Below are 72089 nucleotides of genomic sequence, written 5' to 3'. Positions count from 1 at the left end.
TGTAAATTGTGTCGTTTTGGGTTTGGAAAATAAACTGTTTCTGCAAAGAAAGTTAGAAATGATCCGAAAAATTCCTTCATGGTCAAAATATCCATATGGCTCGGCCCGTTAATAACCTAACAAGTATATACTCATATGGTCCGACCATACGCGTATGTTTGGACCATATGAGTATACGCATATGGTCATTACCATACGCTTATGGAACAAAGACTTATATAGTCCGGAACATATAATTGTCGAAATACGGTTACGAAATCCGGATAATTAAGATCCATTTATTACATCGGTGATCCGTTTATTTGGCAATCGCCAATGGCAGTCAGCAGGGTTTAAGAACATTTGTTGTTCGACCCGTTAGTCATATGCGTTTTGTTAAAATATACTTTTTCACTTTTTTGGTCTTTTGGAAAATGTTGTTTGTGCTGTATTTAGACCCCTCTAACAAGAAATTTGTTTTGCATGCACACGTATAAAAATTGCGGTTTTTATCCAACGCAATCATAGGTTTGAACGTTGTTTTCAATTTAGACTTGTTTATATTTTTTCGTTTGGGCTTGTATTATATTTGTCTTCGGGTTTATATGATCCGTTCATCCTATTTTGACTCCTCAAAATTCAAGAGTCTATCCTAAATTGAGGTAAATTGTATGGCTTTCCAAATACCGTTTCGATTCCTAACATCACTGAAGAGACATTAATTGTCGTAATCCGGGTACGACATCCGGATAATTAAGATCCATTATTACACCGGTGATCCGTTTATTTGGCAATCGCCAATGGCAGTCAGCAGGGTGACCATAGGTTTGGACGTTGTTTTCAATTAGACTTGTTTATATATATATATACTTCGTGTATTGTATCAGATATCCTTGTTTAATTCCTACGAGAACGTAACTCCTCCCGAAACGAAAGCTGATTTTTATCAGCTATAGTTAGAGGAGGGGATAAGGTGTCTGCGCAATGCTAGGCGGTGTTGTCGTAGAAGTTAGAAATAGAAAGTACAGGTTCCAGCCCCGCTCGGGGAGGAAGTAAAGAAACAGATCTACTCTAACATCGTTAGGTTGATTTTCTAGGCACTTTATACATATTCTAACGCCTGATATTTCTTAATCATAAGAAATCCGATGGACAAGGTATAATTTGCAGTTGTCACTACACATAGGCAGACATATACATATATTAATTTACAGTGATTGTATGCTTCTAAAAATAGATTATACTGAAGTGATGAGTAGATGATCATTTTTGTACACTAAAAGAATACTTCGTGTATTGTATCAGATATCCTTGTTTAATTCCTACGAGAAGGTAACACCTCCCGAAACGAAAGCTGATTTTATCAGCTATAGTTAAAGGAGGGGATAAGGTGTCTGCGCAATGCTAGGCGGGTCGTAGAAGTTAGAAATAGAAAGTACAGGTTCCAGCCCCGCTCGGGGAGGAAGTAAAGAAACAGATCTACTCTAACATCGTTAGGTTGATTTTCTAGGCACTTTATATATATATATATATATATACAAGTCTAAATTAAAAACAACGTTCAAACCTATGATTGCGTTGGATATAGTTAGAGGAGGGGATAAGGTGTCTGCGCAATGCTAGGCGGTGTTGTCGTAGAAGTTAGAAATAGAAAGTACAGGTTCCAGCCCCGCTCGGGGAGGAAGTAAAGAAACAGATCTACTCTAACATCGTTAGGTTGATTTTCTAGGCACTTTATGCATATTCTAACGCCTGATATTTCTTAATCATAAGAAATCCGATGGACAAGGTATAATTTGCAGTTGTCACTACACATAGGCAGACATATACATATATTAATTTACAGTGATTGTATGCTTCTAAAAATAGATTATACTGAAGAGATGAGTAGATGATCATTTTTGTACACTAAAAGAATACTTCGTGTATTGTATCAGATATCCTTGTTTAATTCCTACGAGAAGGTAACACCTCCCGAAACGAAAGCTGATTTTATCAGCTATAGTTAGAGGAGGGGATAAGGTGTCTGCGCAATGCTAGGCGGGTCGTAGAAGTTAGAAATAGAAAGTACAGGTTCCAGCCCCGCTCGGGGAGGAAGTAAAGAAACAGATCTACTCTAACATCGTTAGGTTGATTTTCTAGGCACTTTATATATATATATATATATACAAGTCTAAATTAAAAACAACGTTCAAACCTATGATTGCGTTGGATAAAAACCGCAATTTTTATACTTATGCATGCAAAATAAATTGCTTGGTAGAGGGGTCTAAATACAGCACAAACAACATTTTCCAAAAGACCAAAAAAGTGAAAAAGTATATTTTAACAAAACGCATTTGACTAACATGTCGAACAACAAATGTTCTTAAACCCTGCTGACTGCCATTGGCGATTGCCAAATAAACGGATCACAAGATGTAACAAATGGATCTTTATAATAATTTAATACCAAACAGAAAACACACTATTTAGTATGTAAATATAAGAATGTTTAAAATATTTACAAAATGATGAAAATAAAAGCAATATTTCGCTAGACTAACTAGCTTTATCAAGCGTGCATCTATCCAGGTGAAATCGGATGTAGATGATAAGAAACTTTTGCAGCTCAATGTATATGTTGCACTTGAATTTAGCTGCCTTGAAAATAATACATAATTTGGATGAAGTTCAAGATTTTTACAAAATTGGTAGTTGAAGTATACATTGAGCTGCAAAAGTTTCTTATCATCTACATCCGATTTCACCTGGATAGATGCACGCTTGATAAAGCTAGTTAGTCTAGCGAAATATTGCGTTTATTTTCATCATTTTGTAAATATTTTAAACATTCTTATATTTACATACTAAATAGTGTGTAAAAATTACATTGTTAGGCAATCTATAATTTTATTTGTGAAATTGAATTAATCTCTGTACTGATTAATCCACACTCCCATAGATGTGTATGTCTTGTGCTGCTATATATATATATATATATAGAAGTCTATAAAAAGGACCAACCAGCAAATTTACTATGTACCGGATTGTCTAGAATAGACGATACTGTGCAGATAAGGAAAAATTATATGGGCGTTTTTCAATAAGAACGAGAATTCTTGTCCCAGCCACTTTTAAAAAAATGTTTTTGATCTTTACAAGTAATTTTTTGTGCAGTCAGTACATTTGATTACATTTAACATTTCTAAGCAAAGAAACATACTATTTTTAGAGGGATTAATAATATATTCATTCCTGAATGGTTGAAAAAAACCAAAATGGCATGTCCCTAAGTCTCCAACTCACACTCTAAAATATTGTAAAAAAAGGTAAAAATTAATGTTATTTTTACTTAATATAAGTTATATAATTATTCAAAAGTATGTTTAGAGCCAATATATTTTAATAAACAGTTTTTGACAAATGATTTTTTATTTTAGCAGGTGTGTCTCTGACAAAATGTTCTCTACGAAACGAAGTCATTAAATTTGCGAATAAACAGTTTTATATAATCAATGTTTGCAAGAAATGGACTGGATATAAACATTAGGGTCTTACAATAGAAGTGATGCTTTTATAACGGCAGTTAAATTGTTGGCAAAAACAAATTGAGCACATCAAATGGACCAGAGTGATACCGTATTTTTTTTTAATGTCCACTACGAAACGAGTCAAATCTCATTCAGTATCTGGTTTTAAAATTATGAAAAAAATATCAGTGTACAGCTTAGTATGTGCTTTGATGAATAGAATCATTTTTCTTACTATTGCAATATAGGGATTGTAGGAAAAAAAATAAAACATGTGAATATGTCCACTACGTAACGGTCAACTACGAAACAAGTATGGGAGAAAAACGTTTCGTAGTGGACACTACCACTACCATGCGGTCGTTTTTTACTTTTTTTCAATTATATTCGTGCAAAACAAATAACAAGGATTAGTTTCATGTAATTTTCAATATGTTTTTATCAATATAGAATAGGGTTAATGTCAACTACGAAACGTTTTATCCACTACGAAATGGTTTTTGTCAACTACGAAACTCATCGAAATGTCCACTACGTAACATGAGTTGTACCTACATATGTGAGAGTACTGTCTAATATTTATCGATAAAAAATGGTTCTCCAATTCAGAAAAAAATGAGATCAATCTAGTATATAAAATAAAACAAACTAGAATGTCATTAGGAGACATTAAAATGCCATAAGATGTGCGTTTAGAAGCAGTTTCGTAATGGACAAATGTCCACTACGAAATAGTACATAAATTATGAAAAAAATATCATTTTGAAGAGTATTTAAGATTGCACTTTTCATTTACAAACAGGTCTATAATAGAGATATTCAAAATAACTCTTGAAATAAAATTTTAGACATGTTGATTTTTCCATTTTTTAGGTCTGAAATTCGCACTTTTATTGAAAAACGCCCATATAAATCTAGAGATTTGCACAATGATACTAATATAAGATGGTATTATACGAAGATGTTGTAATTAAATCGTGTTGACAAATATTTCGGCTTAACAAATAGCCTTCTTCAGTGTCAATAATTTTAAATTTAAATCTTATTGCAACTGGCGATTGCCAAAAAAATTGATCACCAGATGTAAAAAATGGATCTTACATATTAATTTAATACCAAACAGAAAACAATAAACTTGCGGAAAAGATGGTATACCGCAAACATGAGGTGCAAAAATTTGTACACCATATCCGGATTTCGACAATTAATGTCTCTTCAGTGATGTTAGGGATCGAAACGGTATTTGGAAGGCCATATAATTTACCTCAATTTAGGATAGACTCTTGCATTTTAAAGAGTCGAAATAGGATGAACGGATCATATAAACCCGAAGGAAAATATAATACAAGCCCAAACGAAAAAATATGAACAAGTCTCAATTGAATACAACGTTCAAACCTATGACTGCGTTGGATAAAAACCGCAATTTTTATACGTTTGCATGTAAAACAAACCTCTTGGCAGAGTGGTCTAAACACAGCACAAACAACACTTTCCAAAAGACCAAAAAGTGAAAAAGTATATTCTAACAAAACGCATTTGACTTACAGATCTAACGCATTTGACTAACAGGTCGGACAACTGATGTTCTTTATATATATATATATATATATATATATATATATATAAACTAACCTAAAAAGAAAACGCTATACATTTAACATAAATGGTTTTTTTTCTCTCTGGGAATGACCCCCGAAGTACAACTTGTGTTGAACTACATATACAATAAGTTTTATTTTTTAATTAAGGTTTTGTAGAAAGTGAGGTGGTGGTCAATAACACCCCAAAACGTTACGTTCTAGTTCTTTAGAAAATGATGCGGTGGTTAATAAAACCTAAATTTACGTTCTTGGTCTGCAGAAAATGAGGTGGTTGTCAATTACACCCTAAACATTTACATTCTGGTTCAATCTGTAGAAAATGAGGTGTTGGTAAATAACATCCAAAAAATATACGTTTTGGTTCTGTAGAAAATGAGGAGCTGGTCAATAACAACCTAAAAATTTACGTTCTGGAGAAAATGAGATGATGGTCAATAACACCCCAAAATTTTACGTTCTGGTTCTGCAGAAAATTAGGTGGTGGTCAATTACACCCCAAAAATTTACGTTCTGGTTCTGTAGAAAATGAGGTGGTGTTTAATTACACCCCAAACATTTCGTTCTGGTTCAGTAGAAAATAAGGTGGTGGTCAATACCACTCCAAAAATTTACGTTCTGATTATGTAGAAAATGAGGTAGTGGTCAATTAAAACCCAAATAATTACGTGCTCATAAAGATATTATACGCTTCAATCTATTGAAGTAAATTAATGAAAAAAGGAATTTCGTTTGCTGATAATAAATATTAAAAAGATAAGATATGGTAGGATTGCAAAAGAATCAACTATCCACCAGAGACCAAATGACGTAGATGTAAGCATTTATAGGTCATCAAACGGCCTACAACGATGAGCAAAACCTATGCAGTCTTGTCTGGTCACAAATTTCTTCCACGATCAAAATAATGTGTTGCCTGATCTTTGAAAACAATTCTTTACCTTTTTAAGGAAAATATCACTTTTATTTTACTGTTTGATCTGTCAAACAAAAGATTCAGTTTTTCTTCTTAAATGATTCGCATAAAGTGGTGCGTCCCTTTTGATTTTTCTTCAAAAGTATTGTATTTTTTTCTTTATCGTAGTGCACAGAATTATAAAGTAAGTTGAACCATTTTGACAGGCTTATTTTTGTTCCTAATTTTTCCGCCTGTTGATAAAACAATCATGGATATTTTCACAGATTTTGCAGTTGAATTGTATTTAATTGCTTTCACGATCTGATAGCAGATCTTTTACGATCCAATAGCAATGCTTGACCAATGTTACTTATTCTTTCACGATAATTTTTCTCGATGTACCGTCTTAAACTTGCAGTGAGCTGAGCGTGTTTTGGCTCCGTGTTGAAGGACAGTGCCTTTGAGATGAAGAACAGCAATAAAAGCGCTGTTCCGTTGCTTTTTGTGTTTTTTGTTGTGCACATACTGATTATTTGTCATGGCTGGATACCCCATATCATTTCTTTTCTATTATGTGATAATTAAAATTTTCAAAACAGGGAATACGAACATTGGATGTATGTTATGAATAATGATAAATATTCAGCATAATAAGCATTTCAGTAGGATAACATTTGATATTTATACTATTTATCGGTTATTGAACAAGGTAGCACATTACATGATTACAACACGATTACGAGGTTTATAAAAATGTATTCTTAGTTATTTAAATGCATGTATAGAAATGGCTGCACGAAAACAAAACAAACGGGGTATTATGTAAATACATATTTTATCATTGGACCGTTACATAGAAAGATGTGGGATAAAACATATTATTATGGAAACAACTTCCTTTTGACGTATTGGATTTCAAAACACATGAGAAGGATTTGAAAAATTGCGTATCAAGGTAAGCAAAATGAAAGATTTTTAGTTTCCTGTTATAAAGCTTAAACTAGTGTAAAACATGTCCAAATGTATATATAAAAAATCATGTTAAAACAGTAGTGATAGTGCATTCACTTTTTGTTAAACGCAGACATTATTTGACATATAGCTTATTCATAACAGTAACCTATAGCATGCATTTTATATAGACACTCTTTGCTTAAAGACTTTTTATCCTAACCGTTTGAAGATCAACTCATTATCAATAAATTACCTTATATGCTGCATCTCTACTTTGGTGATCATATTGGTTGAAGTAATACATGCAATAGTGCATGGTAGAATAAGTAGTTTCTGATAAAATACTGGAATATGTCGTGTAGTTCAAAGCAAGTAACAATTAGGTCTTTCCACATTTCCGTGGAAAGACCTATTGATTTTGTTCTGATTATTATTAGGCCCTTCGACTTTTCCGTGGAAAGACCTATTGTTTTTGTTCTGATTATTAGGTCTTTCCACTTTTCTGTGGAAAGACCTTTTGGTTTTGTTCTGATTATTAGGTCTTTCCACATTTCATTTTGACCCCGCTCAACCGAACAATATTCTTTGCAAGAGTTATCTCCCCAAACAATGTTTTTCTTGTCTGCGCTTCTCCTTCGCAACCGTAAAAGAAATCGACAAATTTTTGTTTCCAAATGGCTCGTTTCATCTTCAGGATTCTTCGGTCAATTTTAACCGAAGCAATGCTGAGACTCCATATGAGAGTTATTTCCCCTTTTGTATTTGACATAAGTGATATGTAAATGTAACTCATGAACCATAAGTGATAGAGACCTAGGATATCTTGATTTGAGGTCCTTGGTCCACCAAAAAGAAAATGGTGTCAAGGTCAAAGGTCAAGGTCATTTTCTAAATTTTGCCCTTTGCTTGCGTGTGCATCATATGTTATACTATAAAAACTAGATATAAAAGAACTTATGCTAAATGTTTGGGTTGTTGAGACGAACAAATGGTTATTTCCGTCCGAGACGATCAGATGGTATCTTATAGGAGCTATTGCCCCTTAAATTTAAAAGTTTAAGGTAAATCGAATATATTTTCATTCTGGTACATGATAAAGCCATAGTGTCTTTTTCAAAGGGTTGGGTGACACATGACCTTGAAAACTTTCAACCTGAAGTGACATTGTGGAAACCGGAAGTAGCTATTTTTTAACTAATTCAAGGGAAAAATTCTTAGAAACTATTTATTTTTTTAATCAGCATACAATCACCTTTAAATGACATCGGAAGTCACCTTCTGTAAACCGGAAGTAGTAATTATCTCCCTTATTTGGAAGATAAGTATCTAGAAACCATATATTTTCGAAATCAGTGGATAGTAGTATATTTTATGAAACCGGAAATTACATTTTCGTAACCGGAAGTAGCAAATTATCTCCCATATTTAAGGGAAAAGAATATCGAAACCATATATTTTTGGAATCAGTAAAAGAAAGCTATCATATGAGACCGGAAATAACTTTACTTCACCGGAAGTAGCTATTATCTGCCATATTTAAGCCAAAATTATGTAGAAACCATATATTTTTTTAATCAGTATGAAGAAACCTTTGATTAAATGCCCATAGTAACTGAGTAAACCGTAATTAGCTTCTTATCAATTATTTAGAAAAGAAATGTGGAAAGACCTTCAATTGTTCTCTGAACAATTGTTTTGTTTGTTTTTTTTTTCTTCCGCCACTTTTATTTCTTGCGTGTAATTTTTGTTTCGCAAGATGTCACTTAGATGTTTGGTATATGATATCGCACAGTTTATGCGCATTTGAAATTGACCCTGCTTAACCGAATACTTTTCTTTGTAGGAGTTATCTCCAAATCCCCAAGCGCTGTTTTCCTTGTGAGTGCATCTCCTCCGTTACCGTAAAAGAACGACTAATTTATTTTTCCAAATTGCTCGTTATATCCTCTTAATGTTTTGTCCAATTTTGACCGAAGCGACACGAAGACTCCATATGAGAGTTATTTCCCCTTCTGTATATCACATAAGTGATCTATTAATGTTTAGCATGAATGGTATGTGATAGAGACCTAAGGTTTTTTGGTTTGAGGTCCTTGGTTCACTAAAATAAAATTGAAGTCAAGGTCAAAGGTCAAGGTCATATTCTAAATTTTGACTTTTCCTTGTTTTGTGATCATTCTCCTCTGTCACTTTTAAAGAACTAGTGCAAAAATGTTTGCCTCATTTTGGTGAAGATATGATACATTTGGTCTGAAACAATCCAATGACATCTTATAGGAGTTATTGTCCCTGAAATGGTTAATTTTTAGGTTAATTGATTATTACACCAACTTGGTACATGATAAAGCCAAAGAGTCTTTTGCAAAATGTTGGGTGACATATTTCCTTGAAAAATATAAACCGGAAGTGACCTTGAGTAAACCGGAAGTAGCTATTGTTGCACTTTTTTCATGGAAAAGTACATGGAAACCATATTTTTTTTTAAATAGACATATATAAACCTATCATTTGAGACCGGATGTGAAATGCAATAAACCGGAAGTAGCTAATTATCCCCCTGATTATAGGCAAAAGTATATATAAACCATATATTTTTGGAACCAGTGTATATACAGCTATCATATGAGACCTGAAGTGACATTTTCTAAACCGGACGTTGTAAATTAACTCCTTTTTCATAAAAAAATATACAAAAACCATATATTTTTGGAATCTGTGTTAATAAAGCTATCACATAAGACCGGAAGTGACATTTTTCAACCGGAAGTAACAAATTATCTACCTTGTTTTAGGCAAAAGTATATAGAAAAGATATATTTTTATAATCAGTATGCAGAAACTCACATTGGACGCCAATAGTAACTTTGAGTAAACCGGGAGTAGGTTCTTCAATAACTTAGAAAATTGATGTGGAAAGACCTTTAATTGTTCTCTGAACAACTGGGTTTTAATTATTATTATTATTTTTTTTTCTTCCGCCAAAGTTTGATCTTGCGTCAAATTTTTGTTTCGCAATATGTCGCTTAGATATTTTTCATATTGTATCGTATAGTTTATGTGCTTTTAAATTTGACCCTGCTTAACCGAACAATTTTCTGTGTAGAGTTATTTCCCTATACACTGTTTATCATGTTCGCGCATCTCTTCCGTAACAAAAAAAAATCGACAAAATTCTTTTTCCAGATTATTCGTTATATCCTCAATAAGCTTTGCTCAATTTGGAGCGAAGCGATCCGGTGACATTTTACAGGAGTTATCTACCCGTCACTATTTATTTTACTTGCTCGCTCTTGACCTATTTCTGGCATAGTCGTCAACTGTACCCAATCAGATACTTGAAGTTCTTTATCAAGTTTATGGGCAGAGGAATGCTAAGTCGTTCATTGCTAACGATGCCAAGGTCTCCATTTATAACATGACAAGCAAAACTATAAATGTATGGGGACGATTAACAATAGCAATTGTGAGGTTTGCATTTTATATCCTTGATGGTAAAGGTCTCAAATATCCTCTTGTGGTTGCAAATGTTGGATGCGGATTCTACTTTAAAAAAATTCTACGTTTATGATCGTCTTTGGAAGTACTAAGTAATTGGAGATATACAGGGCAGGCAAACTTAAACAGAATTGTATCACATCGACTACATTACTGGAGAATGCAAGCCAATACTCAGTTTGGAAATAAAATAAAAATTGGCTCTTATCACTTTAAACCACATTTTCTCTGGATTTCTTACATCTTAAGCGTAACTGTTAGCGTCATACATGAATATACGGATGTACATTTCATACATGTGCATATAAATTTAACCAGTACATGTTTATATGCCATAGATTTGATTTTTAATAGTAAATGTTTTGAAATATAAATAATTTTTGAGTTTACATGTAATAGTAATATTATTGTTTCATCTGGCTAAAAGTATTACACAAAGGAACATGGAAATTTCACATTTGTCGCAAAAATAACACATTTACAAAATAGTATTACATGTAGATAGTATACGTAAAGTATCTTATCTGTGGGTCATAATACTGCCTTTGTACACTCTAAATATCGGCTTGCATCGTTTGTATAGATATTGTAAAAATTTTGTAACAACTTTACAGTCGTATACACTTGTACTGGTATGCCCATTGTAAAGTTTTAAGATTACTACAGAAACGAAGTAAATTTATTATGCTATAAATCAATTTTTTGGAAATATATATTAACTAAAAATGTGCGATGCAAAAAAGTGGGATAAAATACAAAGGGGCAATTAAAATATATAAGCGGAGGTAAAAAAAAAAAACAGACACCAGTATGTACTGAAGAAAAAAAAACTGCAGAAACGACTTGGCTGACCCCCCCTCCCTCCTCCCTCCCCATAAAAAAACACCCAAAAACAACTCTAGTCATCGGCCATACAAAACCATGAAAACGGCCAATAAACTTTCTCATTTAGAACTCTTCGCTGAACAAAATCTTGTAAGCAACACTCTAAAAAGAATATCTAGGTAGGAAATCGTATTATACAAAGGAACATTTCTCAAGTGTTTCTGTTGTGATGTATGGATGGAATGATGGCTGTTTAACGTCCAGTAGCATGTTGAATGCATATTCAGGACAAAAACATGATAATATGATATGAATATATAGTCTGCGTTGTACTACACAGTCACGCTGAGCCGATTTTTTTACGTGCTAACACAATTTTGTTTTTCTTGTTAGAATAATTTGCTGAAAAAGTTCTTGTAAGCAACCCTCTTAAAAAATTGCTAGGTAGGAAATCGTATTATACAAAGGAACACTTGTAACTTGTTTCTTTTGTGATGGGTGGATGGAAGGATGGCCGTTTAACGTCTAGTAGCAAATTAAATGTATGTTTTCGTACATGTAGTTGATCAAGTCTTTCCGTTATATTAACTTAAAATTGTATTTTTTTTTCAATTCTCCTTTCATTTTAATAGACATTATTTGAGATCCATTTATTTATATGACAAGCGCATATACCAAGCCCTTAAACAGTTTATCTTATCTTACTTATACTTTCACCAGTCTTTTTCTTCTTAATATCTATAAAGGCTATATTACTGCATTCAATGTATATCAATATAATCAAATGTGCCTGTCCCAATTCATCATCCTGTAGTTCAGTGGTTGTCCTTTAGTTTGTTGCTCCAAAAATGTTGGCAGGAATGATACATGTATAAGTGTAGCTTATTTAAATGGCTACAGCTACCATATATTATACATGTATATCAATGTGCAGAGGGGGCATCAGTGGCGGAACTTATGTAAAATGATCACTATTCTGCCATCACTGAGATTGTGGGAGGTTCATACGAATAATATTTTAATATACGTAGATTTTCCTGCAGAAGTTTGCTGGTTCTCTCTTGGTACTCCGGCCACCTCGAACAAAAAAGATTGCAACATTGATAAAACCAAATGGGATGAAAGTGGTGTTAATCACCAAAAATTAATCAACTAATCAATTGACATGTACAAAATCATTGTGCTATTTTCAAAACCCATGATTCTATGTTAAAAAAAAGTTCGGAAATATAGCACACAACTGAGCAAGACTGGATACAATTTTTGAATCTTTAACCTTGGATATATTATATTAAAAAACTTTTCAAATTTGAAGAGTGTAGCACATTTATGCTTGAGTTAATTATATATTAATCAAGCTTAATAAACTAATTTATTGTTTACTTTATATCATGCAAGGACAAAACTGAAGGATCAGAAGAACACAATTTGAGTTAAGATGTTTTATGAAACTCTGGCAAGTTTTTCTAATTGTTCTCTGAAATTTTAGTTCATCTAAGAATCTATCTATCCAGCCTCAATTACAGCAACAAAGTGAAACATAACAGGACTACGTAATGCATGGAGTAATATTAATGCATTTCAAAGTTCACAATTATGAATATATTTAACTGTAACATAATGAAAAATAGCAGTCCAAATTGAATCAACAATGTAGATTTAAAACTACATTTCATTTAAGTTTGTCATTTAATGTTTTTACAATAAAGCCTACGCCCGTTAAAGAAACAACAGGAAATTATGAAGGCCACAGTATAATGAAGAAGGTCTTAATGGAATATTATATTCCTCAACCAGAGTGTTTGTATGCAAAGTAGTTATCCATATGAGTATCATACATTGAACATGTAAGATACGCTGGATTTCAACTGTTAAATTACTGTCAAATAATCTTTAAAGCAACATTTCATCCATGATGTAGAGGTATCATATTAAAGAAATGGGAGTACATTTCGTAGTTTGTGTCCTCATATTTAAGAGAAAAAAATACTCCGTATTCAACACGTTCAAACCATAAGAATTTCTTGAAAAGAAAGATATATTTATCTTACCGTGTTTAACCCCTAGAACAAACTGTCTTCCGTTTAATGATGTATTATTCCGCTTGAAATTAAATTATTATCTTTTTATCTTTCTTTTAATTTTGAATATCTTTATATTAGTACCTTTAAAAGAAACTATTTCTTTCTGACTTATTATTACAGATGAAAAAACAGTGTCTGTGAAAATAACAACAAATACAAATTTTAAAAATCTTCTGCACCCTTTCCCCCTAAAAAATAATTTCAACATTGTGCAAACAATTAGGATGTATACTTTTATTTACAGTTTTTATGATAAAAAAAATTATGTACAATGCATTTGCATATTAGCATAATCATGATAATGACAAAACGGTTCAATATTTCAAATAATGTATTCAGAATCTGGGCCTGTTCGCCTCGTCATTTTTATCCCAGTTGAGTTATCCCATATTCACATTTGCTTTTTTTTTATCATTTCGGTGATATGTATTTGTTGCAAAAGAAAATTGAGATATCAATACATTTATTTTTCTACCTCTTTACGCTATTGCTGATAAAATGTTGAACCCTTTTAGACTGAATTATGTACTTGACTACTTGTATTACAGGACGCATATTAAAGAACAAGTATAAAATGGATGAGAAGATGAGAGCTCTACTTCTGATTGTTATGGTACGTTTATTCATTACATATATCTTTGTTTTTGGTAGTATAATTAAAGGGACATTAGCTACGAGATATAAAAGAATTTAAAATAAGATTTTTTTTGTTCAATCATTAATGAAAGTGAAATAGTGAAATAATAATTCGCTTTTAGCAGCCAACTTGGTTCAATTTTGTCAAAATAAGCTAAGAAGCATCGCTGATGAATAATTTATTATTCACTTGCAAGTGAATAATTCGACTTCATTGAATCCATATTCATGTGACCTTCAATTTAAACCCTTAGCTGGACATGGGTTGCGCATGCATTCATTTATTAAAAGGAATAGAATGTCAACATTGAAATTGAAACAAGGATGAACCATTTGGTTGACTGATTCGATCCACAAAAAAATCATTCTTATTCAGGTAAAATGATGATAAACATACTTTTTAACCTACAATATATGAAATCGAACAGACTAAGAAAAATCCAATTGCACGTGGGGACTATCTGTTTGTAGTTAAATTTATGTTTATATCTGGTTATATGACCGTCGGCAGTCTTAGGAGGTCATCTCGATGGCTTCTAGACAAAAAAAAAACACACGAAATGTTGATACATATCATCGAGTTCATGCATTGTGAATTGTTTATTTAAGACTTTTTGCAATTTGGATATACATTTTAGTCATATATATATAAATCAAATATGAGAATTTGAGTCAAATCGGTGAACATGAATTTGACAGCTAATGCCCCTTTAATGCAACAATAAAATTGTTTTACTTGTATTCAGAATTGCTTAAATGACATTAACGGTCAAATTGCACTACTCAAGAGTCGCATTTAGATAATTGATGTCTATTCAAGCAACCTTTAGCTTAATCACAAATAGACGGATTTGTACTGACATAAACAATATGGCGGGTCCCACACATGGAGCAGGATCTGCTTACCCTTCTGAAGCAGCTGCGATCTGATTCATCCCGGGTTTTTGGTTGGGTTCGTGTTTCTGAGTCTTTAGTTTTCTAAGTTGTGTTTTGTATACTATTGATTTTCTTTTGGTCGTGTTTCATTTTTTGCCATGGCGTTGTCAGTTTGTTTTCGACTTATGAATTTGTATGTCCCTTAAATATCTTTCGCCTCTCTTTTTCAGCTGTTCGGATCAGGTCAAAGGTTTTGGTGTTCTTAATATATGTAATATTTTCCATCAAAAGCTATTCAGAAATGTCCCGTGCATAGTATAGTGTCAAAATTTCCACACTAAACTATGCACATGATATTCCTGTATCAACTTTGACTTACCAGCCTAAACTATCCGTCCAATATCTTATGTTGATAATTTTGTAGGTCGGGGACACACTTATAGTAGACTAAATTATTATCTTTTATCTTTCTTTTAATTTTGAAATGTGATTTTAATACCTAATTTGTCGTAACCTACCTGTCATCGTAATCCTCAGAAACACCAGTAAACGGTACATGACATTTTATCAACTGTCTTTTATGAAAAGAAAGTTACTTTTCTGTCATACATTTGTAACCCCTACCCAATCCAATTTAAAATATTAATATTTCATGGCCATGCTTACTCATCTTACACAAAGAAGCCAATTTGTGCATGCATGGCAAATGAATAAAGGAAACATTAAATATACGTCAATAAAACAGAAACCCAAGACTTTTTTGGTATCTTTTAACTTCAGATAACAAATTTAGAAAAAAATATATATTTAAAACGCAGGTATAAATAAACTCATCATAGATACCAGGATTGAAATAAATGATTACGTTTTGAATTTGTAATCAAGGATGTTGCGTACGTGACCGTTCATTATATAATTCTAGTATGTGGATTTAGAAATAGAAGTTATTCAGTAAAAGAGATAAAAAAAAGTTTACAAATCGTTAGTCGTTCTTGCAAATAAGAGATGATGTAAGTAATACATAAGTTTAATGATTCAGTAGTGTAATGTTTGAATATATTTGGTAGGTGTACCCTTAATCCTTCATTATTTCCGATTACAATGATTAAGTTTTCCGATAATTACACTGGATTTTTTTTTCTAGTAAAATTGATGACATGGAATTTCATTAGAAACTTGAGTTTCAGTTTAATGTTACAATAACTCATTTAAAATCGATGCGTCGATCCTTAAACTTGAAAAAAAAAAACACAGTACACATGTGTACTGTTACAATATTACCGGAGATGCATAGATAAATGTATTTATCCCAGATGCTTGTTAAAACCCAACAACAGATTGGCAGTATTTGGCCACAGCCTTTAATATTATTTAAATTTATACATATTGTATATAAGTAATCTCAATATAAATGTATGTAAGTGCCGCAGATCTCTGGCAATTTAACTGTCACTTGTATATCTGAAAATATGAGGTTACCGGCATATCGCTGATTATGGCAACCGTACTATCAAATATATATATAAATGACTACCACAGATTGTGGTAACTGAATATAAGACTAGAACAATTTGGATCACCGTGGGAACACAGGTGAGGGATCAAAACCCTTACATTGATCATCTGTAGTGAATGATACTATTTATAAAACGAAATGATTTTTGATGCAGCGAATTATGCAATCCGAGTACATTTGTAAGTCATTCTTTGACGACAGTTCTTTTTACATCAAGCGGAATTCTTCATCTGTCCATTTCGCAAATTACACGTAGGCTTCCAGAAATGTCAACTCATGCATCACCTGAAAAGATAACATAAACCAAAGCAGTTTCCAATTCTAAATATATTTACAAGAATTGCATATTCAATATCAGTAACAAATATGTTTACTGAAATTCTCAAGTGTTTCTTCTGAGAGATGTCCTTCATTGTTATTGTATTTTAACTTCTCCAAGTATCTGTTTCTATTTCGATGTAAAACAGTGTCCACATTTGCAAACCAAACACAACAAAACGTTTAATTTGAATGTCATGTGCACATACGGACATTCAGCATAATTAACCCCTGCACAAGTCATTACAAAAATTGGCCGATCAAATAACATAAATCTGTGTCCACACTTGTTTATATTTACAAAATAATCAATTTACTGGGAGGGATGGCGGGTTTTTGGTTTTATATTGGAGTTCAATTGTCTCCTGCCTTCCTCCTTGGATCCAAATTGAAAAAGGCTCGTTACGTCAGATTTAAATGTTCAGTAACCACCAATGAGATTATGGTATAAATGTATACGTAAACTCACTAATAACCAAACAAAACATATAGGGTACAGCGCACCGTGATAACTGAATTTAAGTACAAGACTTAAATTCTATTATCCCAGATGCTTGTTAAAACCCAACAACAGATTGGCAGTATTTGGCCACAGCCATTAATATTATTTAAATTTATACATATTGTATATAAGTAATCTCAATATAAATGTATGTAAGTGCCGCAGATCGCTGGCAATTTAACTGTCACTTGAATATCTGAAAATATGAGGTTACCGGCATATCGCTGATTATGGCAACCGTACTATCAAATATATATATAAATGACTACCACAGATTGTGGTAACTGAATATAAGATTAGAACAATTTGGATCACCGTGGGAACACAGGTGAGGGATCAAAACCCTTACATTGTTCATCTGTAGTGAATGATACTATTTATAAAACGAAATGTTTTTTGATGCAGCGAATTATGCCAGGTTGACATTGAAACCAGACATTGGTTACAATGTCAACCGCCATAAAATGGGGGTTCGCTGCCAAGCTGTGTGCCAAATACATTAACCAATAATCAAAACATTTCAAACTGAAGAAATAAAAATCATTTTATGTAACTTAAATTATACAAGTCAGATAATTAATCATACTTATATTTTTATATCTATCTTCTGTTTCAGTAGTTGTAAATATATATACTTACCAACTGCCTTATGCATGAGCAACAAAACCACCTGGGTCGATAAAAAAAAATTCCAAGAGAACATAAGTGTGTGTAAAGTTTGTAAAATTTTAGAAGACGAGGAACACTTTTTCCTTCATTGCCAAATCAGAAGTGATATATGAAGTCCATTATTTAACACAACTAAAGCCCATTGTTCTAATTTTAACCAGCTCTAATCAAATTGTAAACTATTTTAGATCCAAGTAAAGATCACTGATAAAGATATTTGTCAAGACTTGTGGCTGTATAATAAAAGTAATCCATGGAGTGACGAAAATAAGGTCCACATTGGTCAATTATCTATATACTTATTATATAATGATAATGTATAATTATCAATATTAACTTGACTTGCTTAGAACTTTGTTCATGCATTGTTTGCTTCCTGTGTACATGGATATTATGTTTGCATTTTAACCCTTCAGGTTTTTACTTTTTGCAATTAGTTATGTATTAAGAAAAAAAATTGTTTCCGACAAATGACAGATGTACCCCATCGATTTTAATATCGTTTCACTTCTGGAAATGTCTCACAATCTCCAACCAAATCTTGACAGGTTAACATTTATAAACAACTCTATGTTGCATTTAATTTGATAATAGTTCTTATTTGTGGAGGAAAACTATCAAACTGTTTACTGAACTGCGACTTCGACATTATTATGACAGAAAGTCTTGAAACATTTACCATCATTTTTGAAAAATCAGCTCTTCCAACCTTTTATACAAATTAGCATTGGCCGACAGCAGAAAATATTCCCAAATAGGGCATGCCAATAATACCCGCATGAACTTGCTGGATCAAATGCTTTACGTAACCCGAATTGCTCATGATCATTATACCACTTTGTGTTAATATTTCGCTTTGCATCTAAATGAACAGTTGTCGTGTACTTTAGTAGACTCTGGGTCCATTTGGATGAGCTGTACAATAGACATGTACATTTATTTAACAGATGTTCATTACTGAATGAAGAAAACGAAATTGATTTTGTGTATTGTTTAACTAATTTAAAACTAGCTTACGTGTAGCCGGCTTTGAATAATTGTTCTAAAACAATATACCAAAATTAATAATTGATATTATACAACTTTTTCTCATATACTTCCAGAAACATTTAAAGCTTTATCAATATGCATGCTAACATTAGTTATTTGATAAGACTGAATAAGGTTACATTACCTAATGAACGATCTCGACTGGTTCCGGTGTTAAAATAGGATTATCTGTACTTGTAGTGGACTATACCTCTGCAGTTGTATTTAACATTCGATTGAATAAGGCTAATGTGGTAAATGGCAATACTATGTACCCCCGAATTGTAACAGATGTAGTTGCCTTTTAAATGTGGTACAGGTACAAATATAGCTGGTAGCCTTTCGTTGACTTTCTTGCAGAAGCTGCTACTGGCAGTTATTGGTGTAGTTTGCTTTTTCTTACTTACTGTCTCAGCTAACAGACATAATTGCTAAAAATTAAACTTAGAATTTTGTAACACAATATAAATATGAATTTGTATACTAGTATATATTAATATTTAATATTTCAAGTTAGAAACCTACTGACAAAATGTGATCTCCCTTGTAAACACTGAAAACTAGATCTTTTTCAATGTTTGTCCCGTTTATCCAGGACGCTACCAATTATAAATAAGTTGAAATAAAACAAACTTCCATTTGATGATATTTCCTTCTGTAAATAGCAAACGCCAAGTGCGACAAGCTATAGGAGCTTCATATACAGTTGGTTTAAAATGCTGCTATGCAAATAAATTCCTGGAACACAAACTTCAATCTATTTTCTACTGGCTGTATACCTCTCTGTAATATGCTAATCACCCGGATATCTATGCAGCTAAATCAGAAAAGTTCAGGGGGAAATTCTAAAGGAAATGATTGATATACCGCAAAGATAGATACTTTTAAAGCAAGCCACTATAAGCAAATTTAAACGGACTTTATCGTGATGTAAACATTATTAAGAAGGGATATAGTTACGATACTGTTGTCAGGTCATTAAAGATTGCATATTTTGGCGTTAATATTGATTCACTTATAGGGTCTTTGCATCGGCACTAAACACATTTATTTAAAAACCAGTTGTTGGCATGACACGGGTTATGTTCTTCTCATATATGTTATGATGGTATGATACTAAACCCCTAACGGGAAGGATTGTGCCTGATATTCATATGATGAAGACATAATCTTTCAATCAGTTTAATTGAAGTCTGGAGCTGGCATGTCAGTTAACTACTAGTAGTCTGTTGTTATTTATGTATTATTGTCATTTTGTTTATTTTCTTTGGTTACATCTTCTGACATCAGACTCGGACTTCTCTTGAACTGAATTTTAATGTGCGTATTGTTATGCGTTTACTTTTCTACATTGGATAGAGGTATAGGGGGAGGGTTGAGATCTCAAAAACATGTTTAACCCCGCCGCATTTTTGCGCCTGTCCCAAGTCAGGAGCCTCTGGCCTTTGTTAGTCTTGTATTATTTTTAATTTTAGTTTCTTGTGTACAATTTGGAGTTTAGTATGGCGTTCATTATCACTTAACTAGTATAAATATTTGTTTAGGGGCCAGCTGAAGGACGCCTCCGGGTGTGGGAATTTCTCGCTGCATTGAAGACCTGTTGGTGACCTTCTGCTGTTGTCTGTTCTATGGTCGGGTTGTTGTCTCTTTGACACATTCCCCATTTCCATTCTCAATTTTATTGAATATTCATCGATCGAAAAGACCGCAAATACATGTACAAAAATCAAGACGACCTTTCTTGAAATTGTATAACTTTAAAAAAAAAAGATGCCTACCTCATCAAAATATTTAGCTTTAATTTTGTTTTGTTTTTTTTTGTTTTTGACCTGGACAGACAAGCTATTCACGAAAAAACAATGTCTTTATCAAATGCTCACGTGAGAAGAGCAGACTGGTGTACTCAAAACATATAAAGATGTGAAAACAAAGTACATTTTGGCAAATTGTAACGTGCTTATGACTTTGTGGAACACTTCGAAAATAGGGGACCTGAAAGATCTTTAGATTTTAAATGTGCAGGATCAATATACAGCAAAGATTATTTTTTTTTAGAATTCAGTTGCACAAGCTTCTAATTCAATTAGCTCATCAAAACTGATGTGTTTTGCTTGTCAACAAAAATTACGATTAATGGCTTCTAAGGTCAAGACATTGGTCACGTGACAAAAGGTCAGAGTTTTGGTAAACGTGCATGCCACGTGGTTTTTTTTTACTCGTATCGTCTTATTTGTACTCGTTCATTAATAAAAATCAAAGTGTTCAAATCTTGAGTGAATGAGCTTCATTATTCTTGATAGATCTATATACATTTTGAAACCGAGATTGTCGCTAGCTCACCGAATTGCAAATATACTTATAATGAAATCATGAAACAAATTACCAAATGAATGCAAGATTTGATAAGAGTTAATAATCACAAACAACTCATCCGTAAACATGATTAATATCAAACAAAAAACATTTCCCCGACTATGTGATGTAGGTCATCTTCGCAGTTAAAAATTGCAGCCACAGGCTTGTTGCTTATTTTTTTTTCTCTTTTAAATACACGTTTAAGTGTCCTATTAAAAATCTATATCAGCCCAGGAGTGGGTTTTCAATCCTGTGTTGATTAGCCGGTAGTGAATCTTGAAAACTGATCACAAAAAATATTAATTCATTGCAATAGTTACAACAGCAAAATTTAAACATATGCAGAATTATATTATAATAAATATTAGGTAGATAAATTAATAATTATTTAGACTGTGACCGGTTGTTTGTTCAAAACAATGTTATGAATACAAACTCGTTCTTAATCCTTAGTCAATGACACCCATATTTGAATGATCACTAATGAATTATGCATAAAAGATGGTTCAACATATCTTAGGAAAACATAATTTTTTCATCAAAAGCAAAATAATTTTGGGGTGCCATGAAGATGATATCAAAAATCTGTAAAATTCGATGCAGTATTGAGTCCTTACAAAAGAATATGATATAGAAAACTGCTAAAAGATGCTAAACCAGAATCCTCACACACAAGTTTAATCTGGGAAATTCCAGAACTACGTAAAACCGAAAAAGAACAATGATCATGATTTTTAATTTCCACTAAAACCTTTTTCAAATGATGAAGTCGTACAAGGTACTGGACCATGGAAATCTTACGGCTATTTACTACTACTCTGCAAAGTGGATCATTCTATCTCGTTCTGATAATGCAAAAATTTTAAAAGAACCATTGAATCTGGTTATATATCTGTTACTTTGGAGTTCCACAAGGTTTTACACTTGGACCTTTATTATTCTTGGTGTATTTAGATTTTAAACTAAATAGTTCCTGGAATAATTAGTAAAAGATTTACCGAAACAACATAACTTTTGAACTATTTAACCTTTCAGATTGAAAATACCGGTAGAACAAACCCCATATTCATGAGTTCCGTTCACCATCAACCTGACAAGGAACATACGCATCAATAACATCATATCTTAAGCAAATAAATCATTAGGCTTCCTGAGAAGAAATATCAATATACTCCCGAAAGAAAGGGAAATAAGGCATACACAGTTATTGAAAGACCAAATTTAGTATAGCCAGAAGTGCTTGGAATCCATACCAGGAAAATCTCATAAAAAAATTAGAAATAGTGCAAAAAAGATCAGCGAGTTTCATTCAACATTAAATACAGTAGACATTACATCAGTCACTACCATACTTTAGGAATTAAAATTACCGTCATTAAAAACCAGACTAAAACTCAAAAAGCTCTGGTGTTTCATAACTTAAGGCACTATAATTATAACATCATGAAATAGCCATAAATATGCCAGATAATATAGAACCAAGGTAAATTCAGAAATATTTTAACAACAACCAACACTCACAAATACATATTCTTTTCTCGTATCATCAAAGGCTGGAACAAAAAAAAAACTTAAATAAAGATGATGCAGAGGCATTTAAGAATAGCCTCACATCTTATTTTATAGAGTTGTCACTTGGTATGTCTCCCCTTTTTATAACCACATAACTGCATACAGTCCTTTAATTTAAATGCCAAGCTTTTATTCCATCTTCTCGAGAATTTCTATTCCCATGATAAAGCAACATTTGAAAATCAGAATATAGAAACATGTTTAGCTTATGCTGCGTTTAATTCATCTATTTTAGTTAAAATGCCAAAAAAATTCTAAAAAACACATTACCTTTACTTTAAAAACACGTGTTTTTAGTACTAGTAAAACGTAGAAGTCCGTGGTGGTATGGTACTAATTCACTCGCATGGTAAATCAGTGAGTTTATGTGTTATGAAAACAAACAAATGTTTCGACGGAAACACTTTCATGTAAATACATGAATGTCTATAAAAGGCATTGTTCTAGATCTTTTAAAGTCCGTTTAGGTTTTATGCAACAACTTTTTTGCTGGGTTTGCAAAATACTCCACAAAAACTCTTTCTAGTTATCAACAACTATTTTATCAGCAACAAAAAAGATGGTCAGAGGTAATGTGAAACTACTTGTATAGGGACGGTGTGTACCAGATGTGGATTTGAATAAAAATCAAACCATCTGTTAGAGTACCTACAATTTAAGTCTTTTCCTCGTGCAATAGCATAAAACATTTCATCACTTTAACCTTTAACCCAGTTTTCTTAATTCGAAACACAAAGAAAGATTGAAAGAATAAGTCCAAACATATCTTTTCAGAAAACAGAATGGTCAACGTAGGAACAAAAACATTTATATTATTCTAGGGAGGGATAACTTAAACTTCGTAAAAAAGTACCCTGAATAAAACAAAAAAATCGATTTAAACTGCTTATGTATCTGCTTAGTTACTTAACGAGTTATACAGTAAGGTGATTTAGAATATTATTTAAACAACACATAGCTGAGAGGGTGATAGAGCAGATTGTTACCCCGAGAAAACATTGTCAACTGAGGCAAAGCCAAGGTTGACAACGTCTTTTCGAGGAGTAACAATCTGCTCTATCACCCTCTCAGATATGTGTTATTTAATTTATTAATATACTGAATGTTCTGTTATTACTGTCTATTGAATTTCAAATTCCAAGTAATAAACTATGACGTATTGTACGTAACAACCATCCGTATTTAATAAAGCACACACTTGATCAAGCGTCTCCGTGAAGGGTAATAGAGTATTTACCATAGGATAGAGTAAAATGTCTCTCTCGTATTAACCTATCATAATCTGACATTTTGACATGAAGTATAATAATATTACTTATGCGATAAGCGGATGGATAAGTCTACTGCACTGTCTGATAAATTTCTAACTTTGATTAAGTTATATACAATGTATGTTATATATTTGTTTATTGTGTTGTTCTGTTGCGCCTCTGTCCTAGATCTAGGGGGATGGTTGGGCGCCCGCCAACATGTTTAGCCGCGACACATTATGTATGTGCCTGCTTCAAGTCAAGAGCCTGTAAATCAGTGGTTGTCATTTGTTGCTGTATATCATATTAAATTTTGTATGCCCCACCTACGATAGTAGAGGGGCATTATGTTTTTCGGTCTGTGCTTCCGTTCGTTCGTTCGTTCGTCAGTCCGTTTGCTCGTCTGTCCCACTTCAGGTTAAAGTTTTTGGTCAAGGTAGTTTTTGATGAAGTGGAAGTCCAATCAACTTGAAACTTAGTACACATGTTATCTATGATATGATCTTTCTAATTTTAATGTGGGGCATCCGTGTACTATGGACACATTTTTGTGTTTTGTTGTTTTGAACATAAATCAAGCCGTTAGTTTTCTAGATTGAATTGTTTTATATTTTGTCATTTCCGGGCCTTTTATAGCTTCATATGCGGTATGGGTTTTGCCTATTGTTGAAGGCATAACGGTTACCTACACTTGCTAAATTCTACATTATTTGGTCTTTGGCGGAGAGTTGTTTCATTAGCAATCCTACCACAATTTCCGTTTCTACCGTTTTTGTGATTTGAAGCGAGAAAGATCAATGACAATTTATGGCTGCTAAAGGTCAATCCGCAAATATCAAATGCATAGTCAGAACAACTTCATTTCATATAATATGATAAAAACATTTTTTTTCTAAAACGACACGCTAAGCTGGTTGTTTTTTAAATGTGACAGCTCGCAAGATAAAAATCCAAAGATACTTATATATATATATATATATTACAATCTGGACACAATAATCAGCCAAGGCCGACATATTTTTGGCCTTATCATGCTTCTTGCTGGATGCGTATCGGAGAAACAGTAAATATATCAATTTCAATATCTTTGGTTTAACTCCGCTAACAGTCGGGGATCGAACCCTTGTTCTCCCGTGCGACATGCATGCTACATGTGCTAGTACGGACCACCGAAGCAGTTTAAGTAAGGAAGAATAAGAAAATATTTATCTGAATTTTAAAGTGCAAAAATAAACGATTCATGAATACATCATTATTGATATTTTAGATAAAAACGACTTTTTATGGACTTGACAAGGCATTTACCTTGAATTGCCCGTTTCATTCGCAGTGGAATATAAGAGCAAAAGACGTATGCAATATATCAGACAGGTATCTTTGTTTATACGATGCAAATAAAATGCTGAACGTTGAAGCATGCAAAGACGAACCACAGTTGGATGCGCCTGGTAAGTATATTTCTTCCATGTACAGTTGTGTTTGATTGAATTTTCAACGCTACTTGATAGAGTATGTATTTTTCTAAATATAATCAATATTGAGTAAAGTAGTCTTTTATATAATTACCGCAGTAGACTGTTCGGAGTGCTTTAATTTGAGTTTGACATATTGGAATATAGTTCTTCTGCGAATTTTGAAGGTTTCAAAATACAAATAGTTGGAAGTTTGGAGGGTGTACAATGTGATACTGATCGATACTAACCTTTCAAGTTCTGGACGAATGGTAGTGGCCTTTGCAAATACGAAAAATCATTATGCAATGGCGAAGGACAAGTACCATTTTCTTCGGGTACAAATAAAAAAGACAGAGCGTGTAGATGTGATTACACAGAAGGATATGATTTTGTAGTTACACCAAAAAACACGTGCTACTGTATACCGTCTAAAGAAGACTGCTCTTGTTTCATCAGAGAGTGTCCCAGTGGATTTGTTCTCTCTCCAGGTATGCTCAATATTTGAATAATAGGCAACAGAAGGGTCCATATGATCCAATCTAGTACATCCATTATGAATATACAAACAATGAGAAACAACCTGAGGAAATCCCATAAACTCAGAACAGAAGGAGATTATGTGTGTTGACATGGGTAACGTATCCTGCTATGCATACATTACAAATAAGACGAATACGGAATAAGAAAGATTTCATATAAAAAAATTGTAAACAATCGGTAAATACATTTCAAAACACTTTTAGTATTTTGGTATATTAAATTGCGTAGAACACAAAAACATGTCTTTCGTGAGTTGGAACACAGACACATCGCATCATTCAAATAATTTGTGATGGTAACCGTGAAACTTGAGAAGTGTTGATGTCAGTTGTTCTTCGTCGTAAACCTGTTGGATAAATAGTTTTCTATGTTAGAAACACTCCCTGTTAGATAAGTCTGTATATCAATATGATAAAATTGAGAATTGAAATGGGGAATATGTCAAAGAGACAACAACCCGACCAAAGAGCAGACAACAGCCGAAGGCCACCAATGGGTCTTCAACGCAGCGAGAAAATCCCGCACCCGGAGGAGGTCCTCAGATGGCTCCTAAATAAAATTGTGTACTAGTTCAGTGAAAATGGTGGTAACACTAAACTCCAAAACATATAAATGAACTAAAATTAAAAAAACATACAAGACTAACAAAGGCCAGAGGCTCCTGACTTGGGACAGGCGCAAAAATGCGTCGGGGTTAAACATGTTTTGTGAGATCTCAACCCTCCCCCTATACCTCTAGCCCATGTAGAATAAATAAACACATAGCAATACTCACAGTTAAACTCAATTTAAAAGAAGTCCGAGTCCGATGTCAGAATAGGTAACAAAAGAAACTAAGCAAAATGACAATGATACATAAATTAACAAAGGACTACTAGCAGTTACTGACATGCCAGCTCCAGACCTCAATTAAACTGATTGCAAGATTATGTCTTCATCATATGAAAATCAAGTACAGTCCCTCCCGTTAGGGGTTTAGTATCATACAATCATAAAATATATGAAAAGAACATACCCGTATCATGCAAGCAACTGGTTTTAGAATAATAGTGTTTATTTCTGATGCAAAGACCCTATGAGTGAATCAATATTAATACTAAAATATGCAATCCTTAATGACCTGAAAACAGTATCGTAACTATATCCTTTCCGAATAAGTCTGTTTAAAGGTTTGGTTAGCTTTTGAGGTGAATGCCGACATTTTTGTGCTTTGTAAAGAATATTACCATAAAATATTGGATGTGAAATACCTGAACGTATAAGATGTCTACATGTTGATTTATATTTACGAATGATGTCCTTGTATCGATGATAAAATTTAGTAAATGTTTTGACTAGTTTGTGATAGCGAAAACCCTGATGTAATAATTTTCAGTAATACAGAGATTTCTTTCGTTGAAATCAAATACGTTGTTACAAACACGAACGAATCGAACAAGTTGAGATAATATAAACACCATAAGATGGTGACAAGGGAACGTCACCATCTAAAAATGAATAATTAACAATAGGGAATGAAAAATCATCTCTTTTATCATAAATTTTGGTATTAAGCTTCCCGTTAACGATATAGATATCAAGATCCAGGAAAGGGCAGTGTTCATTGTTAGTATTAGCTTTATTTAAAGCCAGTTCGGCAGGATAAATCTATTTAGTGTAGATACTGAAGTCGTCATTATTGAGAACCAATATATCATCTAAATATCTAAAAGTGTTATTATTATTAGATGTTGTTTCGATTGGTCTTTGCTGATTTTAGCATGCCGGCGCGTTACATATCAATTCAGGCCCTATGATGGGACTAAGAGTATATCGCGTTAACATGTATCAATTGTGTAGTTGATTGTAACTGATTGTCCAATAGCTCTACGATCATGCTGAGAGTATGTTACTATTTTTTCAAAATGTTTAACTGCATAGACATGATTAATCTTTTAGATTCTTATCTTCCCAAGTAAATTAGCCTATATTTGAAAACGAAATTAAAATTCTGTATGAAGCCACAGCCAATAACGCCACACCAATATGATCAAAGCTCCCTGTTGAAGGCCGTACTTTGACCTATAATTGTTTACTTTTTATACATTGTGACTTGGATGGTGTCTCATTTGCACTCATACCACATCTTCTTATTTATATATATATATATATATTTTTCATTTAATAAACTATTCACATCTTCTAATTTATATATACATATTTGTCATTTAATAAACTATTCACATCTTCTTATTTATATATACATATTTGTCATTTAAAAAACTATTTAAGTGTTCCTGAATAATTTTTTTAATGCTATTGGAACAACAAATAAAGTAAAGTTAATCAAACGGTGTTTTTCAGATTTTAATTGTGCAGCAGTGGAAGAGTTGCTAGCAAGTTCACAGTGTCCCTTAAGAACGATTAGCGGGTAAGATTACTTAAAATATTTATTAATTTGTATATCAATATTAGACTAATCCCGACACATCTCGTATCTACACAAAGTCAAGCCATCCTGACCATGTGTAATTTGCTATTGTTTGCACTTTTTTTGTTTCTAGGAGAGTTCGGTTGTCTAGAGTTGATATGTACACCAATGTCCAAGGTAAGGAAAGGGTTGAACGCTTAAAAACATGTAACCCGCCACATTCTTTACGTGCCGGTCCCAAGCCAGGAGCCGGTAGTTCAGTGGTTGCCGTGGTTCATGGCTGTCATATTTGTGTTTTGTAAATTGTTTTGTTATAAATTAGGCCGTTGGTTTTCTCGTTTAAATTGTTTCACATTGTTCATGTCGGGTCTTTTTTAACCGACTATACAGTATGGTTTCTTTTATTGCTGAAGGCCGTACGGTTGCCTATAATTGCTTGCATCCACTTCTTTTGAACTCATTGGCAATCATAACACATCTCCTTATATTTATAATGTTCTGTATTATTGTATTCTACTGTGTTTTTTATAATTCCTCATTTCTGTAGTTGTTAAACAACATGCCAGTAATATTTTACAGTATTATTATTCCTTTTATTCATGAGGCATATTTGTTTACGTATTGAACATGAAAAAAAATCAATACTCTTAAGATGAACAGTGTTCGTTATATAAGATTCATGTATTACACTCTAAAAATTTCAATTTTCGAAAGGTATTCGGAATTTCTTTATTTGAAAGAAGATGAAAGAAGAATGCAAACTCATTTCCTAAACATTGAGATAAATAATATGATACGGAATTTCACAACTTGATTGATTATTAATGTTACATCTTGTAACGTTGGCTCACAAAAGCTAAGAATGGAATGAATGCAGGGAAAATTGTACGTAATGTAAAGGAAAAATTAAATAAGATACAACGGATGAAACATATAGGTGAATACGGTCACATTCTTTTTTGGTTCTTTATTTAATTGTTTGTGTGATTCAACGTATATTTCATCAAGTCTTCTTTGTGTTCAATATACTTATGAGTTCTAAACCAATTCCGACACGTTGAGGTTCTAATTAAATTGATTAATTCCGACACGTTGAGGTTTTAATTAAATTGTTCAATTCCGATATTTTGAGGTTCTAATTTAATTGTTTAACTTTTGATTGAAACTTGTTTGAGGTAGAGATAAACAAAATATGGCGATATGGTTACATTCGTTAGATATATAAATTAAGTACTGTAGTTTACCGATGTTCAAATTTTGGAAATTGACTAAGAAAAAAAAAAACACGAGGTAACGAACAGAAAATTCAGGGAATCGCATGGACTCCAAAAGGAGCGAGACGGGAGTTGTTGACAGGGTAAACGTCTCCTGCTATGCATGTATCACGTACCATGTCAATCCACACTCAGTCATAAAAGAAACGAACGATACCAAAAGGATATTCGAACTCATAAGTCGAAAACAAACTGACAATGCCATGGTAAAAAATGAAAAACTACAACTGTAACTTTGAGATGGAGAACAGCAATAAAAGCACTGTTCCTTTGCTTTTTTATGTTTCATGCTGTGCATGTACAGATTTTGTGTCCTGGATGGATGCCCCATATCCTTTCTTTTCTATTAAAACAAAACAACAGTTCACAAAAAATAACATAGAAGACTGAGCAACACTCGCACCGAAATAACCTGGGTTGATCCTAGGTGGTCCTGCTCCACTTGTGGCACTCGTGGTGTTCCAAAATGTCACAATCGGGAATAAGACACAATTGGTAAAATAACAGACCAGACGACTAAACTGGTTTCTACAGATCAAAGACCACGAAAACATGTCACTAGTGAGTTGAGATACCGACACATCGCATCGATCAACCAATTCATTATGGTGACTGCAAACCTTATGAAGTGTCGATTTCAGTCGTTGTTCCTCCTAACTATGGTGGAGCAGTTTTTTTTTGTAAGGTGCGAACCCCTGTTTATGGAGTCAGAATAGTGTGAACATGCACGAGCGTATCGTGTTAGCTGAGATATGTAAACGCAATACGATGGAGCAGATGGTAAATTATTCATCACGCTTGTCATATATATATTCTAGTTTGAAGTCGTCCATATGTGCCAATATTTAGGAAAGGATTAAGATATGAAGCACACCTTCTACTTTCGATTTTATCCGTAATCACAAGTTCATTAGGATATATGAGATGTAAGCACTCATTGAGGCTTAGAAAATGATTTGATATATCTGCGAAATTGTAAATATTTGATTGAAGATTTTGGAGTAGATAATCCGAATTTGTAAGAATCCACTTCTGATTAACGGGTTCCTGGACAGCATCAATTTTCAAAAAAAAGTTTTTACTTCCATAGCCAATTCAAATAGGCTTGAACCATCTTGCCCAAGAGAGCCGTATTTATATATATATATCGAATTTGTCTAATTGAAACAAAAAGGGCTTTCACAACATAAATGAAAAAAGTTATTCAAAATAAAAAGGAAATCTGATATTAAAACAACTATGGAATTTATAATTGTATAACATAAGGTCAACCATAACTGATTATCTTATAACCAAAAACAATTTTGTTCTTTCATGCAAGTATTTAAGGTGTTGACATCAACTTTTAGAGTGAAAAGAAAGAAAAAAGACGGTATTTATCAGTTAGTCGATAACGGGCAACTAGACGCATCAGTATTTGTTACAATCAGAGAGGTTTTTAAATGGAATGTATTTTTCAGGTTTTCCTTTATATGAGTTTTTAAAATATCTTGTAACTTTTATCTTTAAATATAGTATTTTGTAAAAAAAAAAAAAAAAAATTAAGCGTTCTTTTAACAAAATTCAAATTAATAAATTCAAAGTTACCAAATGAAATAATTTTGATATGTAATGACTTTGACCAACATTTATTTCATAAATCCAGGGTTTTAGTACATTCTAGTGACTGGAGTCCATTTGACAACTCCATAATTAAATAAATGAACAATTGATAAATTTTGTGATCCGCTCCAACTTAACAACAGAAACTGACATTATCAAAATTCTTTATTTTTTATTGACAACATAGCTATACAATACAAGGACGTGTTTTTTTCAAGAAACAAGTGGCATTCCCATGGGTACAATCTGTGCTCCTCTTCATGTCGATTTCTTCTGTTATTAATTTAAGAAAACATTCATACAGAAGCTTTTCGTGTCGCTATGAAAATGATGACCTCTCCCCAAATAATTTAAAGTTAGGTGCCTATGTTGAATGAATTTATCACATCGAACCTAAAATAGAAGCTATAACGGAATACTCAATACAGTTATATCTTCCCCATATCTTGACTTGCATCTAGAAATTTACAAAGAGGGTCGATTGGCATCAACTCTTATTGACAAAAAAGATAATTTTAATACCTAATTGTGAACTTTCCATTTCTATGTAGCAACATTCCAGCAACACCTGCATCTGGAGTATATATCTCCCATTATGTTTCGTTATCTGTCATGATTTTCTTGGTAGAGTGCTATTGAAGCAAGGGTTCCAATTTGTGAAGTTGAAGTCATCCCTTTGAGAAATTACGGACGCCATCACGAGTTGGTTGACCGTTATTGAACATCGGTAAACAAATGTCGACTTATTGATCGTATTGTTTTCATTTTTTATAGCACTGGGTTGATACCTCTGCTGGTGGACTATCAGTTCCCGAGGGTATAATCAGCTCAGTAGTCAGTACTTCGGTACTGACATGATTAATAACAAACCTTTCCTTATATCGTCCGTTAATAAATTTGGATTTTGTTAAGAAACTATGGTCTCCCTATGACAAAATTGCCCTTACATGGTTTTGTTTATTATGTTTGGTCATATAATTTTTGAACTGTTTCAGTTCTTATACATCCTTGGCTTTCTAATATACAGCGTTCAGCGTTTCGTTAATAAACTTTGAAATTATAAGAAACTAAGGTTTCAATTCCCTCAGGCAAAGTTGACCTTAGTTGGATTTTGTTCTTTTTTAGGTCCTTTTTGGTGATATAGCTCTTCAACTGTTTCGTTCGTATACATCCTTGGCTTTCAAATATTCGGCTTTGAGCGTTCCTGAGGAAGGTAAATCCAGAAAAGCGTGCAATTTATAACGTGTTGTTTTCATTTTTTATTGAGCATCTGTTTCACAGATGCAGACGAATATGTTCCAATCGTCATAACAACAATCAATCTCGTCCGCTTTTCCTCTACTGTGAAATCACCGAATTGGATTTATCCAGCAATTTGTACTAATATAAGCAGCACGACGGGTGCCATATGTGGAGCAGGATCTGCTTATTTTCCCGGAACACATGAGACTTACGAGTTTGAGATTTCGTTTGGTATCTTCCGCCTCTCTCACTTATCCAAACTGTACTTGTTCAAATTTGATGAAGAAAAATGTAAAAAAAAAACAACTAAAAAATGATAAGATAATGTTGTATAGAACATTTATATGCTACTATGTTTCTTTTAACATATTATTTACAAACTGGTCACAACAACATATATATAAGTGCCTATAAATTGCAACATATAACATACAAATCTATTTAAGTGTAGATTTATCAGCACAAAGATTAATTTAATTACACAAATAATGTTATTAATTCCCTGACAATGTAATTTTAACACACATTTTAGTAAAAACTATGTAAATATTAAAATGTTAAAAATATTTATCATGCGATAAAAACAAAACAAAACAAACACAATATTTTGCTAGACAAACTAGCTTCATCATGCTTGCATCTATCCAAGGGAAATTTGGTGCAGATAAGAAACTTTTGCAGCTTAATTTAGAACTAGTTTTACTGCATAAAAAATGAATGTGATTCAAGATTTTTGTTCGATTTACAAAATATGTTATTGAAGTAAGCAAAGTTTGTAATGTCCATTGGCCAATATTACAGAGATATAAAAGACGGTGCCACATAATAAACTCAACCTTTATCTTTCCTGTACCTTTTTCCGTCTTTTACATTTTGACCATCAGGGTCTAAGGTGGTGGATCCAAAAGTTGTCTCTTCTCCTCCTCGCCGCGATACCCAATCAGTGTTCACTTCTATTATTTGAAAAAATAACTTTATAAATAAGATGTTTCGTTGAGCGGAGATGTCTTGTAAGGGGACAGTGTTTGTTAGTTTTGTGCAATTATCGATGGTTATTTATCCTACTTAACAGTATACATATCTCAAAAAACTAACACTTATGAAAAGATATTGGGTGCATCTGTTACAGGGGCGATAACCCTTCTTCGAGTTGTATTCTTAATGTGGTGAAATTGATAATCAACATGAAAACGCATGATTTATGTTAACGCCTAGGCAATGGATTCTTAGATACTTGTCGAATGATTCAATCAGGACTAACAGTCCGTAAGCAGCGGCGCCGATTCAGTTTTTGTTTTATTTGAATCTTATTTTACCAATGTTTTATTGAAAAACACCTGTTACATACAACTCTACGTTGTCCATAGAAGCAACTTAGCGTACCCGTATAATTGCACATTCACATTTGGCGGAGAATTGCAAACGAATTAAAAACCCTATTTACCAAAATTATGTACCGACTTTATCTATTAATCGTACCATGTATAACAATTTAATTCATTAGAACTACACCTTTTCATTGATCCCATTCGGTGCCACCGTTTTTAATTTTCTTATCCAAAAATCTTTCCTGAGTGATTCTCTCCTCCCTAGACCAAGCAGTGTTGTGGTCTACGATGGTAATAATCAGTCGATTGAGATTACCTATGTACGGCTAGGGGATCGCAAATATCGACTGAGAGGAAGGTCTGGCTTGCATTGATAGTCACTACGATGGCCGTTCTTACGTTTGTGAAATGGCTGTTCTGACTCACTAACGTACTGTTCACTACATTTATACTATACAGTATTGGTTTGCAGATCAGACATCGTTTGTTCCCACATCCCTTACAAGAGTCCACATACGGAGAGCCTGATTTAGATGACAGCTCTCAGCAGCAAGTCTTTGATATATATATATATATATATATATATAAACGCCTAAAAAGTGTACACAACAACACCAATAACAAAAAAAGGAACTATAAATGTAATTATTTATAAATATTTCGGATAACAGATATCCTTCATCAGTAAATATGATTGTGATGTTGAATGAATCATATACCAGTCTACTTAGATTAAACTATACAAATCTTGAAATTTATACAATAAAAATGTCAAACCGAACATCAGGTAAGACGCTTGCACAATTCTAAATATGTGTTAAACACGACATAGGTGATATGACTAATTACAACAGAGAGTTCAAATATATGCTTTAAATAAAAATAAAAATGTGCGATATGAACTAGCACAATTCTAAAGCTTTAACGGTGACGACAGTTATGATGTTACAAGAACGATTGCGTCAATAAGAATTCCAAATAAACAGCACTGAACGATCTAAATTTGTAAATATCTGAGTAGTTGCAACAGAGTCTGCGTATTTAAACATCGCAAACAAACGGCCGTTAAAATATAATGCTTAATTTTTTGAGGGATGTAAAAGTACCAAGCCACGTTCAACTAGTTAACCTTAGTCAAAATTTATTATTATATTTTAACGGCCGTTTGTTTGCGATGTTGTAATTAGTCATATCACCTATGTCGTGTTTAACACATATTTAGAATTGTGCAAGCGTCTTACCTGATGTTCGGTTTGACATTTTTATTGTATAAATTTCAAGATTTGTATAGTTTAATCTAAGTAGACTGATATATGATTCATTCAACATCACAATCATATTTACTGATGAAGGATATCTGTTATCCGAAATATTTATAAATAATTACATTTATAGTTCCTTTTTTTGTTATTGGTGTTGTTGTGTACACTTTTTAGGCGTTTATATAATTTATTTATTGTGTACGTGTATCGTTACTCGTAACGATCCAGCGCCCTCGTGGGAAAAATTGTTGACTATTATTCAGACGTTTTATATATATATATATATATATATATATATATATACAGCACAAACAACATTTTCCAAAAGACCAAAAAAAGTGAAAAAGTATATTTTAACAAAACAGAAACGGTATTTGGAAGGCCATATAATTTACCTCAATTTAATATAGACTCTTGAATTTTGAATTTATGGCCTTCCAAATACCGTTTCGATCCCTAACATCACTGAAGAGACATTAATTGTCGAAATCCGGATATGGTGTACTAATTTTTGCACCTCTTCTTTGCGGTATACCATCTTTTCTGCAAGTTTATTGTTTTCTGTTTGGTATTAGATTTATAAATTTTAAAAGATCCATTTTGTAACATCTTGTGATCCGTTTATTTGGCAATCGCCAATGGCAGTCAGCAGGGTTTAAGAACATCTGTTGTTCGACCTGTTAGTCAAATGCGTTTTGTTAAAATATACTTTTTCACTTTTTTTGGTCTTTTGGAAAATGTTGTTTGTGCTGTATTTAGACCCCTCTATCAAGAAATTTGTTTTGCATGCACACGTATAAAAATTGCGGTTTTTATCCAACGCAATCATAGGTTTGAACGTTGTTTTCAATTTAGACTTGTTTATATATATATATATATATATATATATACGTCACAACATGCGACAACTTTAGAGCAGATTTTTTAATTTTTAACAAATTGTTTGATAAGAATCACAAGTTAACACATCAAATGCTGATGATAAAAGGAAGTGACCATAACGCACTTACACGTGAACTCGTGCTGACCCCGAAAGATCAGTGACCAATAAGAAAGATGTAATCCAATCATGCACTGGTCATAAGTGAAATTTCTCTGCACGTGAAAACATGTTATCTAATTTCAACAATTTATCGTTTGATTAAGTAGGACACTCTGACCCTTTTACCAGACTAGAGACATCATAAATTTACAGTATAAATAGCTCACTCTTTATTTAAGTCTTAGTAATAAACAATTCAAACAGAATTATCTTCTCTGCTGTCTTAAATTATTTTATTCGGCTTAATTTTCAATTAGCAAATAAAATTGGTTATACTTCCGCAAATTTGCAGATTTAACATTGTTGTGCTGATATTTAGAGTAGTTATGAATATAATATGTGTTTTCAGCCGTGTATCACCTTTACTGGTGGATCCAATGGATGGATCTGTCGTAGAGTTGTCACTTGTTTAGACGTACTAAAATAATTATTTCTGTGACTGCATCTTACGATCCTTTAATTACGACAGATAATTTAGCTATATCTGCAATCAATTCCATCTTCATGCCTAATATATCATGTACTGTGTTACAACTCTAGATTCTACTGACGATGAAAGGTAACACTAGGCCACCGAAAGCCGAATTTTTAGTTCAGTCTAGGTGGCCGAGTAATCTAGAGCGCTGCATCCCAATAGTATGAGTTCGAATCCCGGCGAGGGAAGAATAAAAATTTGCTTCCGCAAATTTGCAGATTTAACATTGGTGTGCTGATTGCACAACGCTACTAATATAAGATGGTAATATACGAAGATGTTGTTATTAAAACACGATTTTATAACAACATCTTCGTATATTACCATCTTATATTAGTACCGCTGTGCTAATCTTTAGACTTATATAATTGTTTCCTTATCTGCGCTGTTTCGTCTATTCTAGACGATCCGGTACATATTCAATTTTCTGGTTGGCCCTTTTCATAGACTTCTATAGATATATACATTACCTACCCGTATTTTGAAATACTTGGTTTGTTTGTAGCATTTTTTGTCTTAATGTTTTAACATCGTTCTTTTAATATTTTATACTATATTACAAGTGTGGACACAGATCAGTGTGGATAGTATGATTGGATGTTTGACAGTGTTTTATATGACAAAAGGAGTTCTATGTTTTATGTTTTCTATGTATTAACTGTGTTGCACAATGACAACCAACATGAGCATTAGGGGTGTTGTTTATGTAATATTTAGTTTTTTATGTTCAACACGGGCATGGAAGAGATACTAATTGCATTGATTACCAAATGATTATGATAGAATATATATGTTCCACATCTTTGATTTTGGATACATTTTGTAGCTAGGAGAGGAACACATAATAGGTTCATTTTTTTCTTAAGGGGACAACCATTTGATATTCTGGGGGGGGGGGGGGGGGGGGGGGGGGGGGGGGGGCAGGAGGATTTGTTTTGGATCGGTTATTTATTTTTGTAAACTAAGAGGACAGATTATCTATTTTCTGCACTATTGAAGCAAGATTTTTCATTTTCATTAAAGCAAGGGACTGATTATTTATTTTCACAACTATATTTATAATATTCGAAAACATACAATTTTTAAATTATTTGTTTATTATAAATAATTCATGTATAGTCAAGTCATTATGTACCATTTAATCAGAATTAATTATTACTTTGCAGAAATGAATCTTCTGTATCCCCCAATGCATATACATGTATTGCATACATACACAGTATTAAAGTTTGGTTGTAACTAAGGCTCTTTTAAAAGTATTGGCAAACATGTTTTGCCGAGCAGAGCGAGGCAAAATTTTTTTTAAGGGTTTTTGAACCGCTGAAGGCCCAAGAAGCTATAGAACAAATGATGCAAAATCATGCCTTCTGGGTGTTCCCCAGACCCTTTCTTAAACTGAAAATGCAAGTTCTGTTTTAATAATTTTATGACAATATTTTGGTCTCAAAGCAAAATCACGTTATAGATTCAGTGTAAGACTTAACTTTCTAGGAACAACATCAAAAGACAAATATGCATGATAAAGCAAAAATGTAATTCACATAGTTAAGTCTGTGGCTGCTGTGTTTTTTTAAACTCATGATCAAGTTAATAATAAAATTACTAAATTACAAAATGAATGCAACACTAACAGAATACAGAAGGGCAATCAATGAACAAAAGACAAATAAATAAGAAACATTGATCCCGAAAAATCAGGGGCTACGTCTGAGGGAGAACAGAACTTGCTTCTTGCAAGGCACTCACGGTGAACACAATTTGATATTGAGACAAGCGTTTAGTTTTGAAATTTCCTACATGAGGCATTTGTCTCAATGCAGTTACGGCCCTGATTTAATAAAAGTGAGGTAGGTGTTCCTGAGACAATTAACCTCAAGTTAAATGAAACCAATTTTCTGACATTTCAAGTATATTTAAATAATATTTATACTTTTATTATTAAAAGAAATGGGAAGTGTTTCCCGATTTTTGTTTGATAAAAGGAGGAATTTATGAAGAATCTGGTGCCATCTCATACTTTCGATTAGACCTGCTGAGTTATTTATTTTCAATACATTGCAAGTCAGGTAATTTATTTTCAAACTACCACAGAACAAACCATTTATTTTTGTGATTATCAAGGCTGAGTTATTTATTTTCAAAATCCTCCTGGCCCCCCCAGAATATCAAATGGTCGTCCCCTAATGTGATTTTTTTTATATGGGAGATGGTATCTGAGAACATGTATTTGCTTACTATTTGTATGGTTCTATTTATATTACTTTGTGGGGGATTGTTAGTATCATAAGTAAAAGATTTCGGTTAAATGTGGAAATTGTTTCTCAGTTTAGAAGACATTTAATGTTTTTTAGTAATGACAATGCCTGACATGATGATTGGGGCTAGATGAGCTAGAAAGTTAATTTCTGTTATTTTTTATTAATTCTTTGAAAATATCTCCTCCAAAGCTGGTCAAAGCAAAAAAAAGTTTTGACCAGTATGAAAATGATATCAACAAAAGAACCTTTGTGAGCATGCTTCAAAGACTCATAACTAACTACAGAAGTCATATGATAAAATGTCAAGCGGATATTATGAACATCTACTTAATATGTCTAAATATCTAAAAAGTTTTAGTATTCAATATGAAAAAGCTATTGCAAAAGTATTCTCTTTTCAGTTTATTTTGTTATATGGATACAAATATAAGTGATACCAATACAGTAAGGCAGTTTTGTTATGGTATGAAAGTGTAGTAATTAACATTTACTGTTAATTCACACAAATTAAGAAATAAACAAATGAATGATAAATGTTGAACATGTACAATGAAATATATTTTAGAAATCAATTAGGCCAGATAGGCCTTATAAATTTTGGTCTTTTTCTTAACATACTGAATGACCATTTACACTCAGGACTGAGTCGCTAGTAGGCAGTACAGATGTAAAAAAGTAAAGTGTAACAAAAGAACCTAGCATCATATTGCTAGTAGCGCCAGTAGCATTGTTTGGTGAATTTGTGCTTTATTTTTTTAGTTTGGCTAATGGACAAAAAATGTTTGGTTCAAATCTAAATAAAATGCTTTTATCTCCCTATTACTTACATTGTAAATAGAATGGATACCACTTTGACAATTCCTTGTACATGAGAGTTGTCTGTCAAATCTTTATTTCACAAAGAATGAATTGCATAACAATGAACTGAGCTCAAAGCAAAGCACTTTAATAATACACTTAGACAATGAGCTCAATCCAGTGATATACTTTGTACTACAGGTCCTTCCTGAACATCCTACTGGCCAAAACCATATCTCACAAACATGCCATACTACATGGTTGGATCAGAAGTCCTGAAAAAGACATGAACTTTATTAACCTATTTTAAATATATACACCGGTTAAAACTTTAACAAATTTGTGGTAAAATCATTCAGTATCTAGCAACTATCAATCACTTCATGCACAAATTGATATAGGTTGAGTACCCCTCTGTCAGAAATAAGAACATACCTCCACCTAATTTTAGTTAACTGATGAAGAAACATTCAAAACTATAAAATGTTATCTAATAGACTAGCTGCAAATAATCCCAGTTTTCTAAAATGGTAGATGGACCTAAAACTCAAAAGATTTTAAACTATGCATTTTAAATATTGCAAATATACATGCAATAATAATAATTCTCAAAAATTCGCTATATTTTTCCTTATTTTGTCTTTTGTTCAAGACTGTATATTGACCTCTAGATGTCTTTCAATTACATCCAGTTTGGCGTGGGTTGATGTTTGATTGTTGTACATGTTATATATTGACATGGGATTTGTTTATATAAATTAGGCGTGAAATAATTTTGGTTAACTGAAATCCTTTAACTTAATTCCAAATTAATGTTAATACTGAGGGAAAAAATTACATTGCTAAATAACCACTTTAAAACACATGCAAACTTTTTGAGAGGAAGTCATAATGCATGTAACATCTATTAGATCTTTTTTTAAACCATTCTAAACTACTGATAAGTGATAAAGTTTGTTAACTGTTACTTACCTTCAAAAAGAGGGTTGCTTTCACTTTACTACATATACATATAAATATAATCAACAATACTGAGTGATAAATAGAGGATTGTTTTGTAAGAATAGTTGCTGAAATAAGCAGGCAATATTCAAAGTAGAATAAAAAATATTACAGGACTGTGTTTTAAAGTAATAAGCATTGTGCAGGGCTCACGTTACCATGCTACTGGGACGACAAAGTCGCTTTACCGGTCGCCACTTGTCTTTGAACGACCTTCAAAAGCGAAATCTAGTCGCCCTGTTGTTTACGATACTCAAATTCAGTGGCTTTCATCATCGGCAATATTCAACATTTACCAAGTCGATGAAACAGCAATTTTTCATTTGAAAGTAAAGAAATTCAAAGACATAAACGATTTATTTTCTTTAGGAGGTTAAAGCATTGATTTTAAAGTTGGTTGCATGTTATTTTCATACAGACAATTTTTTTATCACTTCTGGTACTTGTTACTCAAGCGTAGATCAAATCATTCTAACTTTCGGCAAAATAAGCTTGTTACTTCATTAGAACGTGATGAAATTAAAGATTTCTTGCTGTTGTGCAATACACTGTGCTGTTGCGCAATACTTAGTAAATCTGTCGTCAGACTATAAACAAATAAAGTTCAATTAATTCCCAGTCATATTAGAAATTTATGAAAATGTAAAGGGAGCTTGCATCAATAGATATAAACAATTCACTTAAGTTTCATGAGAATTGCTGACAGCATTTTTGAGTTATTGTCCGAAAACTGGAAAATCACCCCTTTTTTAATGAATAAAACCCCATCACTCAGAAATGTAAAATTTATAAAATTCTAAACGGAGCTTACATCAATATAGATATAAACAATTCACCAAAGTTTCATACAAACTGCTGAAAGCATTTTTGATTTTTGTCCGAAACTGGAAAATCCCCCCTTTTTTCATGAATAAAACCCTGTAACTCAGAAATGTAAAATCTAAAATATATAAAAATCGAAAGGGAACTCATGTCAATAGATATAAACAATTCACCACAATTTCTTGCAAGTTGGTGAAAGCTTTTATTGTCCGAAAACTGGAAAATCTCCCTTTTTTTAATGAATAAAACCCCATAACTTAGAAACGTAAAATCTAAAATTTATAAAAACCGAAAGGGAGCTCATGTCAATAGATATAAACAATTCACCAAAGTTTAATGCAATTTGGTTAAAGCGGTTTTGAGTTAATGTCTGACATGTTAACGACGGACAACGGTATACCATAGTACGTCCCGTAAACGGGCGTATAAAAATGACAGGGTGTCATACCACACCAAAACCTTCTGAAGGAAACACTAAGTTGGCAAACAAAATTTTTTTTTTTCATTGACAACCCTGTATAACCTTGCAGCAGTATCAAGTCTACATGCATTACCTTGTATATTTCATGTACATTGAACTTAAAATTATGTGGTCATTGTCAAAATTAGTTATGTCAGTTATAATTTACACATTTACTGAAACAATACCAGAGAAGTGCATGTACAAACTTTTGAATTTGATCTGCAAACTGGGAAAGCCATCCTTTTTTATGAATAAAATTCCACAATTTATTAAATTGAAAGGGAGCTTGCATCAATAGATATATATAAACAATTAACCAAAGTTTCATGACAAATGACAACTGCTTAAAGCATTTTCGAGTTAATGTCAAAAAACATGGAAATCCCCCTTTTTGAATGAATAAAACCCCTTACATTGTAACTGGATAATGTAAATTGTAAAATTCCAAAACAATCTAAAGGGAGCTCACATCAATACATGAACACAATCCCATATAACTCTGAAACAGGAAACCTAAAATTTATAAAATAATCAATTTACAACAGTTTCATGCAAATTGGTGAAAGCGTTGAAGAGTTAGTGAACAAAGCTTTTTTTAGAGTTAATGGGCGTTAACATGAAAATCCCCCTTTTTTAATGAATAAAACCTCACATTTTGAAAATGTATATTATAAAATTCCTAAAAATCTAAAAGGAAGCTCATGTCAGTAGATATAATCAATTCACCAGAGTTTCATGCAAATTGGTGAACTATTACTGAGTTAGTGAACAACATGCTAGAAACACAGATCAGGGCAGACAGACGGACAAAGGCATACCATAATATTTCTCATGAACAGGCGTATGAAAACTGCAGGGTACCATTCCAGGCCAACACCCGCTGAAGGAAACACTATAAGGGAGCTTCCTTTCCATTTTTATGGGGGGAAAAAGGGGGGGGGGGGGGGGGGGGGGGGCTAGGATGAATATTTTGTCCTGCATTTTTTTTTTTAAGTTTGAGATGTAATCTGTCCTGCCTTTTTTTCTATTAGTTTATCCCGACTTGTTTTAACATAAATTGTCATCCTGCCTTTTTTTTCATATTGACTCATCCTGCCTTTTTTTTCATATTGACTCATCCTGCCTTTTTTTCAAATTTCATCCTAGACCCCCACCCCCTAAAAATCAAATGGTAGCTCCCTAAGTTAGCAAACAAATTATTTTATTTTACATTGACAAACCTGTATAACCTTGAAGCAGTATTAAGTTCATGTATTATCCCGCATATTATTACATGTACATTGAACTAAAACAAATTGTGGTCATTGTCAAAATTATAATTTAGTCTACTTTTCCAATGCTTTCAATTAAAGATTAGGGCATTTTTGTCATTGGAATTGAGTTTTGTAGTCGGAGATTACTCTAACCTCCAACGACTGTTTTGCGACACCAGCTAGGGCAGTGGGACTTCAGCTGGTCCCATATCAGATAGATGATATTTGCCCGTCCAAAGTGGATGTGCTGCTTCATTGCTTCTGGAGGCGACTGGATCCATATAAATCAAGCCTCAATTTATTCATTTTTCTCTTCATTTAAGTACGTTTGATCAACCTGCCACCCATTATCTCCTCATATTTGGACAGTTTTCACATTGACCCATCAATACTGGTATTTTAGAGGGTATGAATGCCCTTTACCGTCAGGAGTCAAACAGTCAATTTGGCTACCGTTAGTGTCAAATATGTTAACATTTTACTGTGATTCGTCAACATATCCTTATCGTGATTCATCAGAGGTCTCAAATAATTATCATTACCATTATTTTTGGGAAAAAATTAACGTGATTCATCAAAATCTGTCAATTTTTTTAACGTCTTAAAGAAAGTCTTCATTTTATAGTCATGCACCAAAAATTACCGTTAACGTCATCTGGCAAGATTTTTTACCCTTATTCGTCATGAAGGTACCACCATTACCACCCTCATTTTAACTTTCACTTTAAAAGAATGTCACATGACCAACATTATGGGAACTGATTTATGCAAATGACCCTTATCGAGCCTCAATTAGTTCATTTTTCTCTTCATTTAAGTAAGTTTAATCGACCTGCCACCCGCTATTTTCTCATATTTGGACAGTTGACACATCAATACTGGCATTTTAACTTTAACTTTAAAACATTGTGACTGACCAACAGAAAAAGTAATTTACAATGCATTATGAGAGCTGATTTATGAAAATGACCCTTATTCAATAGGAAAACATAATCTAACACCTCGTTCATTTATGATGCAATTAAGCTGAATGGCCGAGTGTGTTCAATTTGAAAATAAAAGAGTTAAAATGCCGGAATCGCAAAAACAGATGTTGGACATTAATCTCGGACTATGAGTACGAGTTTTGGGCAATTTGTAGGGGTGGGGGGAGGGTTCAAGGGAAGCAAATGCTCTTTAAATTATGCATGTTTCAAAAATTGGGGAAAAATTACACAGAGTTTTGAGTCATTTTTATATTCATTAAATAATGACTAATAACATAAACGGTACCAATTTTTCTGCACCAGATGCGCATTTCGACAATCAATGTCTCTTCAGTGATGCTCAAGGCTAAAATATTTGAAAATCTAAAGCTTATTAAAAACATGAAGAGCAATAAACCAAAAAGGACAAAAAGTATAGCCAAAGCTGGGCAAGGAATCAGAGCTTTGTATGAGGGAGATACATTCCTTAATTTTAAATAATTTCCAAAATTTTGTAACAGCAAATTTTATGTAGACTTACCTTCTAATTCTATAAAAAAAAAATCACAACTACTGAACAGGAACAATCATGGTACTTTTTTGTCTATGAAACTACACTATGACATCTTATCTGCAAAACCTACAAACAGACACAGAAATATCATCAAATAGTGAAATATAAGATTGATTGCACCTTGTATGGATAGTTCCGACACGTGTTACATGGGGAGCCCGTTTGTTTACAAATAATAACGTCACGTGATCACGCACTGACCGACAATTCACAAATGCATAACCCATTTATCTTGCGGACATGTAATGGGAATGTGCACGGTTATCAAAAACTACAAAAGTATTGCATGTACAGTTAATGAAGAAGTTATTTCATCAACCCACCAAACACAGAACATTTTAGAAACGTTTTTTAAAGGTTTCAAATAAGTTAGTGTCGAAAAAACGTTTAAGAAATGTTTTTAAAAGGTTAAATTGAAACGTTTTCTGTAACTATAGTAGAAATGTTTCTGCAAACATTTTTTAAACGTAAAAAAAACATTTTTTCAAAAATGTTTTTGATGAACATAAATAATACATTTTAAAACAACGTTTTTAATTTTGTTTTTTAATAATGTTTCAAAAATGTTTTTTAATAAGTATAGAAAAACTTTATAAATCATGTTTCCCATATCACCGCAATATTTTTGTTTTTAATAATTACTTTTAATTTTTAATTTACAAAAAGTCATCTTCTATCTGTCGATATGATGATATGTTATGTCATAAAAAATAATTCTTGTATTCTAATAACTGGTTTCTTTTCCGTAGAACCGGGAACCAGTTGTAACTTATTAGTTAGTTTCGTATTTTATTTCTATATTTCCATTTATCGCATCTCTAAAGTATTATCATATTCGAAGATAGACATTTTAATTGAGAAAATGTATTATTTACGACAATAATTTGTATTAAAGCAGAATTCTTCATTAGATAAAATTTGTTCGAAACTTCCGGATACTCTCACCGCCTTTTTTAAATTGGGAAAACAACGACACTAGACATGATAGAAGATCAGTTCTACAGAATAGCGTTCAGTCTATGAGGTATGTATAAAATCAATAAACATTCGCTGTATTTTGTAGAAATTGAGACAAATTACTGCATTATTTTCTCCATGACATTCGTATGATTTGCATGAGTCTATTTACATGATTAACAGATTTAACTACTACAGTACAGGCAGAAATTCACATTCACCACTGCATGATGCCATCACGTGTCAATTTGTCATGCCTCGTGGGCTACTGGTCTGACTTTTACACGAGTTAAATAAAAACAAGCCTCCGAAGACAGCATAATTAATCATTTAAACTACCCAGAGCGTAGTCAAATAATAATGACGTTTTGTAAGGCTTTCTTATTTGACAAAAAAAATGTGGACGCCCTCCTCCAACTTCGTATCAACAGCAAAAATCAAAAATATCCTTTCAAGACGTCATATTTTTTTTGGACTACCCATAGCCGTGCTGCCAGTGCTGGGCCTCATTTTACAAAATATCTTATATGATTATGTCTGACTAAAATTAATTGTAACTTGCCAGTCATGAACAATTCAGTATTACCACAAAATGTAATTGCATTTGATACATTACACGATAGAAACATATTGATAATAGTTAAAAAGAAATCATAATCAAATGTTATAGTAAATAAAAGTATTACGCAAGGGCACCTGACGAGGATGAACGGCCTTGGTCGAACTTGACCTGAATGATATCCGAAACACCAGGTGTAATATCATCAATTAAAGAAATTCATATACGACCAGTGTTGATTACCACAGATCATTTACGTTGGGAAAATCCTTTCAAATAAATAGATGTATAAAAGTTTATAATGTAACACCAGAACAATCTACCGAGAAAAGGTCAAATCAGATTTTAACAGTTAAAGATAATATATATTAATTTAAAGTAAATATATATAAGCGAAACATGCTATATATATGAATAAAAAAATCATGCATTAATAGAATAAACCTGTAATTGAAGACAAACATTCAAATGCATATAAAATTGCATATAACGTATACACAGCGATACATGGAAAATCATTATAGAAACTCGATACGGACAAGAAATAAAATAAAAACATTAATAGGTTTTGCTAAGATTGGTTCATGGACACGATTATTTATAAAACAAATATTTGATTTCACGAAAAATAAATAACAACGGGACTAAATTGTAATTTTGTAGGTCCAGTATTTTGTGTCACAGGGTGGTCACAGCCCTTCAAACTGTATAGGAAGGATGATGAAGAAGTGTGGCACTAATCAGTTATGGACCAAATACAGTCTGAAGGGGCAAAAGGGAAAAGAGGCATTCACAGGTCACCCTTTGTGCAGGATAATCATGAGTAAGTTGATTAAGAAAATATGTCGAACATTTAAAAGCAAGTGCCATTAATATAGATTGGATTTTTTATCTGACTTTAATCTCAAAAAGAATTCATATGATGAATATGAATATAATGTTTCTCACTTATTATTTTAGGTAGAAACAGAGTGCAAAGTTACATAAAGTTATTATATATATATATATATATAAAAGTTTAAAGAAGTTAAAAATAATAATGAAATATATCTTTTTAATTCTGTAATACTTTTTCAGAAAGTTGTACAAGAGTGTTCCCAAAATCCAAGGTTTCCGATATGGAGGGAGTCTTAATTGACTTCCTAAAATAGGCCCCACACAAGCCAGGAGGACCAAAATATAAGGTATTTTTCAATTGAATAAAATATCTTAATATATGTTTAAGTGGAAGGTTTTATTTATCTAAAAGTTTATTTTTGCAATTTGAATATCTATACACAAATTTCTGAGCCACTTATAGCAATATAACATTTGCCAACCATGCAGAACTTCTGTTTATTTAGAGACATTAGAATAATACATTGTTATGTTCTTGACGATGGAATGATTGTCTTTATCCTGCAAGTAAAACATTGAGATTTACATTTGTAGCAATTGCTTTTGACATGTAAAATATTATTTATGTTTTTTGCCTATCTTAATAATTACTTGGATTGCAAAAAATAGCATAATTTCCCCTTTATAGATTTAATGAAATAGCTTGATTAAAAGGGAGTACAACAACTAACTGGGGTTAAGAGTTATATGCTAAACAGTGTACTTGGGCGTACTGATCTCGTTAACAAATTGCTTTTGATCATTTCAGAAACCTGTAAGAAAAGGACAGACGATTGCGAAAGAAGAATTAAAGTCTGAACAAATAAATCTGTTTAAAAGTACATTGATTCTACTGATTTTAGTCCTGTCAATACTGGTTTTTTTTGTTGCAAAGTGATTAAAGATGTTTATAAAACTATATTCCAATTTCTGCAACAATTGAAGCTTTGGTTATAAACAAGATCATTGATTGAAGTTATTATGATAATATGTCAAATTCTCGGTTTAAGAGATATGTTATCTCCTTGTCAATGCAAGAACCTTATTGAATTGACTTTCAAGGTCACAGGACCAAGTTTAAACAGTTAGAGGTTGACAAGCTTTGCTTTGGCATAGTTTTTTTTATAAAGAATATCTTCCTTTAGAGCTTTGGTGTAATGATCAGTGTCGTCGCCTCAAGTGCGGAGGTTGCCGGTCGGAACTTCGGCCGGGCAAAACCAATGACAATAAAATTATTATTTGTTGCTTCTCCCCAAAATGAGTTAGAGCAAAGACTTCTTGGCCCGTAGTCAGAATAATGTGACATGTCATCCTGCAAACTTGCCTTGTGGGCTAGAACCAAAAAATCAGGCACAACATGTTGGTGTATTACAAGACAGGGTATTAATTTTTAATAATCATGTTCTCATCCAGAATATGCATCTGACTTGCCACTGGTCGTTAAAAAACCAACCATCCATCCAAGCTTATGGAGATGTTGCTTTTTCTTCAATTAAACACGTGCACAATCAATTATATATTTTTAAACCAAAGTAATGGTGGTCGCACTAATGCATCATTGTTACACAAATGTATTGAAAATGTTTGTTGGAGGTTGACAGAAACGTTTTTCATAAAACCTTATTTCAACGTTTTCTGAATGTTCCAAAATAACGTTTCTTCAAAATGTTTTTGAAACATTTATAAGAGTCTACAAATTTTGGTTTTTAAAACGTTTTAATAAAACATTCTAGAAACCAAAACAAAACATTTTTAAAACGTTTTTAAAATGTTGAATTGTTTGCTGGGAAATAGATAAGATTTTCGCTCATGACACAAATCGACTGGGTGTCATCGCCATCGGGGATAATTGATAAATGGGATTAAATTGACCGCCAAGAAGGTGTAGAGAACCACCTCTGGAGAACCTTAACATTAATAAGTAATACTCACCAAAATTTCTCTATAATTAACGCTATTTTCTGTTGGAAAATTTCAGAAAGAAGCTGATAAACTTATTTTGTGATACAGATTATTTTCTTGTTTTGGCGCGAAACATATTCTTACTGTTAATGCTTGACGTAACAAAATTTGTATAGAATTATATTTAACTAAAGCTCAGCGTAAATATGCAGAAGCATGACAATACATTAATGATAAAATGTGTAAATACTTCTGTAAAAGAATGTAATTTTACTTTACCAGTATACTTCACTTAGAATTACATTTGAGCGCAAGAAAATCTCTATGTGAATCGGCTGAAGGTTACCTCGGCTGAATCCCGGGGTCGAAGTTTAACATGTCAACGGAAATTTTTGCGTGTGCTTGCGTTGCTTTAGATCGAGGCCACAGCTTTTCAACCAATCGGGGAATGTTTACTTGGGGCATACATCTATTTTTACTGCAGGTTTCGACATGTTTAAATCGGGATTATAGAAAAATGGAATGTTGTTGGTAGATACAAAACAGAAAATGATGAACACTTTTAGCAAAAGATAAATTGGATCGGGGGTCTGTGAATTCACATTATTTGTACAACTCTCCTTACTCTTGGGAAGCGTGTGCTTTACATCGAGGCTTGCGTTGCTTTACATCGAGGCTTGCCTTGCTTTACATCGACGCCATAGTAGTTCAACCAATCGGGGAATGTTTATTTGGGGCATACATCTATTTTTACTGCAGGTTTTGGCATATTTTAATCGAAATTAGAGAAAAATGGAATGATGTTAGGAGATATAAAACAGAAAATGATAAATATTTATAGCAAAAGATGAATTGGATCGGGGTTCTGTGTATTCACATTATTTGTACAACTCTCCTTACTGATGGCAAAAAATGGAATTTCCGTGACCTAAATGGTTCGCGAAAATTAATATTTTTATATATATATAGTAATTAGAGAAAAGACTAATACACCAATTTTGGCTAAAGACGTGAAAAGCGATAAACATGATTATTATAATGGTAGGTATATCTTACGAATTAGAAATACCTTAACAATATGCGACATCTTTAAACAACTGTAGTTTACATTTCTGTACATCGCAAAAGACATTACTATTTCAATTTTATTTGTATGTTTTATTTATTACACATTTGACTGTAATAGAAGAAATCGAGACGATACCTAAGGGAGCATTTCAAAATCTTACGTCGAAAAAAATCACCACGGCAAAAAAAAAAATCGAAAAAACCTTTAAATAAACACAAAGGACATTCTACAAAACTCTACATTTTGTACATAGAAAACAACATACAAAATAATTTGAACCCCTCCAAAACAACTGGAATGTTCTCAGGTGCTCCGGAAATAAGCAGATCATGTACCACATTTGACATCCGCCGTCTTGCTCATGGCAATAATGCTTCTGCAATTTAGGTTATCCATCTGTCAGAATTCATTTTATCTGCCTTTTCATTTTGTTTGAATAATTTGATGACGCTGCATCCGTAAATTGCATGATATAATAATTTTAGAATATATAATGTTAAAGAATTTATCAACGACAAACAAAACAACACACACACACACACACACACACACACACACACACACACACACACACGTTTCTGATTATATAAGCTGTTTGTGGAATTTAAAATGAAATACATTTTAAATTTATAAAGTGACAGTTGTTACTTATTATTTTAAAATTAACAATATCGAATAAATGTCAATAAGAGCAGAAAATGTTTTGTGTTTAGAAGTTTTAACGAGAACATTGTTTTCATTTATAATAGTATATAAAATCGTACCATGTAGGCATTCTTTGTCTTTTGTAGTGCATTTAAGAAAACGATCTCATCTCCCGAAGACATGTGTTTCGATATTGGTTTTTCTTTTTATAGGTATAACTTCATTCAGTTTTATAAGCAAAAGCGCGTGTAAAACTTTGGATGATATGCTTAAATTTGACAGATTCTTTAAATACAATATACACATATTAACTGAATAGTTTATGTAAATTTCGGAAAAACCAGACCAAAAAGTAAGAGTTGTCGATAAATCACAAAATCAAACAAACTTGATAAATACGCAAAACAATCGATATAACTAACAAACGTTTTATCAATCAAGATAAAAAAGATGATGAAATAAATAGTCGATATGAAATAAATGCACAACTTTGTTCAAACAACAAAATCATGATATACAAAACCTGAAAAAATCAATACAATGTAAGAAAATGAAATAAAAAAAAAAGAGCTAGACACAAATGAAACTACAAATGTATTAGAAAGTTAAACAAGGCATTGGCTATTGACCCTGTTTTCTGCTTGTGTGTCAACTACGAGGGCCATGTTTTCGGACACCATATTTATTGTCTGATCTAATTTCATAAGAATTGTGTCCTATAACATTCAGTCTGGATCCGCAGCTGTCGCATGCATAGCAGATGGCATTTCTTTCTAAAGAAGGCACATCCTATGTCCTAAATTATAAGCCTGGTATCTTTGATGTGTTTTTACGGACGCGATTATGATTTTGTTGACTGTTGTTAAATATTTCACGAATCTTTCAGAAGATACAAAACTTCATAACGAGCAAAACTGGGTTGGACAACGATTTCTGTGGATACATGTATTTTGATAAAGAAAGATATGTTGCATCAATCATGCCACAAAAGCACTACGTGCACTTAAAAACCATCCAAAAGCATATTAAGAATAGCGTTTTAATTGTTTTTTGCATCTAAAAATCAAGGTCTTCATTTGTCATACATTAATAAAGAAACTATTTGTAATCTTAATTCAATATGCATTATTTTTCAGGTATATGCCTTCTGTATTTTTATTTTATTGGTAAGTTGAAACGCAAACTGTGTATTTTTAAAATATATCCATCAGAGTCATAAATCATAGATGTAGGACCAATTTCCAATCAATTTTTAACATATTCGAAAAATTACATTATCATCCATTCATAATTGAACCTTGATGTTATGATAGCACGACATATTTTGTAGTTCGTAGCTGGTTACCACATTAGATAAAATTATGAAAGCTGGCTAGATAATTTAAAATCTTGAAAAAAAATAATAAATAAGAAGGAAATCTTTATAGAAAACTGGCATTTCTATTGAGCGCAAAGCTTTGTATTGTCTCTCAATGCGGTATGTCCTTCGATGTGAAATTTGCAAAAAGTTAAAATTTGTAATATTGTGGGAAAATTGTTTTCAACAACAATTTGTATGCAACGCCTAATTATATTTCAATTTTACTGATATATATATATATATATATATATCTTATATTGTAGAAATTCCTTTAAATATACTATCTTGGCATGATGATTTTAAAATATTCCATTTTTCACAAACCTTTGGATTTTGTCATTGTTATTAAAACAACGTAGTCTGTAGCTTAATAGTGATGAGTTGTAGGGTGTGAGCACTTTCTGGATGTTCAAAACAATCACTACCGATTTGCCGATACTTGTATTTTGTTTAATATTTTAAATGATATTGCGTCACACTCTTCTCATGTATTATTTAACAGAATGAATGAACATTTAGTCAGCTGCTGGCACTGACGAGTTGCAACGTGATAGTGATTTGCAGATCCGACGGACATCTACTTCCTGCGTAGCATGAAAACGCGTGCATTCTTATTAAAAACGAGAATAGAACAAATAGTAGCATGCATGTAATTTGAAGCAAAAATTATTATCATATTATATTTGATCAAACAGTTTTTATTTACTGTTAAAAGGGCCATTAGCTGTCAAATTTATGTTCACTGGGGGCCTCGGTTGCCGAGTGGTCTAAGTAGTCGAACTACTGTAATACTAGCCTGTTAACACTGAGGTTGAAAGTTTTCCTACTGAAGGTCGGTGGTTCTCTTCGGCCACTCCGGCTTCCTACACTAATTAAAACTGACTGTCAAGCACGTGCAATTGGATTTTTCTAGGTCTGTTTGATTTCGTATTATAGGTTAAAAAAATATGTCAATTACCGTTTTTACCTATGTAAGAGTGATTTTTGAGGATCGAATCAGTCAACGAAATTGTTCATTTTTGTTTCACTTTTAATGTTGACATTCTTTTTCTTATAATAGTACATGCGTATTCCATCTCCAGCTAAGGGGTCAAATTGAAGGTTACATGAATACGGGTTTAATTGAGGTTGAATTATTGATTTGCAAGTCAATAATACATCAGTAATGTTTTTGAGCTTATTTTGAAAAATTTGGGCCAAACTGACTGGTTATAACAAAATATTATTTCGAAATTTGATTTGATAAATATTTATGCCCCACCTACGATTGTAGAGGGACATTATGTTTTCTGGTCTGTGCGGCCGTTCGTTCGTCCGTCCGTTCGTCCGTCTGTCCCGCTTCAGGTTAAAGTTTTGGTCAAGGTTGTTTTGATGAAGTTGAAGACCAATCAACTTGAAACTTAGTACACATGTTCCCTATGATATGATCTTTCTAATTGTAATGCCAAATTAGAGTTTAGACCCCAATTTCACGGTCCACTGATCATAGAAAATGAGTGTGCGAGTGGGACATCCGTGTACTATGGACACATTCTTGTTGAATATTATTTTTTTTGTCTAAATCGTAGCTAATATAAAAATAAGATGTGGTAAGATTTCCAATGAGACAACTCTCCACCAGAGAAGTTAACACTTGAAGGGCACCGTACGACCTGCAACAATGAACAAAACCCATACCGCATAGTCAGCTATAAAAGGCCCCGAAATGACAAATGTAAAACAATTCCAACGAGAAAACTAACGGCCTGATTTATGTACAAAACAATAAACGTAAAACAAATTTAATATACAGCAATACCCTTTAAGCATTGACTGATATGAGAACGACTCACTCCAGCAGCAGAAGTTTCGATTATTGTTATAACAGTTCAAATATTAATAATTAGAAAAAAATATACTGAAATTTAGGTTAGAGACAACAACATGAACACACTTACAACTGATAATGATTTAAATTTTGATGGTGTTTTTTTTACTATTTTCGTGTTGCAACTTTTCGTTTTGATAAGGTGTCAACTTCATCGCTAAAGATAATGCAATGTTGTTTTTTTCTTTTTTTTTGCTTTGCCGTTCTCATGTTTTGCTGGTTTAATACAACAAATCTTCAGTCTTTAGTCCTGGGAGTATATAAAAAAAAAAAGTTCAATTTTTATGAAAGTATTTTGTGTGAGCTAAAGCGTTTTGTTCTTTAAAGCACATACGTCTTCTCGTATGTTATTACAAGAATAACATTGATCTTACTTTAATTACAATTTATACATTTCACCTTTCAAATGGCTAAACAAATAACAAGTTCGAAAAACTATAGATTGTTTTTCAAATTAATAAAACGAAATGAAAAGGCACGTCAACAACACTAGAATCATTTTGAGGTCATCATTTAGTAAATGTCCTAATTCAAAAGTTTTGGGGAAAAAATCAACAATATAACGTATCAGAACATAAAAAAAATAACCAAAAAAGTCTCAGGCAGAATTTGACTGAAAAATTAAATAAATAGTTTAAGCCAACTTACAAATTTTAGAAAACGAAACTTTACAGGACAACTTAAACTTACATCTGTCATTAAATGTTAGATTGATGATTTCGACAATTATTAATTCCAATACGTTCAAATACATATAAACTCGAGCTCCTTTTTAGGATTATTAAAACATATTTGTAATATACAATCTATGAAATTGAATATTATTTGTTTTGGTTCCTTTCAGATAATGATACTTGCGAAATGAAAAGTTGGAAAGATCATTTAAATAAATTTGTACCAACTAGTGCATCACAGGACATTTTCCGTACGGTCAATGAAAACCCATGTGTTTTATTAACAAGCTCCTTTGGATCGGGAAAGACTGCAATTGCAATATACATAGCTGACAAGCTTGAAAAAGAAGGCTATACAATAATATTTGTTTCCTCTTCAGAAGAAATCGTTAAACGCTGTTATCCAAATCAAAGACAACTCTTTCTTCTTGAAGACCTATTTGAAAGACAGCGTCCCAAAATATGTGATTTTACTGACCAGTGTAGAAATCATTGGTCAGCAATAAATGCAATATTTATTGAAAACAATCATGTTAAAGTACTAATAACCTGCAGGACATATATTTATGAAATGAATGTGGAATACTTTACCGATGTTAGAAAATAGCGTTTCCTTAGTTCATAAAGATCTCATGTCAGAAGACCTACAATTGAGTTTGGATGAACGAAGAAACATTTATAAGTAGTACTTTGAATCAATAATACCAGAATCGATTTCTAAGGACACCTTATTGCTGTACCATTTTTATCCTTTAATCTGTTCGTCCTATGACAAAGGCAATTTTGTAAAATATCTCGGACATCCTGACAAAATAATTCGTGATAAAGTTAATGACATTTTAAAAAATAAAGATATTAGTTTTCTTGTTTTAGCGATTCTTGTCGTCTTGAATAATGAAGTTGATAAAAAAATGCTTTCTGATGCAGTTCAGAATGAAACAAAAGACTTTATTCGAGACATTTTTGAAGAATCTGGTTTCAAACAATACCCAACAAAACATGTTTTGCTCATGTCATTTACTTCTTTACATGGAGAATTTACAAAGTGCAATGGAAACGTCTTTTCTTTTGTGTCTACCGAATTATTTGACAGTGTTGCATCATGTATTGGAGGATCATTTATTCAAAGTATCCTGAAATACAGCAGTAGTGAATTTATCATGGAAAAACTCCAACTATATTCGTCACAAGAAGATAATTGTCCATATTCTATAAAAGTACCACAGGATATGGAAGATTATTTTTATCGTCGTCTTACATCAGATATGAATAGGCGCCATTTTGTTGATATTTTAAGTAATAAACTGTTCGAAAATGCCGCTAACAGGACACAATTCATCAAGTATTTAGAAAAACGCGTGAAATCAGAGAATCTGGTCGACGCTACAACTGGGTCAACAGTTTTTCATATTGTTTCAGCATTAGGATATTCAGATTTTCTGAAACATTTTTTAGAATTCGACAACTGTCAAAATATAAACACCAGAAATTTCAAGGGAAGAACATCTCTTCATTTAGCAAGTAAAAACGGAAAGATGCAATGTGTTGAATGTTTATTACAACAAAAAGTTGTCTTGGATAGAATTGATAAAATGGATAAGAAAGGTAGAACTGCACTTCATTATGCATGTAGAGCAGGAGATAAAGATATTGTTAAATGTCTGATAGGAAGTAAAGCATCCACAAATATAGTAGACAAAAAGAGTAGGACACCACTCCATATAGCGTGTATAAAGGGATTTTTAGATACAGTCAAATGCCTTGCTGAAAATAAAGCAAATATCAATGAATCCGGCAAAGATGGCAAAACCCCGCTTCATTATGCATGTGAAAACCGTTTTGGTAATATTGTGAATACCTTAATTATGGAAAATGCTATTGTCAACAAACCTGATGATCAAGACTTAACACCTCTCCATATTGCTTGTACATATGGGTATGAGGAAATAGTGAAACTATTATTGGACAATAAACCATTGACAAATATTAAAAACAAACAAGGACAAACAGCAGTGAACATTGCTATCCAAAAAGGATTTCAAAACATATCAAAATTAATAATAGACTCATCATAGATACCAGACTTACTTTTTTGTACGCCAGACGCGAATTTCGTCCTAAAATGACTCATCAGTGCCAATCGAATTAACAAAAGGTAAAAAGGGCAAAATAAAATACGTTAAAGAGCATAGAGGACCCATGGCCATCAATCCGAAATGTTTTGCCAAAATAGCTAATGTAATCTATTCCTGGGTAGAAAATTCTTAGTTATTAAAACAAATCAAAGTTTTGTCGACAAATAATTTCAAATTATGACAGAGTGTTATCTTAGGAAGACACATACAACGTCAATAAATAATCTAATTAAATTAATTATAATGTCAAATATTGGAAAAAATAAAACTCTCTGTCAAAATCATTCATCATTATGATCAGAACCCGAGAACAATCAAGGTTTAAAAGTACACCGTTTTTACAAAACTACGAAAGGCAGACTGCTCCTCAAAATTTAAAAGAAATAGAAATGAAAACAAACGTGATTTTTTCAAATTTTTAATGCATAAACTACTTTTCTTATAAAAAATATCGTTCAAATTATAATATGTATTTGCAATGACTGTGATGATTCAATGCCATTTGATCTAATTATATAGTTTTCGTATAACAATATAAGGCCGTCTGTCTGTCCTGCAAAAGTTTTGTTATCAAATAGTTCGTTTTTATGTATGTTGGCGTTTGTTTTTGTTGGACTTCAGTGGTCCTGTTGTTCCTTTGTTCCTTTGTTTTCCTCTTATAGTTGATGTGTTTCCCTCGGTTTTAGTTTGTAACCCGGACTTGTTTTCTTGCAATCGATTTATGACTTTTGAACACCGGTATACTACTGTTGCCTTTATTTATGTCGGTTGAAAAGTAAAGATTGTCTCATCTGCATGATTTCAATTAATTTTTATGTATAGTCATATCTATAAAACGAGGATCCTTGTTGATTTTTGTAAAAATATGACAGAAAAACATTGTTTTAGAAAAACCGTAGAAAAACAACTGTAATATTTTTGACTCAGCACAAGCATTTTGCTTAGAAAATGGTGGGTTAAATCTTGCTTTCTAGCAAGCTAATACGCCTACTTGTATGACAGTTGTTTAATGTTCCTTAATATTGCAAAATTTGGTTAGCAACACAAACAGACATAATTGGTTAACGTGGCGATATCTGGGATGCTTTGTGTTTTTAAAAAACAGTCAGTATAGTAAAACATAATAACGGAGCCCCTTAAATGTCATGTAAATATAAATGTTTTCGTTTGCCAGAGATTTAATCTGGTGCACACCAGCTTTTGAATGCCGTGCACACGAGATTAAAAGTCGTACGTACAAGATTAAAAGTCGTGCGCACAATTTTTCAAACTAGTGCCCACTTTAAATCTCCGGCAAAATATAATATTTATATTTCTATGGCACTTAAGGGCTCCGCAAGGGGCTCCTTACATAATGACATATGAATACACTTTCCCGATAAAACACAAAATAAGTCAATTATAAATACAAGGGTAAACGCAATGAAAACAACACTATAAAAAACTCATGTGTCCGAATCGCATCTCTGGAACCACCTGCATAAGGAACGCCAAAAGCCAAAAACACGAAAGCTTGATGCACTTAACGAACACGTCAAGAGGCATACGATCTAATGGAACATAATAGTACAATGACAAATAAAAGTTAAACTGTAAAGAAGATTAAATGCTACGCAGAGTCCGCACCTAAAATCTATCAATCAAGAACATCATGTAATATCTGTTCAGTAGACACTGAATATTTATGTATTTTGTCTTGATACTTTCCAAAGACTTGTTGAGAAAAAGGACTAGACGTTCTTTCACAAAACCCTGACTCATTATTTTTTTGCACAGTCACTGATAACTGTTTACAAACTCTGAGTAGCAGCTGCAATCTCCTAGAAATCGTATGAGTTTAGAAATGTATACATCATACGCGGGTGAAGTTGGTAAATCGCTGCTAAAATGAGAAAAATGTATAACTCTAAAATTGAAATCACCTCGTCTGTCTTGGACTCTGGTATTGAGATGACACTTTTGTCAAATTCGACGTATATGTCTAAGAATGGGACCAAGGAAGCTATATATGTGGTGTCTGTAGTCTCTTCTTCATGACTATCAATGGGACCTATTCAGACAAGTTTGTATTGTTAATGGAAAGAACATCTTCAATACACCTGTATGTAAAATTAAAAGGGAGGCGAACGATACCAAAGGGACATTCCAACTCATAAGTCAAAAATAAACTGACCACGCTATGGCTACAAAAAAACAAATATTCAAACATTCAAACAATACACGAACCCATCCAAAAACTTGGGGTGATCTCAGATCCTGCTTCACGCGGCAACCGATGGCTGCTCATGTTAGTACAAGTCCGGTAATAAGTCTAAATCGGTAGGTTACATTCGGGGAAAAGAGGACGGGAATGTAGATACGACATTTGAAACATATCCGCTATCATCTGTGAAACGGATACTCTATAACAGTCAAACAACTCGTGATGGCGTCCGTAAAATTAAAAAAGGGATGATTTCAACTTCACCACTTGGAACTCTTGGTTTAATATCTTCCTTGTTAGCAGCATCCCCCTATAAAGGAAATCATGATAGGAAATACCAGCCTTGAAATATTTTATTAACTGGGAGATGTATACTCCGTGTGTAGACGCTGTTGGAATGTTGCTACATAAAAATGGAAAGTTTACAATTGGGAAGCTGGCCTAAGACCACAATTAATGATCCCGCTTTTCGTTGTCCACGAATATATATAGTTCCCTTTAATAAAAGTGTATTTTCTCTTTTTTTTTTCTTTTCCTTTCTCATTTATTTCTTAGTTTTTATGGGGTGGAAATGAAAGAAGAGAGCTTAAATAAATTTTTGGATGTTGTATTTCAACTGATTTTGATATGGAAAGAGTTATTAGGCCGGTTCAAAAAGGTAATATTTACAGCTTTCGGAACATCTCTTGACTTGACCATAGGGGTATGGATGTGTATTAGCTAAATTTGAAAGATGTAATAATGCAATCTTCCTGAATGTTGGATGTATTTTTGGACTAGTACCGTACATTTCACACAAAAAAGATTTGACAAAAAGACATAATGAAATTTTTTTAATGAGACAAAACGTTATAAAGAACTAATAGGAGAAATTAATTTTGTGGTCTGTGGCCAGCTGAAATCATCTCTTTTGTCGTAAAGTTTTGTTTTCAACCGACCCTCATTGTCAATTTCTAGATGAAAGTCAAGTTGCTTATTATTGCTTACATCCACTTCATTTGAACTTTGGTGGATAGTTGTCTCATTGACAATCATACCACATCTACTTATATTAAATGTATCTGTCCGGTACTGGCATGCAAATACGGATTTTGTGTTTTTAAATTTGATGTTACAAAATTTTGAAAATCATTTAAAATATAGAAATGTATCTCCCTCATGCAAAGCTCTGATTCCTTGTCCGACTTTGGCTATACTTTTTTGTCCTTTTTGGTTTATAGCTCTTCATCTTTTTTAATAAGCTTTGGATTTTCAAATAATTTGGCCTCGATCATCACTGAAGAGACATTGATTGTCGAAATGCGCATCTGGTGCAGAAAATATGGTACCGTTCATGTTATTACTACCACTGGGTCGAAGCCTCTGCTGGTGGGCTGATAGTCCCCGAGGGTATCACCAGCCCAGTAGCCAGTACTTCTGTACTGGCATGAAAATACGGATTTTGTGTTTTTAAATTTGAAGTCACAATATTTTGGAAATTATTTAAAATTGAGGAATGTATCTCCCTCATGCAATGCTCTGATTCCTTGCCAAGCTTTTGCTATACTTTTTTTTTGTCCTTTTTGGTTTATAGCTCTTCTTTTTTTTAATACGCTTTGAATTTTCAAATATTTTGGCCTCGAGCATCACTAAAGAGACATTGATTTTCGAAATGCGCATCTGGTGCAGAAAATTTGGTACCGTTCATGTAATTACTTCCACTGGGTCGATGCCTCTGCTGGTGGACTGTTAGTCCCCGAGGGTATAACCAGCCCAGCAGCTAGTACTTCGGTACTGGCATGAAATTACGGATTTTGTTTTTTTTTTAAATTTGCTGTTACAAAATTTTGGAAATTATTTAAAATTAAGGAATGTATCTCCTTTATGCAAAGCTCTGATTCCTTGCCCGGCTTTTGCTATACTTTTTTGTCCTTTTTGGTTCATAGTTCGTCGTCTTTTTAATAAGCTTTGGATTTTCAAAGATTTTGGCCTCGAGCATCACTAAAGAGATATTGATTGTCGAAATACGCATCTGGTGCAGAAAATTTGGTAGCGTTCATGTTATTTAATCATTTATCTAAAGTTCGATGGGATAGATGAGTTCAACATAGTCACCAAAGTTTGAATCATTTAGTGAGAGAACATCATTTGTATAGCGGAAAGTAGATTGAGGTATACTGCTAACTTCTTTTCTATCTGACGAAGAAGTTTCTGTATGAAGTTATTCACATGTTTTAATACTATAGCAAGATGAAAGAGCCTTAAATTGTATGTATCCAAATCTGATTCACGCGACCTCTAGAATAGGTAGTTTCACAATAACATTGCAGCCCAGCTTTGATTGCTGATAAAATTGATGTTGATAATATAGAATGAGGTTACGTGGAGCACTTGGAAGACCCAGCGATATAGCGTTGTTTGTAAGGACACTTAGGTAGTTTAGGTATCCAATAAAGTGATGCAATATCCAGTTCTTCATCTTTGGTTGAAATTCCAAAGAACATAGAACAGACCTATTATAATCAAGGATTTCATCTTTGGTAAGTTTTGTGGGGGTATATGTTGAGTTTCCAAGTGAATTGGCAATACCTAATTCATTTATCAAGCAGTTTATGTAATGTGATTTACACACAAAAAAAATTATGTTATTGGGGATTTATCTGCGGCCAGGGACAACAACATATTTGGCATAGAAGTAGGCTAAGTGTTTTGCAACATTTGGGTCTTTGAATGATATAGCTTCTTTGATTTAACCCGGCAAACGAAAAAAAAAGATTATTCCAGAGAAAGACCACCAGACCTCCTCTCGCTTCACTCACTCGTGGTGCATTTAGCATTATATTTTCAAAGATATTTTCTTTTCGACAATTAACGCTTCTGGATGAAAACACATATTATATTCATATTTTTGTTCTTCCTTCGCCGGGATTCAAACGCATGATATTAGGATATCGAGACAAAATCGCCTGCACTGTGTCCAGCGCGCTAGACCACTATGCCACATAGACTGAACTTATAATTCAGCTTTCGGTGTCCTAGTGTTACCTTTCCTCGTCAGTAGAATCTAGAGTTGTAACACAGTACATGATATATTAAGCATGCAGATGGAAATGATAGCAGATTAGCTAAATATCTATCGTAAAGAATCGTAAGATACAGTAACAGAAAATATTTATTTTGATAAGTACGTCTAAAGAAGTGAGAACTCTACGACAGATCTATCCATTTGATAACTAGTGAAGGTGATACACGACCGAAAACACATACATGTATTATATTTATAATTACTCTAAATATCAGCACAACAATGTTTAATCTCCAAATTTGTGGAAACAAATTTTTGTACTTCCCTCGCTGGGATTCGAACTCATGCTATTGGGATATCAAGACAACACCGCTTGCACTGTGTCCAGCTCTCTAGACACCCGGCCACCTAGACTGAACTAATAATTCAGCTTTCGGTGGCCTAGTGTTACCTTTCCTCGTCAGTAGAATCTAAAGTTGTAACACAGTACATGATATATTAGGCATGAAGATGGAATTGATTGCAGATTAGCTAAATATCTATCGTAAAGAATCGTAAGATACAGTCACAGAAAATAAATATAAGTATGTATAAACAAGTGACAACTCTACGACAGATCCATCCATTGGAAGGTGATACACGGCTGAAAACACATATTATATTTATAATTACTCTAAATATCAGCACAACAATGCTAAATCTGCAAATGTTTGTTCTTCCCTCGCCGGGATTCGAACTCATGCTATTGGGATATCGAGACAACACCGCCTGTACTGTGTCATATAAAATGTCTGAATGATAGCCAACGATAAATCTTACGGGTCGATGGATCATATAAATACAAAAAAAATGTATGATACAGTTCACTGTAAAATATAATATATAATAAGCAAGTCTAAAAGGGTACAACATCACACAAACAAAATAGTAAAATCATAAACAAATATTAAATATTTCGGATAACTAATATCCTTCATCAGTCAGATGTCAAATGATTCTCATCTTGACATCAAGACGTCTTTTTTCAATGATTTGATTTTCTCCCATAATACATTCATAAACTCTTTGTTCAAATATTCGAGTCGTCATGTTATCATATGACTCTTTGGTTATTCCACGTAGGATAGATTTTCTTCGTTTTGTGTTTCGAACTTTTCTAATGAATCTTCTCTGATCATATCGAAATTGGCCGAAACTGTATCGGATTGTGTGTCATTGACCGATTTGTTCTCATGCATATTAATATCCGATTTGGGATTTGCTCTTATTTCTGTAGTATACGTATCTGCCAATGAGGAAACTAGGGCATCTGAACAACCATGAACAGATTTATATTCATGTAAATCCCTGTCTGGAACCATGGATTGATATGGATTAAAAACACATGATTCCATTGTTTGTTCTCCTGGCACCGATGAGTCGGTATCATTAATGTAATTAATAAATGCATATCCTTGAGTATCAATGTCTGTAGGAAGAACGATTGGTGGATACTGGTTTAGATAGGTAGATCTACTCCTTTGTATGTTAGAGCTTGATGAAATGGATTGGCGATCAGCTGTTATATGTTGATTGAAGTTTGAAGTAGCTGAAGATATTGACGTATTATCACTTGAGTAATAAGTATTTTAATATTCATCAACAGCATGGTACGGCGTCAGATAATCACTGATATCAGACTGACTAAAACCTTCGTTTGCTTCTGTAACTGAACAAATGGTATCCCTAACGTTCTCAGGGTTATCTGCCATACTCAATTCATCTATAATTTCATATATCCCACCACCTTCAGGTAGTGGAATAGCTGGTAGAGAAATCTTTGGTATATTTCTGCTTCTTATTTTCTTAACCTGGTACCTGCTAAGGTTGCCGTATATCTGCTTATACCGGCGCTGACACGCAGTGCATAGTAGTATAACGAACAGATATGAACCAGCACAAACTGAATAAACGATTATTTCTCTGTTATTCAAGCCTACAATAGTCATAATCAAACATGTAGTGATCAAATATATTAGTTCAAATCCTCATATATGCTGAAAAGAGATAGTTTGAAAAGAAAACACAACTGAACATTTAAAGCAACTACATTAAATAAAGAAAAAAATTAGCTCATTAAGTATAAAGAAACATTTCAGAATAATGGAATTATCTCTGATTCCACAAGAACAGAACATACCAAATACACAAAGCTCCAAAGAATTTCAAGAAATTATAAAAATAATTGTTTTATTACAGGAATTGAAATATTATAAATAAAGACTTATTTTTTTTTTTCATTTTAAAACATAACTATGAATAATATAATATCCTCATACCAGCACTGGAAGAATAAATAATTTTATGCAAAGTTTTTGGTATATTAAAGCATAGACAAAGAAGCTTTATTTTTTTTATTATTTAGACTACATGCTATTGTATCATTTGATCGGGATGGAATAGTCATCACATAGTTAATATTCAAAACAAATTGTCTAAGTTTTCATCGAATGATTTGATAAAAAGTACAATCTAAACTACATATCAACATACATCGAAAAGTAGACAATGATGGTTGGTTGAGGGATGTTTACAACTCCCAAGTATGCATTTTCCATTTCTTCATGTGTGCAGCAACGTTTCAGTTTTCTATCATGGTTTCCTTGATAGTAGGTTGTTACTGACAAGGAAGTTAGTGAACCAAGTGTTCCTAGTTACCACTTCGGAGTTTTGTACAGATTTTACTTGACTCTTATTTGACATCTGCGTCACAGATGACCACGGATATATTGTATATGTCGTAACCACAATTCCGTCCTCTTTTCCGCTATTGTGACATCACCGATTAAGACTTTTCACCGAATTTGTACTTACTGTAAGCAACACGACGAGTGCTACTAGTGGAACAATATCTGCCTACTCTTCATGATCAGAAGCACCTGGGATCCACCCCCAGTTTTTGGTGGAGTTCGTGTTACTCAGTCTTTAGGTGTAATGTAGATTTTTTCTGAACGTGTTTTTTCTTTCGTCGTTTTTCATTTTCGCCCATTGCGTTGTCAGTTTTTAAGATACTGTAATTGTTTTTGAATACCCCCCCCCCCCCCCCTTTTCCATAAAAAAGCGGAAATCACTAAAAACAATGAAAAAAATATCTTGATTATCAGAAATTCTTCAGTTGCTTTGCTTGATCGATTTCACTTTTCCACTTGTATAGCGTCACCGAATGCACCTAAACTTACATTTTTTTCTTATTTATCGTGAACAGCAGGACAGATGCCACTAGTGAAGCAGTGAACTACTCGAAGTATCAATCTAGAACACATGGGTTCATTCCGGTTTAGGTGCACCTACTTTAAGTTTCTGAGTAGTTTTTTTTTGGAGACTGCTGTTTATCTATTAATATTATTATTTTTGTTATGATGTTGTATATCTTTCTTCTACCTACAAATACTTGACTTAATTTGTCTCTTTCATGCTTTAGACGAAATTGGCTACATGCATTGACCAACATGATATTTTTAAGATACGTAAATCACCAAAAAAACAAAACAAATATGCTGTGCCTGTCCCATGTCAGGAGCCAGTAATTTAGTCGTTGTCGTTTGTTTGTGTATATCATATCTGTTTTTTCTTTATTGTTTTGTACATAAATTAGTCCGTTAGTATTCTCGTATAAATTGTTTTACATTTGTCATTTCGCGGCCTCTTATAGCTTACTATGCTGTATGGGTTTTGCTTATCGTTGAAGGCCGTGCGGTGACCTATTGTTGTTAACCTCTTTGTCATTTGGTCTCTTGTGGAGAGTTGTCTCACTGGCAATTATACCACATCATCTAATTTTTATATTTTGGTCAATATTTTAAGAAGGAAAAAGACTAGTTAATATGTTGTACGCATTTACTTTCAGCATTTTAAAAGATCGTGTCTTCTGGAATTGTTCACCACGTTACTGTATGACATCTTTTAGGAATTACAGCCACCATTTAATCCAATAACAATATGACTCCTCATTCATTTTAGGTTTTAGGGAATTAATAGAAATGTTTATTTTCCCTTTTATTTAAATGAGAAGTCAAATCGAAATACTATAAAGTCCTTCAGCACTTTCTGACCTGAATTCATGTCGGAACAAACTAGCTTTGAGCATTTTTCTAAACCCAAATTTCATGCATCAAATTTTGCGATAATAGACGTAGTATACTCACATGAACATATTGTTGGGTGTAAGAAATTAATAAAAGGTATGAAAACATGGTTAAGATTTAAATTCGTTTCGCGAAGGAATTCGTATTTAGATTAACCAATTCAAAAATTGCAATAAAAGATGACTGAAAGGTTATTTGATATACTTGTAGGACCTTTTTGCAAAGGAATTTAGGCAAAATTCAGTAAAATTTTAATTGTAAGTATGTTTGAAAATGAAAATAACGCCTTATAAGTTTCGTGCATCCGAAATGCTTTTCTAAATTTACCTTCATCCGGAACACTGGAACCCAACCAATTGAAAGCCATGGATGTATAAATACGTAGCAACGTTAGAACCTTTATGACTAAAAGAAACCTATACATAACAGCCAAATTCCTTTAAGGTCAATTTCGCCTTGGGTGTTGGGATCTTAGTTGTCTAAAACAGATCACTGACTACTCAGCTGAAGATAACCTCGGGGACTAACACTCAACCAGCAGCGGTATCGACACAGTGCTTGAAAATGAAAATAAAACTATTTTCGTCCGTCCACATCGCTTGTCAGGATTGAAATTTATCATTCGAAGCCAAATCCAGGGATTTATAAATACATAGAAACTTCAGTTATTATATGACCAAAAGGAGCCTACAAATAATAACTAAATCATATGATGTCAACTTTGCCTGAGGGATTTGAGACTTTAGTTTCCTTAATTAATCAACAGGGAATTTTAAAATAGTAAGTTATAAATCTTGTCAATACTGAAGCACTGATCACTGAGCTGATGATATTCTCGGGGACTAACAGTATATCAGCAACGGTATCGACCGAGTGCTTGTAAATGAAAATAACACGTTTTAAATTTCGTGCGTCCGAACCGCTTTTTCTGCATTGACCTTCATCTGAAACATGCAAACCCAAACACGAGAAACGTTAGGAGCGATATGAACATAAGAAATATAAAAAAATAGTTATATTCATCAGTTTAACATTGAATGATGGAGGTTGAACCTTAGATTCTTATTAATTTCATTTTTCATCAACGGAGAATTTTAGAATAGTTGGTTATAAATCATGCCAGTACCTACGTACTGAAGTCCTAGCTAACGATACTCTCGTGAAATAACGGTGCACCTACAGCTGTATCGACCCTGTACTAGTAAACAAAAGTAACACGTCATAAATTTTTGTGCGTCTGAAGCGCTTTTCTGGATTGGTCTTCTTCAGAAACGCTCAAACCCAAATATTTGAAAACAAGGAATACATAAATACGTAGAACGTTAGAGCTATATGACCAAAAGGGACCTTTAAAAAAATAGTCAAGTTCATCTTTGCCTTACGGAGGTGGAACCTTACTTTCTTGATAATTACTTAATATATATCGAGGGATAATTTCAAAATAATAGGTAGGTTATAAATCATGTCAGTATCGAGTGTCAAGTACCTTTCTAATTTTGTTTTGCTTCGCGAGATTGGGCTGGCCTGATATGACCTCAGGCGGCACAATGATATTAAAGATAGCAAACATAAAAAAAAACAACAAATAGAAAAATAAATTAAAAAAAGACAGAAATAGGATACTATTGACAAAAAAGTCATATGTTAAGAACTAAGCCACCAATATCTGAATTAACAAATCCAACATTTTTTTTTATCTCATTAACAACTATTTGATATTATATAGTTTAATGAACGAGTATCATCAACAGAAACAATTACATTCTGCTGCAGTATGACCAACCAAAAAATAGCAAAATCATCACGTAATAGATAAAGAGATGACAGTTCGCATAGAACTACATCTCGACAAAAACATCCACACTGTTTACATCTCGGTCGAGCTTTAATTTATTACTGAGTCTCTTCCGTTTTATACTGTTTCCCAGAAAATGAATCAGCGACACAAACTGCCTCATGAAATAAAGGACGACATGATTTTTATATTAGCAGGTACTTTTGCACTTTGAGCTTTGTCTTCAAACTGTAAAGTCTTTGTTATGGTACTTTGTATTATTGTTTTATTAGTCTCTGTGTTTTTGTTGTTAGATGCATGTTCATGTGTCTGTAAAAAGTTCGGAACGTAATTAGATGTTTTCTTTATGTTTTTCACCCTCAGGAAATTGATAATGACAGTAGGTATAAGATATTCTGTATCGAATTCATCATTAAATTTTGTTCTACACTCGAATAGGAGGATTAAGATTATTCACTTGTATAGAAACCTGGTTATGGTTAAAAATCGCAATTTTAACCTCAAGATATCTTTTCGTTCTTTGTGTCATTTGGGTTGCTGGCTCATTGGTTCATTGACCCCACATATCCTTTATCCCTTTTACGAAATAAGGACGATGTTGCTAAGACAGTATCTCTTTTTTTATGTTTGTATTCTAAATGTCAGATTTTGGTGATTTATAAAACCAGAATGCTTGTGGAATTTAACTACTAACGTTTAACAACGAGTAATCAACACACACTATCACAAACCCGTATCTTAAGCTATTCCTGTAGATTTTGGAAAATGCTTTGGTGAATGTACGGATCCATACGAACGTGTTATTGAGTTAAAGTGGTAAGAACAGATTGTTGTTGACCAAGTACTTAAGACATTTGGTCCACAAGGTCCTGTTGAATTAAACAGCACACAAATAAATGTATTTTGCCTTTACCTAGATCATGTGCTTTAGCCTTTTCGGTTGTGCTGGTTATTCTTCTTGCACTGACCCTAACAGTTGACTCTTTTCCTCTGAACGTAAATGATTGGATTATAGGAGACAAACTTGTAATCTGCCAGATGACATTGTATTCTGCTACAGTTGATGTATCTTTCACTGGAACTGTTAATTCTGAAATGACTTTTATTTAAAAGCAATTTTAATCTCAGAGTACATTTACATACGAACATTTAATGCAACAATTTTTCATTATATTTTTTGTTCATAATACATTTGCCATTTAAACAATGTAAACACATTATCTTTAAAAAGTCATACTGTATATATACGATCCTTCAAATTTAAAAAAAAGTGTTTTAACTCCTTTTTATACTTGAATGGTCAAGTTTTACTATACAACACGTGTAAATAGACTTTCTTTTAAAAAAATCCTTAATTTTATCCAAATCTGCAGAAATGTACTGCTATTAAATGATTGTCTTCCGACATCTTTTCGTTATGCATAACCTTAGCTATGACACCTCTTTTTTTTGGAATTCGGAGATTGCAAAGCGCAAGTGTGAAAGGAAAAAAAACGTGATGAAAGAAAAAAAATAATCAAACGTGGAATGAAGTTAGTATCAACCGGTTCTGAAAGAAAATTTGTAATGTACCAAATCATTTAAAGAGTTGTTATGACAAAGTTTGTTTAACAAATGGGGACGCATGGAAAGTTTAAAAAAAAAGATATACATCGTTCTTTCATCTCACTTTTTTTTACGTGAACGAAGTAGCGTCTGTGTTGATTGTTTATCAAAGTTACAGATAAGTAAACTTCGGAACCAAAAATTATAAAATAAGCAACCAAATTTTCGATCTACAATCACCGAATAAAATATATTTGTGTCGAATAAACGTTATGGAATTGTAATAAATGTTAGAACCGTCTACAGAGGACTTAGTTAAGTATATATGCATATAGTGGTTCAATAATTTCTGCAAAATTCTAATCACTCGTTTCACCTGAGTCGCAGAACTTATACTGGAACATTTATGTATTTAAAAACAATGTCTGTGTTTGTTTTACCACTGTCAGAACACACAAAAAGATGATAAATACATGTTGTTGTGTACACCTCTTTTGAAATGTATTGTCACGGTAACAGTACGGGAGTACGACCGAGTACTCACTACGGAATACGATTCCTTGACATTTTAGATTTTATTACAGACCTAAGAGCATGATATTGACAGAAAAGGTAGTGTTTAGTTCAATATTAAGTACTTTAAATATTTGTCTTGCAAAATGAATACCTGAACACAGTACTCACAATATACATTATATGAGTATTACGGAAGCCATTATGGGACACATAAACAATAAAATTTATCTGTTATCTCGGTTTCCAAATCCTTGATCTCGAATTAATAATCCGTGATATCGGATTGATAATCCGTGATCTCGGATTGCCAATCCATTATCTCGGATTGCCAATTCGTTATCTCGAATAAATGATCCGTGATCTCGGATTACCAATCCGTGATATCGAATTGATAATCCGTTTTCTCGGTTTCCCAATCCGTTATCTCATATTACCAATCCGTGATCTTCGATTGATAATCTGTTATCTCAGTTTCTCAATCCGTGATCTCGGATTGACAATCCGTGATCTCGGATTGACAATCCGTGATCTCGGATTGATAACTCGTTATGTCAGTTTCCCAATCCTTGATCTCAGATTACCAATCCGTGGCCTGGGATTTATAATCCGTTATCTTGGTTTCCGTATCCGTCATCTCGGATTTATAATCCGTTATCGCGGATTCCGCGACTTTCATCGCAGGCGAGACAAAAATGGGGGAAAAGTCAATATCTCAGTGGCAATAACTCCAAAAACAAGTTTTTTAGACTATTCTTTAATTTGCAGTAAGGATACACCTAATTTTTGCTATTTACACTTTAAACCTAGCTCCTATAGTATTTGAAACAATGGCAATGAAATGCCAAAAAAGTTAAGTAAGAGTGTTCACGCTGAATTGTCTCGCCGGCCTGCTTTACTAACCATGATTGATTTTATGTTGATAGTCCTAAATATAAAGTTTTACTACAAATATCACATAAACATAAATTATCAATGATCCATGAAAATCAGGTCAAGATGAGATGAACACTGCCAGACAGACATGTACACCTTACAATCATCCCATACACCAAATATAGTTGACCTGCTGCTTACAGTATCTGAGAAACGGACCTAATAACTTTAACCTTGATCACTGATCCATGAAATGATATCAAGGTCAGATGAATCTTGTCTGACGGACAAGACCTTGCAAGGAATCCATATACCAAATTTAGTTATCCTATTACTTATAATAAGTGAGAAATTTACATAACAAACAAATTAAAACTTTTTTTTTCAAGCAGTCGCTGAACCATGTAAATGAGATCAAGCACAACAGACATATGACAGACGGAAACTTCGTAAAATAAGGTTTCTGTATACAAGGTATGAAGCATCCAGGTCTTCTATACCCTCTGAAAAATAAAGCTTGATACAAACAGTTTATTCCGCTGCTGCCGTATTGTAATCCCTATTTCTCGCATACTACGACTTTAGTCGCAGGCGAGACAAAAATCAACATTTCTGGGGCAATAACTCCAAAACAGGTGGACAGATTTTTCCAAAATTTTCAGGATAGATGAAACTCTGTTGTACTGATAATTTTTTCTCTAATTGCTATAGTTTTTGAGATATTAGCCAAAATATAGTTTGACTCCTATATTAAAAACGGAGTATCAATCCGAGATCACGGATTGGGAAACCGAGATAACGGATTATTAATCCGAGATCACAAATTGGAAATTCGAGATCATGGATTAGGAATCGGAGATCACGGATTGGAAATCCGATATCATGGATTATGAATCCGATATCATGGATTGCAAATTCGAGATCACGGATGGGAATCAGAGATCACGCATGGTTAATCCGAGATCACGGATTATTAATCCGAGATAAAATATTGTCAATCCGAGATAACGTATTGTCAATCCGAGATAACTGATTGTCAATCCGAGATCACGGATTAGGAAACCGAGATAACGGATTAATTTTATTTTTTTTGTGTCCCTTAATGGCTTCCGTAGAGTATAGATACGTCTTCTTCATAAAAATTGCAATT

At 32.9% G+C, this 72089-nt stretch overlaps 1 protein-coding gene and 2 long non-coding RNA genes across 3 annotated transcripts; all 3 read left to right on the top strand.

Annotated features, from left to right (window-relative positions):
• Nucleotides 1–25344: 25344 nt before the first annotated feature.
• On the top strand, nt 25345–51054 carry LOC127715401 (uncharacterized). The gene is made up of 5 exons (XR_007988396.1): nt 25345–25519; nt 25711–26013; nt 28409–28475; nt 50106–50170; nt 50990–51054. It is a non-coding gene; the product is annotated as an uncharacterized LOC127715401 (long non-coding RNA).
• On the top strand, nt 45597–48071 carry LOC127715399 (uncharacterized). Its single transcript, XR_007988394.1, has 4 exons — nt 45597–45859; nt 47015–47174; nt 47429–47535; nt 47997–48071. It is a non-coding gene; the product is annotated as an uncharacterized LOC127715399 (long non-coding RNA).
• A 3865-nt stretch (nt 51055–54919) lies between the features above and the next one.
• Nucleotides 54920–56820, top strand: LOC127715394 (serine/threonine-protein phosphatase 6 regulatory ankyrin repeat subunit B-like). Its single transcript, XM_052221433.1, has one exon. It carries the CDS (start codon nt 55656–55658, stop codon nt 56817–56819), a length of 1164 nt encoding a protein of 387 aa, XP_052077393.1. The 5' UTR covers nt 54920–55655; the 3' UTR covers nt 56820.
• Nucleotides 56821–72089: the final 15269 nt, after the last annotated feature.

Source organism: Mytilus californianus, unplaced genomic scaffold, assembly GCF_021869535.1.
Source record: "Mytilus californianus isolate M0D057914Y unplaced genomic scaffold, xbMytCali1.0.p SCAF_9, whole genome shotgun sequence".
Taxonomy (NCBI): domain Eukaryota; kingdom Metazoa; phylum Mollusca; class Bivalvia; order Mytilida; family Mytilidae; genus Mytilus; species Mytilus californianus.
This window is presented reverse-complemented; position numbering and strand designations above follow the sequence as displayed.

Coding starts and splice junctions, on each gene's coding strand:
- LOC127715394 (XM_052221433.1), top strand. CDS start 55,656: ATGCTTTCTGATGCAGTTCAGAATGAAACAAAAGACTTTATTCGAGAC.